Source organism: Eriocheir sinensis, unplaced genomic scaffold, assembly GCF_024679095.1.
Source record: "Eriocheir sinensis breed Jianghai 21 unplaced genomic scaffold, ASM2467909v1 Scaffold372, whole genome shotgun sequence".
NCBI lineage: Eukaryota > Metazoa > Arthropoda > Malacostraca > Decapoda > Varunidae > Eriocheir > Eriocheir sinensis.
Genome location: NW_026111690.1, coordinates 70,001 through 137,500, shown reverse-complemented (window position 1 = coordinate 137,500; position 67,500 = coordinate 70,001). Strand labels below are relative to the sequence as shown.

Here is a 67,500-nt window from a genome sequence, read left to right as displayed (position 1 = left end):
CCTGCTTCTCTGTCTGTCTGGCTGTTAATTTGTCAGTCTATCTGTCTGTTTAACTCCATAATACCCCCTCTCTCTCTCTCTCTCACCTATGTAGTCTGTTTTTAGGCCTTCGTTGAATCTAAGCTCTCAAGACACTAAAGTTTACGATATAACAAACGGAAGGAAGGAAGGAAGGAAGGAAAATGAAGGGAAGGAAGTAGGAAAAAGAGGGAGTTAGGCAGTCAAGTTCTCAACACACTTTGACAAACGTAACACCAAAGAAAGGAAGGAAGGAAGGAAGGAAAGAAGGAAGGAAAATGGAACAAAGGAAGGAGGAAGGAAAAAGAAGGGGGAGGCAGTCAAGCTCTCAACACATTTAGACAAACACAACACCAAAGAAATGAAGGAAGGAAGGATAATGGCACAAAGGAAGGAGGGAGGGAAAAGAAGGGGGAGGCCGTCAAGCTCTCAACACACTTAGACTAACGTAACACCAAAAAAAGGAAGGAAGGGAGGAAGGAAGGAACATGGTACAGTGGAAGGAGGAACGGAAAAGAGGGGGAAGTAGTCAAGTTCTCAACACAGTAAGACAAACGTTACCACCAGTCAAGCTCTCAACATTTGCAAACATTATCACTAAGGCTCTTCTACCTCTAAAATCCGCCGCCACATTGCCTCTCTTTCTATCTTCTATCGATATTTTCATGCTGACTGCTCTTCTGAGCTTGCTAACTATATGCCTCCCTCCTTCCCGCGGCCCCGCTGCACTCGACTTTCTACTCTAGCTCATCATGACACTGTCCAAACCCCTTATGCAAGAGTTAACCAGCATCTTCATTATTTCATCCCTTACACTTTTACACTCTGAAAAGTCTCAAACAACCTTCTTTTGTGTGTAATTTCTCCTGCCTATGACTTCAATTCCTTCCGAAATTGACCTCTCTTTTGGCCACCCTTCTAGACTTTATTTTTTATATAGGGGCAGTGATTAGAGGGTTTCTTTCTCTCACTATTATTTTTTTTGCCCTTGAAACGTTTCCTTTACTGTAAAAAAGAATCAGGCAAAGGTTATCCCTGGCCTGGCTCTCGACACACTAATTAAGGGAAAATTATGACGGCAACGCTTCTTGTAAACACGGAGACAAATAATATTAAATTCCTTGACAAAAATAAATATACGAGTTAATATTTAAAGGCGCACAGGGAGCAGCCGGGTTCTGTCCACACCTGCACAGACACACACACTTTCCGGGACACATTAAACTGCAGACAAGCAATTTATTTCAGTGTTCACGTCCGAGGAGTTAAGAGAACAAGAAATAAATTAGAATATAAACTGAAGAGTGAGAGTAAAAGGGAAAGGCCTCGAGATAGATAATGGATAGAAAGAGAGAGAGAGAGAGAGAGAGAGAGAGAGAGAGAGAGAGAGAGAGAGAGAGAGAGAGAGAGAGAGAGAGAGAGAGAGAGAGAGGCCTATATAACAATTACTATTCCTACCGTGACAAAGTTTAATGTTGCTGTTGCTGTTGTTGTTGTTGTTGTTGTTGATGCATTTCATTTTTATCTTTAATTTTCATCATCTCTCTCTCTCTCTCTCTCTCTCTCTCTCTCTCTCTCTCTCACGTCACAGCTGATGGTCATTGTATAAAAGGTGTATAACGCAGTACGGCCACACGTAAGACAACACAGAGACCAAACATTACAGAGGAAAAGCAAGAATCAACGTCAGTAAAAGTGGAGAGCAAACAGACCAGAACGACCAAGGAGAGAGATGGATATGGAGAAAGACTGCCAGCGTGTGTGTGTATGTGTGTGTGTGTGTGTGTGTGTGTGTGTGTGAGGGGCGTGGAATGAAACGGCGGGTAATGCGGCGATGGAGGCTGATAGGCGGAACAGATGAGGTGGGAAAGGCAGAGAGTGGCGGATGAGTGGCGCGTGAGTGAACCAGCAGGACGCGGGTTGGTGCTCTCAGCCGCTTCCTTCCACCCCTCACATCAACTGTTTACAAAGGCCAAGAAGGAGATTAGTCGGGTTCTCGTGAGTGTTTCCTTTGGTTCATGGTACAGAAGAAGGGTCAGACCACCATAGAACTACCCCTGGAAATGCCTAGAACTCCTACGAAAGCCTTGTCAAATGTGTGTTCCTGGGAGCCGAGATATTAATGAATGCGAACTCATGACACACACACACACACACACACACACACACACACACACACACACACACACACACACACACACACACACACACACACAGAGAGAGAGAGAGAGGGCCATTTGCTGCCTCAGAACGTTGGTTAGTTACGGGAAATTATGGACTTTAGCGGGTCGTGTTATGCAAAGCTCTGATAACCGATGAACCGCTTAAGTAGTAAGGGTCGTAGTCTTAAACATTTCGTCCCTCAAGCACACACATATGTAGCAGTTTCATTTCGTACGAGTAGTGGAACTTTCCATGGATAGTTTTATAACCCTGGTGGCAGTGTGGCCATTCTTCTGTACCATGAACGTAAAGAAACACTCATGGGAACGCGTTTAACCTCTTTATTGGCCTTTAGAAAGAGTTGATATAAGAGAAAGAAGCGTTTAAAAATACCGACCCTAAGAATCTCAACCCAGAAACTGCAGACGGCCTCCTACAGACTCATGTTCTTTGGCTCTTAGGAGTAGACCTAAAAACTATTAAATGGCAAGAGTGGTAACCAGGAACTGTAGAAGTGATAAAAGTGATAGTAATATAGTAAGATAGTAATCGTAGAAGTGATGAAAGTGACAGTAATATAGTAAGATAGTAACTGTAGGAGTGATGAAAGTGACGGTAATATAGTAAGATAGTAACCGTAGAAGTGATGAAAGTGACGGTAATATAGTAAGATAGTAACTGTAGAAGTGATGAAAGTGACGGTAATATAGTAAGATAGTAACCGTAGAAGTGATGAAAGTGACGGTAATATAGTAAGATAGTAACCGTAGAAGTGATGAAAGTGACAGTAATATAGTAAGATAGTAACCGTAGAAGTGATGAAAGTGACGGTAATATAGTAAGATAGAATATAACTGTAGAAGAGATAAAGAGGAGGAGTCTGGACCTAAATAACAGGATGGACTCAGGCTGGGGAAGGATACAGGCAGAACTAGTTTATGAATAACGTGGTGAATGAATGGAACAGACTGAGAAGAGTGTGCATAGCTTAAGAACATACGATTTTTCTGTCCCAAGAACTCAAGCAGACAGAACCGACAGGAAAACAGGTTGAGAGGTGAAATCAGAACCTTTACTGGAGCAGGACTGAGTGTGCTGATGTTAATTAAGAGAGAGCTGGAGAACTTTTGGGAGGGAATTTGTTGTGTGATTCTCTCTCTCTCTCTCTCTCTCTCTCTCTCTCTCTCAAAGCAGAAAGACTTTATTTTGCATTCGTGACAAACAGGATAGAGGATGATGGTGATGATTATGATGATGATGATGAGGAGGAGGAGGAGGAGGAGGACAGTGCCTAATAAATTACCCAACAAATCCGAACTGATACGCAAGAGAGATGAAAAATCGATGTAAATAAACAAGTCGTGGACGCGTCACTCCTTCACTCTGATCACGGGCTGTCCTCGGCAAATTGAGCCCCGCGCGCCGGCCCGTCAGCGGCGACACCTGTTATAACACCTGTGAACACCATTACGCGAACACACCTCAGTCGGGAGAGCCAGGTGAACATGCAAGATATTTGTTTTTTTTACAGTAGAGGAAGCAGCTAAAGCAAAATTAAATGAGAAACAAAAAAACAAAAAAAAGCTAGTCCCAGTTCCTACTTACTATATCATAAGAAAGTATCAATGAGTGGCCATAAGAGAGGTCAAAGAGAGGTAAAGTTGGGGGCATAAGCTATAGCTGCGCGTGGCCTCGGTGCTCATCTCCGTCACATTAACCCTTGAGCCTGTGGTGAGTGGATAAATGAAATAATTGTGCGTAGTTGTGCTAATATACGATTCTTCTATTTATCATAATATGCAGCCTTGTCAGTTTAAGATCTTTCTGATTCTTTTCCTCTTCCTCCTCCTCCTCCTCCTCCTCCTCCTCCTCTTCTTCATCTTCTTCTTTCCCTCAGCGCACCAACACAACAAACTTCCTTTCCTTCATTTTCCTCCTCCTCCTCTTCTTCTTCCTCTTCTTCTTTCCCTCAGCGCACCGACACAACAAACTTCCTTTCCTTCATTTTCCTCCTCCTCCTCTTCTTCTTCATCTTCTTCTTTCCCTCAGCGCACCGACACAACAAACTTCCTTTCCTTCATTTTCCTCCTCCTCCTCTTCTTCTTCATCTTCTTCTTTCCCTCAGCGCACCGACACAACAAACGTCCTTTCCTTCATTTTCCTCCTCCTCCTCTTCTTCATCTTCTTCTTTCCCTCAGCGCACCGACACAACAAACTTCCTTTCCTTCATTTTCCTCCTCCTCCTCTTCTTCATCTTCTTCTTTCCCTCAGCGCACCGACACAACAAACTTCCTTTCCTTCATTTTCCTCCTCCTCCTCTTCTTCTTCCTCTTCTTCTTTCCTTCAGCGTACCGACACAACAAACTTCTTTTCCTTCATTTCCGAGACCAAGTAAAGGAGAAAGAAAAAAGAAGCACAGTTTTCACATCTCTTCGAACGCGCGTCCTTGTTAATCTAAGCTCTGCCGGATCCAACGACTACTCGGTCATTCTTTTCCTCCTCTTCTTCCACTTGTTGTTGTTGTTGGTGGTGGTGGTGGAGTTCTTGTTATTGTTTACTTCTTCCTCATTTTATTTCTTTCCTTTTTATTAATCTTCTTCTCTTCATCATCTTTTTTTCTTCTTCTTGAACTTATTCTTTGTTTCATTCTTTTTTTTTTTTCCTCCCCTTCTTCCTCTTCCCCTTTTTCTTCTCCCTCCCCTTCTTCCTCCTCTCCTCTCCTCTCCTCTTCTCTCCTCTCCTCTCCTCTCCTCCTCAATAATATTTTTCAATAACAGAGTCGTCGATCACTGGAATGGACTCCCACCGTCAGTAGTTAGCGCACAGAGTATCAATAGCTTTAAGTCTTCTCTGGATAAGTACTTCAGGGATATAAGATTATACTGACCCTTTTTCGCATGTTTTCAGACAGATTGCAGCAAGACCTCAACCTATATTCATATAATTCTCCCCCACAACCTAGATTGCAAGTAGCGAAAGTCAACAATAGAGTAAAGCAACAGTTAATGTCCGCATGACAGGTGGAGTGAGGTGTGGGTGCAGTAAGGTGACAGGTTACTGGTGCAGTGCCTAGTACCGTCGGTAAAACGAGGATCAAGCCTCCACCTGTGCCCCTGAAACTACACCTCACCCATCGTGAGTATTAGGGGGGATTCTGGGGCTGCCCTGTGTAGGCCACCCGGCCTCTTCCAGCCTCCCTGTATTTCTATGTTCTTATGTTCTTATGTAATGAAGTCATTTTCCCCCACAGCTTAGGTTACCAGTCCTTGCCAAGGGGGAGGCCGTCGGCAGGGGCGGCGGGGGCAGCGGCCCCATATTCACATGATGATGATGATACACCGTCCTTGCCAAGGGGGAGGGCGTCGGCAGGGGCGGCGGGGGCAGCGGCCCCACATTCACATGATGACATACATACAATTGACTCGCGAGTCGGGACAAAGACAACGATGAAGACAGGACGAACATACAGGTGACTATGGCGGTGGGAGGAGCCGCGAGTCTGACAAAGACGACGATGAAGACAGGACGAACACACGCACATCGCCGCGGTGGGTCGTGCAGTCCGCGGTGGAGGGTGGTGGCGTAGTCCCTCCTGCTGCTGCTGGCGTGGACGGCCAGGGCGTGGTGAGGGCCGCCGTGGTCGTGGTGGCGGAGGAGTGGCTCGGTGGCCAGGAGCAACACGGCCTCGTGGGGTGGGGGTTCCCCAAGTGCAGAAGGGAGGCGGTGCTCTCCTTGGGGCCGCCAGGTCCGGACCAGGACGGGCTCTCGCCACACCGATGGTTGCGTCCAAGCCAACAGTTTAACCCAAACAAAAAGAAAATACAGCTGATGGTGCATCGAGAGAAATGTTGTTCTAAGGTCAATGTGAGATGGTGACGCGAGGCGAGGGTTATGTTGATGGGGAGCCGGCTGTGTTGATGGCGGCCGATGACGAAAGCGGAACTGCTTCTTTCCTCCCTCTCTCCTTCTTTTCATCTTTTTCTTCTTCCCATTTCATCATTGCTCTTGCACGGAGCCATTAAAAAAAGTGTTCAAAGTAGGTGTTCCTCTGGCCCCAGGCAGCGTTTGTAATGACGCTCCTGATTCTTTATAGCATGCAATGGTTTGTATTAGCACTGACTCAATATTTGCTGCAAATATGTGAAAGTGTTACAAACGTTTCAGACCCGTTCCTTCACTTATACTCGTCCTCATTTGTTTACTTTTTGTTTTAATGACTTGTGACAAGCATATTTATGGTCTGCAATCACTGCTTCGTATAACGGTGTTAAGTATAATTGCCCAGCCTATCTTGTACAATGTGACCCGAGGCAAATAATATAAGAAACATTTACCACCAAGAGCATGTCTGACTTGTCTGAGTGACTGTCGCCTCCACGAGAGGCGGAGAGGAAGCAAGCCAACCGGGGCGAGAACCGAGGGGGGAGCCCAGCCAATCAGGTGCGTCGTTAAAAATGCTGCCTAGGCGCCAGAGGAACTCTGACTTTGAACAGACTATAGTACACTACTACTACTATGCCCTTTCCTCCCCTCTTCTCTTCCTATTCCTTCTCGTTTCATTCTTATTATCTCTTCAATTTCTCCTTCTGCTCTTCTTCTTCATCCTCATCTTTTTCTTTTCCTTTCCCTTTTTCTCTTCATTCTCGACCCCTTTATCCTTTTATCTATCTCCCTCTCTCCTCTTCCTCCTCCTCCTCCTCCTCCTCACGGTCTTCTTCTTCCCACAGAACCGCTGCGAGCACCCTGTCAACGAACTGGTGGAGATGATCAACAAGAGGGACTCCAAAATCCACCACCACGTTCGCCTCTCCCTCTTCGTCATGGCGGAGCTCATCGACACTTTACCCTACCCGCAGCAGTTCAACGCCGCCCCTTCCACGCTTCTAGGACCCACGGGTGGCTGGGGGCGGGCGTGGGCGGCGGGCGTGGCTTTGGTGCTGGCTGGGCGACTTCTAAGTGACCCCGGTGTTGGTTTAGCCTTGAGGATAGTCGAGGGTTTGGCCGACTTCGTGAGGTACGACTTAAGGAGACCAAGGGCTGCGCGACGCGGTGCCTCCTGCATAGCCTCGTCATCCTGGCATTTGGAGTACCTCAGGATAGGTTTTTGAGGGTTTTTGATAGCGATACCGTCTCCTCCTCCTTTCCTCCTCTTCCTCTGCCGAAGAATTAGTAGTGGAGAGGGGTGGAGTGAAGTTACGTGCGTGTGCGTGGAGTGAGTGAGTGATGTGTGGAGAGGATGCGGGGAGTGAGTGGAGAGGTTTGTTTTGTTGTGGAGTGACTTCTTGTATGATGGCGTGCTTTGGCGAGGGACGAAGAGAGGAAGGAAGGAAGGAAGGGAGTGGAAGATGAATTAAAGAAGGAAAAGAAAAAGCGAAGGAAGGATTACGAGAGGAAGAAATGAAGTAAAAAGATGAACTAAGGAAGGAAAGGAAAGAATAAAGGTTGGAGAGAGGAAGAAAGGAAAAGATGAGCTAAAGAAAGATAGTGTTAAGTACGGAAGGAAGAAGATAGGTAGTGAAAGATAAACAAAAGGAGGAAAAGAGTGAATGAACGTCGGAGGAAGGCAGAAAGAGAGTAAAAGATGAATTACAGAAGGAAAGGAAAGAGAAAGAAAGGGAGTGAAAAAAGAAATCAAAAAGGAAACGAAAGAGTGAATGAAGGACTGCGGGAGGAAGAAAAGTAAAATATGAACAAATGGAGGAAAATAATGAATGAATGAATATAATATAATATAATATAATCTCAAGAAAAGGAAGAGGGAGGAAAGTAAGGGAAGGGAAACAAGAATAGACCGACGGTGTGTATGCATGTGAGTTTATGTGCATGTGTGTGTGTTTATGGTCATTACCTAAGCATTTGACACCCCAGCAGGCCTCCACACCTCTGCCCAGCACGCACCAAGCACAGGCTCCTCACGCACTGACGGAGGAAGCTGAAGGCACAAGTGGAGGCCAAGAGACTGGGGGTTACATAGGGCCGCTTGGTGTCGTCCGCGCAAGTCCGCACCGATGTAAACAAAAAAAACATACGTCTTCGGGGACTGTACACGGAGGTCACCCGCGATAAAGAAGCTTAATAATGGCAAAACTATAACCGGTATTCTATGGGAGGTGGTCGCTGAGTGGTTAGCGTACCGGCGCCGCGTTCAGGAGCACCCGGGTTCGCGTCCCGATGCCGCCACAAGCTGGGATTTTTCATTCACCGCCGAGTGGCCCAAGACTACCCACATGCTGTCCTTGGGAGCGGCAAATAGCGGGCTTTTTTTGTACTCTTTTTGTTGCCCTTGAGCCGCATCCTTTGATAAAAATAAATAAATAAATAAACAAGACCACATATCAACCAGGACTCCGATTCCCGTTCTAAACTTCTAAAGAGAGGATCAGTAATGAGCTCCGGGGGCAGCATGAGTCAAGCCAGACGGTGCCACTAAAAACACTTGCCTGCGCCACAACGGGCTGGGGCACACCATCAGGCCCTACCAAGAAAGCCTACCAGTGCCATAGGCAGAAACTTAATCTTCTCTTACATCAATCATTTCTAGAGGCTGAAAAAAAGAAAGGTTAAACGCGTTCCCATGAGCGTTTCTTTACGTTGTCAAACTACCACTACCAGGGTCATAAAGCTACCTGTGGAAAGGCCCCCGACAACCCCCTACGAAAGCCTTGTTATAGAATGCTTGGGCGACTAAAGGTTTAAGAATATGACTACTTTAACCTATTCTCACCTGTGTGTCAAAACGAAGATCAGTAAGTGTAGAGGCTCAGGTGAACGAACGTAATACTGGCGGCGGTCGGTTGGTACGTTCGTTAATCAATACGTTCGTTAATTCGCGTCATTAATGTGTCGGTGTCGTGTTCATGTCAAGGTGTGTGTGTGTGTAAGCGAGGTTCTGCACGTGTCTGTCTGCCTGTCTGTCTGTCTCTTCCAAGCTGTGTGTGGCGGGAGATAGAGAAAGAGGGATGGAAAGTAAGGGACAGAGAGAGGAAGGGAGTAAGCATATGTGTTTCTTTCTTTTCAGGGCTGTAGTTTGTGTCTAGAAGTGAAGAAATAAAGAAACAGAGAGAGAGAGCAAGTACATCTGTTTCTTTCTCTTCAGGACTATAGCTTGTAACGAGAGATAAAGAGCCAGAGACAGAGAGAGATAGAGATCAAACATATCAGTTATTCTCTCTTCTGAACAAGAGATGTCGAGCAAGAGAGAGAGAGACAGAGAGCAAGTACATCTGTTTCTTTCTCTTCAGGACTGTAGCTTGTAACGAGAGATAAAGAGACAGAGACAGAGAGATATAGAGATCCAACATATCAGTTATTCTCTCTTCTGAACAATATATGTCGACCAAGAGAGAGAGAGAGAAAGAGAAAGAGAGAAAACATATCACGGTTTCGTCACTCGGTCGTCTCGTAACTGAACTCTAGGCTAACGAAGTGTGCATATCAGCCGCGCCACTCACGGACACACACACGAGAAGGGGACTGTACGTTTTAGCGCCGGACTTCCTTGCGCCGTACGTACTATAAAAAAAAAATAGCACCGTGTGAGTGAGAGGAAGTGTGTGTGTGTGTGTGTGTGTGTGTGTGTGTGTGTGTGAGTGTGTGTGTTCGCGCCGTCAGTGTTGTCGCCGAAGCCAGTAGCAAGAGGAACGTTGTTTGCTCGTTGTGTGACCATCTCAGACCTCGAGGCATCAGCTGAGGCGTAATATGACGAGCTGGAGCGAGCAAGGGTTGCTGGAAAAAACTAAAACCTGAAAAAAAATGAAGGAAAGAGATATAAAAGAATGGAAACTAGGAACACTAAATAATCAAGAGAAAGAGCTAGGGGGTCACCAAAGCGATTCAAACCGATAAAGATCCCACGATAGAGGATGTGTGAGTATTTCCACGGGTAGTTTTATGAGCCTGGTGATTGTTTGACAAGGCTTCTGCACCATGAATGTGAAAACTACTCATTAGGACCCGACTCTCTCTCTCTCTCTCTCTCTCTCTCTCTCTCTCTCTCTCTCTCTCTCTCTCTCTCTCTCTCTCTCTCTCTCTCTCTCTCTCTCTCTCTCTCTCTCTATATATATATATATATATATATATATATATATATATATATATATATATATATATATATATATATATATATATATATATATATATATATATATATATATCAAATATCTCATTATCAAGAGTGCCATGGAGTAATCAGCTTCGTCACATTTTTCCTCCCATTCCATCGAGAGAGAGAAGGAGGAGGGGGAGACATTCTTAGAGCCGGTTTCACAGTCCAACACAGTGTCTTCGTAACAGCCTTAACCAAACTAGAGATTCCCATACAATCCAAAATGGTGAGGTCTTCGATGCCACGCTAAATACACAAGACTTTTCCTGTATAGTTTCATCAAATTTGTGAACTTAAATACAAACACTAGACACTATACAAGGAAATTTCGAAGGCTCTGGTATTGGTTTGGGAGCTTACTAATCCATCATGGGGAACTGTACAACGGGCCCTTAGTCCCGTATTCTCAGACGCTACCGGCTCTCGCAGCAAACATTTCAAAAGACCACAACGGAGATCAGACAGTTTCTCATGAGTGTTTTTATCACATTCCTGGTGCAGAAGCCTCGTCAAACTATCACTAGGCTCATAACACTACCCATGGATATACTAACACAACAACCTTTACACAATCCTTGTCATACTATCACTAGGCTCATAACACTACCCATGGATATACTAACACAACAACCTTTACACAATCCTTGTCATACTATCACTAGGCTCATAACACTACCCATGGAAATACTAACACAACAACCTCTACGAAAGCCTTATCAAATGTGGATGTGTAGTTCTCGAAATGCTTGAGAAGATGGCGCCCTCAGCTCTTCGTCTTTGAGTCACGGGCAAACAACCTTCCTCTTCTGCTGGCTTGGGTCGCCGCCGCTTCGTCCTCGCCAAGCCAAGCAACATTCGCTATGTTGTAACACGCAAGGCACAAGAACCAAACTCACCCCCACCCGACCACCCGACCCTCAGCCCCTTCCCTCACACCTTACCCTTCGTTCCTCATCCCCATATCCCTCAAACACCCATACAGCCCATCCCCCATCCTCCCCGACTCCTCCGGAAAGACATATATATATTTTTTAGGCGGTTTCGGATCTATAATGTACGATACAGTCTCTTAAACGTATGTCAGTCGGATCAAAGCGACTTGAAGTCTCGTGAGGAGGAAGCGAAGCGACTTGAGGGACCTCCGACAGTTGCTTCTCTCGCTGTCCTTCGCGCTAAGGTTCAAATTCTTAAACGTCTCGGGCTACCATTACGACTGCTTCCCAAGGCCACAGAGAAGAGTATCCTGGTTTCCATGGGTGTTTTTTCAGGTCAAGATGCAGAGGTCGTGTCAAACTATCCTTGGCACCACAAAACAGTCCATGAAAAGCCCAGCAACTTCTACATACCAGAGGCTTTTTTCGGGCTCCCATTAATTAAGACTATTTCCCCAGGCCGCAGAGAAGACTAATCGAGCTTTCATGGGTGGTTTTTCAGGTCAAGATGCAGAGGTCGTGTCAAACTATCCCTGGCATCACAAAACAGTCCATGAAAGGCCCAGAAACTTCTATATACGAGAGGCTTTTCAAACAGGCGAACTGAGACGGTTAAGAATACGGGCTTACGAGTCGTTGCTTCCGGCGTCCAGCGATGTACAAAACCTAATCCTACGCTTACGCTTTGTCTGTCGTATAGCCAACCAACATTTACTTTTGGAAGTCGTCAGTTATTAAAGCGATGATTAAAAAAATACAATAAAAACAACAAAGAGTACATACATAGCCATAATAAAGCTGTTTGATGTGTCACTAATCGCTTATTATGTCATTGCAGTCAGGTCAGTCTCATCGGTGACTTTCGTGGTTGTATTCTATTGTTTCTCTGATGCTATGGGCCAACGAATTTAGCTTTTTTCGTCTTGTTTTCCTTCTTGGGTGATGGTTGCCGGCCGCATATTCCCAATCTTTCTACGGGTATGTGTACCCTGAGTCAAGACGCTGAGCTGTAGCTGCGAAACTAACCACGGGGTGTTCTGGATAATACTCTCATTGTGATTCCCACTCAAAACTAACATACGTAACTTCTACTTAATCTAACGTAACCTCCCCTGTTCAAGGGTGGCTGTAGCTTCGAAACTAACCACGGGGTGTCCTGGAAAATACTCTGTCACAGGAGAACGCCAGTCTTCGTCGACAGACCGACTTGGTCGCCTCGATTGACGTTAGCCGATTGAGTCGGTCTGTCGGCACCTTCCCCCCTTTCTGACGGGCTCATTATAGCCCCCTTCAGACACCCACCTCTGTAGGGCTCTTTCATAGCCCAGCCAGCCATCGTGCTGGCGAAAATACAACAACAACAACTCTCATTGTGATTTCCACTCAAAATTACCTAAATTGACTCCAACTATACCTAACTTAACCTAACCTGACCTGTTCAAAAATGGGCGCCACATCCCCGTACATTGAAGGGAAATATACACGCTGCCTGGCCTCCATCGACCCGTTCTTTGGTTCTCTCGCGCAAATCATATCATTAAAATACATTACGGTCGTGAAGAAGATATATATATATATATATATATATATATATATATATATATATATATATATATATATATATATATATATATATATATATATATATATATATATATATATATATTAATACTATTAAGTTCAGATTATCATTGCTATTGTGTGTCATAACTTCAAACATCTCCATTAACCAGCAACAACATTCGGGTCAGGTGGATGTTTATTATGTGACAGCGAGCATTTATTGTTTGAAAGAAAATTTTTGGCTGTGAAACCCCCTCCCCCTGTGGACCACACCCCGCTGGCAACCCCTAACCCCCCACCCCCTAATTAGGTCCGTCACCCGCTGAAGTCTAGGGTTGCCGTCTGCCACTTTTCATTACCGTGCCGAGCTGGATTGACTTGGGAAGAAGAGAAATCTGTTTGGGAACTTCAAAAGGAGTCACTCAGTGAGGTTTCGTATTTTAATCTGAATCGGCTGCTCTGCTCGATTACTTTAGCCTGCACAGCCTACAAGTAAACAGTGTGTGCTAATTATCAAGGAAGGTTATGTATTTCAAGTGCATGATGTCATAATATTAGATAAGTAAATAAGTTCTCGTAAAAAATAGTAATGAGAACTTGGGAATTGTGTAATGAGGTAGTTTTCATAACTGGTAACCCTGCAGCGGAGAAGGGGCGTGGGGTGGGCGTGCGGGCGTGGGGGACGGATGGCGTGTGGGCGTGCAGGCGTCGGGGCTCAGGGTGTCGGGCTCCCCGCGGCCTGGCGTCCTCGACGGGAGAATGAACGCAACAGATCCTTCACACGCCCGAACAACTTTCCTCTGTGTATATACGTGTACATGTCATGTTATGTCCGTCAAAATTAATATGTTTTACAAGAAATTGCATTCTCCTTTTGTTTTCCATCGGTATATTGTCAGTGGCAGGAGTGGTGTAGATTATGTAGACAAGGGCACTTTTTTTTCATTGCAACAAATAGCATTAGCCTCTCTTTTCCATCGGTACATCGTCAATGGCAGCAGCGATGTAGATCAGGTAAACATACACTATTTTTTCTTTCCCATGAGAGATGAGAGCTGCTCACTCTCTGCTTCGGATCGTGTTTGCTTCCAATTCTAAGGTGCTTCAAGTTTTGTGGAATTTGAACTAAGGGTTTATGTGCAGGGAAACTATAGTGCACATTCTAATTATCTGTATTTCTTTATGAAACGCATAATACAATATAAGGAAAAATGAAGTTAAATTGGCAGTCGTGCTGGGAAGACCGACGATCGTTTTCTCATTGCCAAGTGAACAGCTCAATGAGGCTGGGTTGGGGAAACTTAAGGGGCTATCACACTGGGCAAATTTTCCGTGGATCTTCAATCAAACCACCATCTCCGCTGGCATGGTTCTCATATTTCCGTGGTTTTCTGACGTGTCCACGATATTCCAAAGCTACAGTAGTTTTCAACGAAAGACGAAGGTATTACTCACCATCATCATCATCAGCAATAACAAGAAACAAATGAAAACCATGCCAGCGGAAATCGTGGTTTGACTGAAGATCCACGAAAAATGTGCCCAGTGTAATAGCCCTTTTAGGCATCAGAATGCTAAAAACACTGAGAAATCAAAGTTCTTACCCACGAGAACCACAATGAAGTAAAAACGCAGGAACTTGAACGATGTAACAAGGGAGAAAGTGATTATTTGTCAACTATCTCTCTCTGGGGTCGCTGGGGTCACCTGAAGCCTGCCTGTTGTACCCCCACCGTGATATCAAAATTCTTACCCACGAGAACCACAGTGAAGTAAAAACACAGCAACTTGAATGATCTAACAAGGTGGAAAGTCATAATTTTGTTAACTATCTCCCTCTGACGGCGCTGTGGTCAACTCAAGCCTACTAAGTTGCCAGAGGTTCCTTTCATACCCTGTTTTTGGTGCCAGTTGTTCAGCAGGTCAGGGAGAGGAGGGATGTGTTGCAGCAGAGTGGATCGCTTACTCAAGACTTGCAGGAGTTGGTGACTGGGTGTTACCTGGGCGTTACCGGCACCACGTATACCAATGTAAGTTATCTGGAGGGCCTCGTATACATATTTTTATTGTGTGTGTGTGTGTGTGTGTGTGTGTGTGTGTGTGTGTGTGTGTGTGTGTGTGTGTGTGTGTTTTACAACAAAGGAGGCAGCTCAAGGGCACACAAAAAAAGAGAACAATAATATAAAAAAAAGCCCGCTACTCGCTGCTCCTAAAAAAGAAACAAAAGAGGTGGCCGAAAGCAAGATCAAATACGGGAGGAGAGGTGTCCTGATACCCTCCTCTTGAAAGAGTTCAAGTCGTAGGCAGGAGGAAATACAGATGAAGGAAGATTGTTCCAGAGCTTACCAGCGTGAGGGATGAAAGAGTGAAGATGCTGGTTACCTCTTGCATAAGGGTTTGGACAGTATAGGGATGAGCATGAGTAGAAAGCCGAGTGCAGCGGGGCCGCGGGAGGGGGGGAGGCATGCAGTTAGCAAGTTCAGAAGAGCAGTCAGCGTGGAAATATCGATAGAAGATAGAAAGAGAGGCAACATTGCGGCGGAATTTAAGAGGTAGAAGACTATCAGTATGAGGAGGAGAGCTGATGAGACGAAGAGCCTTAGCCTCCACTCTGTCCAGAAGAGCTGTGTGAGTGGAGCCTCCCCACACATGAGATGCATACTCCATACGAGGGCGGACAAGGCCCCTGTAAATGGACAGCAACTGTGCGGAGAACTGGCGGAGACGGTACAGAACGCCCAGCCTCGAGGAAGCTGATTTAGTAAGAGATGAGATATGAAGTTTCCAGTTGAGATTTTGAGTTAAGGATAGACCGAGGATGTTTAGTGTTGAGGAATGTGATAGCTGGGTGTTGTCAAAGAATAGGGGATAGTTGTTTGGAAGATTGTGTCGAGTGGATAGGTGGAGAAACTGTGTTTTTGAGGCGTTGAAGGACACCAGGTTCTTCTTGCCCCAATCAGAAATAATAGTAAGGGCTGAGGCTAAGCGTTCTGCAGCCTCCAGCCTTGAGTCGTTAAGTTCCTGTAGGGTGGGTCTTCTATTAAAAGAAGTTGAGTAATGCAGAGTGGAATCATCGGCGTAGGAATGGATAGGACAGTTCGTTTTGGAAAGAAGACCATCAATGAACAACAGAAAAAGAGTGGGAGATAGGACAGAACCCTGTGGGACACCACTGTTAATAGATTTAGGGGAAGAACAGTGACCGTCTACCACGGCAGAAATAGAATGGTCAGAAAGGAAACTGGAGATAAAGGTACAGAGAGAAGGATAGAAACCGTAGGAGGGTTGTTTGGAAAGCAGAGATTTGTGCCAGACCCTATCAAAAGCTTTTGATATGTCCAGCGCAATAGCAAAAGTTTCACCGAAACGGCTAAGAGAGGATGACCAAGAGTCAGTTAAGAAGGCTAGGAGATCACCAGTTGAACGCCCCTTGCGGAACCCATACTGGCGATCAGATAGAAGGTCAGAAGTGGAAAGGTGCTTTTGAATCTTCCGGTTAAGGATTGATTCAAAAGCTTTAGATAGACAAGAAAGTAAAGCTACAGGATGGTAGTTTGAGGGATTGAAAGTCACCCTTCTTAGGCACAGGCTGTATGAAGGCATACTTCCAACAAGAAGGAAAGGTAGATGTTGACAGGCAGAGGCGAAAGAGTTTGACCAGACAGGGTGACAGCACGGAGGCACAGTTTTTAAGGACAATAGGAGGCACTCCATCAGGTCCATAAGCCTTCTGAGGATTGAGGCCAGAGAGGGCATAGAAAATATCATTTTGAAGAATCTTTATAACAGGCATAAAGGAGTCAGAGGGGGGATGAGTAGGAGGAATATGCCCAGAATCGTCCAGAGTGGAGTTTTTAGAAAAAGTTTGAGAGAAGAGTTCAGCCTTAGAGATAGATGAGGCGGCAGTGTTGCCGTCAGGACTGAGGAGTGGAGGGAAAGATGAAGAAGTGAAGTTGGAGGAGATGTTGTTGGCTAGATGCCAGAAGTCACGGGAAGAGTTAGAGAAAGCAAGGTTTTGGCATTTTCTATTAATGAAAGAATTTTTGGTTAGTCGGAGAATAGATTTGGCACGATTTCGGGCAAAAATGTAAAGTTCATAATTAGCATTAGTTTGAAGGCTCTGGTACCTTTTGTGAGCTACCTCTCTATCATTGACAGCACGAGAACAAGCGTGATTAAACCAAGGCTTTTTAGCGTGAGGAGTAGAGAAAGAACGAGGAATGTATGCCTTCATTCCAGAAAGAATCACCTCTGTGATGCGCTGAGCACACACAGAGGGGTCTCTATCCTGGAAGCAATAATCATTCCACGGGAAATTGTAAAAGTACATCCTCAGGTCGTCCCACCGAGCTGGAGCAAAATGCCAGAAGCATCGCCTCTTCGGTGGGTCCAGAGGGTGTACAGGAGCGATAGGACAGGATGCAAAAATAAGATTGTGATCGGAGGAGCCCAACGGAGAGAACAGTTTGACAGAATAAGCAGAAGGGTTTGAGGTAAGGAAGAGGTCTAGAATGTTGGGCCGGTCTCCAAGACGGTCGGGAATACGTGTAGGGTGCTGGACCAACTGCTCTAGGTCGTTGAGGATAGCAAAGTTGTAGGCTTGTTCACCAGGATGGTCAGTGAAAGAGGATGAAAGCCAAAGCTGGTGGTGAGCACTGAAATCTCTTAGGATGGAGATTTCAGCGAAGGGAGAGTGGGTCAAGATGTGCTCCACTTTAGAATTCAAATAGTCAAAGAATTTTACATAGTTGGTAGAGTTAGGTGAGAGATAAACAGCACAGATGTATTTAGTAATAGAATGACAATGAAGTCTTAGTCAGATGGTGGAAAATTCAGAAGAGTCAAGGTCGTGGGCACGAGAGCAAGTGATGTCGTTGCGCACGTAGGCGCAACATCCAGCTTTGGATTGAAATTTAGGATAGAGATAGTAGGAGGGAATAGAGTAGAGATTTCTGACAGTAGCCGCAGAAACCTGTGTTTCGGTAAGGAAGAGAAGGTGAGGTTTAGAGGAGGAGAGATGATGTTCCACAGAATGAAAATTAGAGCGAAGACCGCGAATGTTGCAGAAATTGAGAAAAAAGAGGTTCGAGGAATTATCAAGACACCTCTCGGGTCGGCAGCCAGAAGGGGAGTCCTCCCTGGGGGAATTTGTGGTCCCCCCCCCAGGCCGGGACTCCGAGGCTTGGTGTAGGTGCGCCATTTTTAAATTTTTATTTTGGGAAAAGGTGTATATGTTGTGTGAATGTAGTGTGGTGTGGATAAAGAGAGGATCTGTCTTTAGAGAGCATGCTGAACTACTCTCCGGTGTTGGTGAGACAATAGGGAAACGGTTAGTGAGGACATGGGAAGGGTCTTTGGAGGGCTTCAGCTCCCTTCTCACCTCCCTTATATACCTCACCAGGAGTGGCTTGCGCCCGTTCGGTAGGTGTCTTCCTACCTACTCCAGCTGTGTGTGTATTTACCTATTTGTATTTACCTATTTGTAGTCTTCAGGGCCCGAGCTAATCTCTAATAGTCCCGTCTCCATATCTACATTCATCCAGCCAGTATGTGTGTGTGTGTGTGTGTGTGTGTGTGTGTGTGTGTGTGTGTGTGTGTGTGTAATTCAGTCATGTTGGATAATATGTGGAAGCCTATAGAACCGAAGCTTAATGTGCATCGTAACAAGTTGTGACAGCCAGGGTAAATGCATCTTGTGTAGTACTTGATTAAGCTAACTATCGCACAGCCTTGGGACGTGACGCTGGTGGTGACTCGTGAGTTGTACCTATCACTCACCAACAGGACTCACCCATAAGTTCCGCGGGTTTCCCAATCTAACTATCTTCCTAATGATCTAACTACCTCAGCATTAGTTAGTCATGTTGGCAAAGTTGACGTGTAATACCGATTTGTACCGTGATTGTTGAATAGTGTGTTTACGTTTATACAGTTTAATGAGGCTGGGTTGGGGAAACTTAGGCATCAGAATGCTAAAAACACTGAGATATCAAAATTCTTACCCACGAGAGCCACAATGAAATAAAAACGTAGGATCTTGAACGATCTAACAGGGAAGAAAGTGATTATTTGTCAACCATCTCTCTGGCGTCGCTGTGGTCACCTGAGGCCTGCCTGTTGTACCCCCACCGTGATATCAAAATTCTTACCCACGAGAACCACAGTAAAGTAAAAACATAGCAACTTGGATGATCGGCTCCCAGGCTGACGAGAGGGCCACGGAGGGCAGAAACCTGAAAAACTACGCGACGCCATTCTGAACGAGGTGACGGTAGTTGAGTGCGTGAAAGGCTGTCGGGTGTTCAGGTATTTATATCGCTTCCTTTATGTACTTCCGTTATAGTTTGGACAGGTTTGGGATAGGTGTTTGGAGTTATTTTTGTTGGGAAGGTAATTTGTTGACTGTAGTGATGCCTCGGTGCCGTATGTATAGAGCCAGTAGGCCTATCCTCAAACGCTTTCGCCTCTCACATCAGTTATTTCCAAAGGCCGAAAAGGAGGTCAATCGAGGCCTAATCAAAAAAGTCATCACTACCACCAAGGTCATAAAACTAATGCCCTGAAATGCTCCCACAACGTCTACCAACGCCTTGTCAAAGGTGTGTGCCTAGGTTTCGGAATATGGACAGTGCGTGGCCTTGAGGTATAGTTAAGTGCGTGGAAGGCTGTTGGGTATTCAGGTATTTGTATCACCTCCTTTTTTTTTTTTTACGTGTACGCCTATAGCGCCGGTAGGCTCTCTTGAGGGGCCTGGAGGGTAGTTGGCACCAGCCCGTCATGGAGCAGGCAAGTGTTTATAGTGGCTCCATCTTCTCTTGGCTCATGCTGCCTCCCGGAACTCCTTCGTGATTCACTTGGACGGTTTCCTCAAGAATCCGGGTTGATGGGTGGTCTTCAGGACAGCATGTGGGTAGTTTTAATCCAATCGGCGGTGACTGAAAAATCCGAGGTGGTAGCGTGGGGATTCGAACCCGCGTCGTCCATCACGCGGTGAATGTGGGCCCAGCACGCTACCACTCAGCCACCGCCTACCCCCGCCGCCTACCTACCGTTCTGGGTTTGACGGGTTTGGGAGAGATGTTTGAAGGTAGGTTTGTATGGAAGCTGCTTTTGTGTGGAAGGTTGTCAAGTGTTCAAGTATTCGTATCTTCTTCAGAGTCGATATTTTGGCGGAAATATTATTTTCGTTCTACATTTGGATTGTCTCCTCTGCCTTAAAATGAATAAATATAACGTTCTGCTTTCCGCCCGTCGTTTGGGACTTCGTAGTGCAGTGGTTAGCACACTCGGCTCACAACCGAGAGAGCCCGGGTTCGATTCCCCGGGAGGGGTGGAAAAATTTGGGCGGCTTTTCCGATACCCTACGCCCCTGTCCACCCAGCAGTGAATGGGTACCAGATATTAATCGGGGGTTGTGTCCAGTCTCCTGGGATCTGTTCCCTTCTCCTATAATTCCTTCCCCTTCTGTCTCTCTCCGGCATATGACCACAGATGTTGCGCCGACTAAACGAAACTTTCCAACTTTTTTAACGCCTCGCATCTCGCCTTACTCAGGGAAGGGAGAACACGGGGGTCTGTTTGGGTGTATATCCACATTATCAGTCACTTACAACACGCGAAAGTAACGAGGAAACATTTAGAACAGAGAGCAAACATCTGTATATAGTGTCGTCAGGCTGTGTCCCGCCATATGGTTCTACTGCTGTTCACTGCAAGTTGTTTTCGCTCTCACACACGCCTCAAGGATGTCAGTTCGCTTAAGGGGCTATTACACTGGGCAAATTTTCCGTGGATCTTCAGTCAAACCACGATTTCCGCTAGCGTGGTTCTCATTTGTTTCTTGTTATTGCTGCTGCTGATGATGGTGAGTAATACCGTCGTCCTTTGGTGAAATCTACCGTAGCTTTGAAAGATCGTGGACGCGTCAGAAAGCCACGGAAATGAGAACCACGCCAGCGAAAATCGTGGTTTGACTGAAGATCCACGGAAAATTTGCCCATTGTAATAGCTCCTTTACTGTGACGTCAGGTTTCTCTCGCCTCACAGAGATGAGAAGGCTGTCTATAAGCGTTATCAATCATAGGCTTGTGAAAGGAATGGAGAAACAGTTAAATCAAAGAGGAAATGCGTGTAGTATCGCCGCGCTGTCCGTCCTGCCCAAGGTCTCAATAAATTTATTTAGATCTTGGGCACACCCACCGCCGCAGGGGTGCTTCATTTAACACAATACAGGGAGATGGGGGACGAGCAGTCTAGTATGTAAGTCTGTGATTAATAGCCATGATCGGTCATGTTACGAATTCTTTCAATTTCAATCTGAAGAACCACACAACGCTGGTCATTCGCCAAGTGGTTGATTTCAGACTTCTTGTACTTCACACAATTTATGCATTTCTTCTCAGCCATGGTGCACTTCTTTGATTTATGATCGCTAGCGCATTTATAACATCTTGGGGCTTCTACATTGTTCTTAGCAGTTCTTTTGGCCTCAAGACGGCCGTATCTCTGACAATGATAATATATAATTGCATGGTATCTATCTCTCACTGTGTATATTCCCCATTCTAATTTTAAATTGTCGTGATTCTTGTAAATCAGCTCTCTCTCACAGTTGGGTCGCACCTCAAAATGTAGTGCATCGTGCCGCCAGCTGCAGACTTACTAAAAATCAGCTCAATTTTATTCTCAACGCCCTGATTTGTGCGTAAGAACTCATTGCTGTCTAAGATGGTCTCTTTTATTTTTTCCTTGGTCTCCTCTTTGTGCACATTGCATATCATGATCTTTGGTTTCATTTCTCCAACACTCTTTGTACTAATTTGCTCAACACTCCAATTTTTGAGCAGCCTCTTCCCTTGTGTTCTCATTGTCAAAGTTCATGACAATATTACCTCCATTTGTGAATCTTGAATCAGTTATTTCAATGCCATTCAACGCCTGGGAGACTTCATCCTTCACATATGTTGCCTTCTTTTCCTGGGCAGAAGCTTTCACAACTAGGAGATTCTTCTTCACTTTCCTGCCTCTCTTCGCCACCTCAGCCAAACTGGATTCAGCGTGCTCGCACGAATCGTGTCAACAACTGATCCCAGCTCCTCATGCACCTTCTCAGCCTTTGATTTAACCTCATCTTTCAACACAAATTAGTCATGTACCGGATATCCGCATCCGCGGAACATCTGCATAATTTTTCAAATCCGCATTCGCAGTTCAGATGAATGAAACATCTGCATCCGCATCCGCATTTGTGATAAAATAAATATCCGCATCCGCATCCGCACCCCACACAAACAGGATGTGGCGGATATATTTTATGCATTACAGATTCACAGACTCATAGTTCAGAGTACAGACTACAGAGTACAGAGCTTGCAAACTTGAAGAAAATTAATTAATGCATGTTTACTTAATTATCAACTGAAATTACACCTTGTATTAATTTCCTTCCAAATTTACACAACCTAATGTGTCAAGAGTTTTGCGGAAGGGCAGAAGGAGGGAGATAATTTTACATAGTGACTATGTAGTATGGAGATAATTTTACATAGGGACCATGTAGTATGTGTGTATCATGTAAATTTGTAGAAGTATGCATGTATGTACTGTGTAATAGTCACAACAAGTCAAAGGTTTAATGAAACGGGCTAAACGGAGGTACGAAGTAAACATTGCGGTAAATTGAGTCAGATCCTAAAAAATTTTTTTAGATATTTAAACAACAAAAAAGAGATTCGAAGTGGGATTGGCCCATTAACTGATAATTCGGGCAATATCGTGAAAGATAGCCAACGCAAAGCGAACACGTTAAATTCTTATTTCGCCCCGGTTTTTAATAGTAATTCTACCGATACTGCTGCTGTTCCTAAGCTGTCTTAACAAAATCCTGTTGCCTCCACCAAAACAACTAGGTCCTGTCCCTCCGATTTTCCTCTTCTCATGTTTGATTCATTTACTTTTTCCTGCAAAAATGATGGTCCCTCAAACTCCCCTTCACCAGCCCACCATCTCCGGCCTCACCTTGTCATCACACAGTTCTTTTACATCAATCTCTTCACAACATCCATTTTATCCAATAGTGTACAGCCCTGTTTATATTTTAATGTTAAACTTATTGTTGGGTGTCTGTTTCCAGTAATATCTTTTTTTTTTTCCTCCATCTTGGTACGTCTTCCATCAAGCTGTTCCACTTCTTCACACTGTCAGTTAACCCTTCATCCTTTCTTTCATGACATTTAAGTAATCCTCCTCCTGTTCTAATGCTGTGGCACTGAAATTGATATCTGAACTTGCATACTTTACCTGTCACCAGTAGCAGAAATATAATCTTTTGGGAAGGTTCTCCTACCAGATATTTTTCTGCTCTCCCCCAACAATTGAACAGATAGATGGAAATGGACAGTGAATACAACAGACAAACTGTATAGATATAAATTAAGTGAAGAAACCTTGCGGGGAGCCTGGCCACAGTTAACCAAATGCATATATTTGTTTGTATATTGGCTGCTCACCATTTTACAGGGCAAGACACTGCTGGGAATCTTAGCAACCATCAAGACTCACCACCCACAAGCACCAGCATTATCTCCAATACCAAGATAAATCCATGTGTGAAAGGTTGTCATCACAGGAGGAGGAATCATCAACAGAAGAGGTTCAGTAATCAAAAGTGTCTTGTAGTTCATTTTTATTTAATAAGTAACATACAACAGTTCATACAAATACCTAGGAATCATAGTAGACGAGAGTGGGACAGACAGAACGAAGCAGGACAATTTCAAGGGCAAACCAGTGGGTAGGAAGACCAGGGAGTGTGGTGAGGTGCAGAGCAAACGGATACGAGAGGGCGAGATTGACAAGGCAATACCAGGCCTTGTTGGTGGTAGCAAGTGTTCTAAGTGCTAATCGGTTCACGGATAGAGAAAGTCATATCCGCCAGGGTTACTTTATTAGACAAAACTTACACAGCTCATCACGACAAGGACAACACATAGGATAGGTGTTTGTTTGTGTATGCGTTTGTGTGAATGTTGTTTGTGTAGGTTAACATTTAAGTGTTGGTGTATGTGTGGAACAATGTGTAACGGTGGACAACAAGAGAACGTGGACGGACAGTCAAAGGTAAACGAATACAAGGAAAGTTAACGATGAAGACGCGACAAGACAGACTGGCAGACACAGTGACGATGGACATTACATGAAAACACTGAGAATCTTAGTCTCTCTTTGCAGCACCCCATTTTCTTGTCACTGAGGGGAAGGAACACGGAATTTGAGCGGTGACTGCTACAGATTACTCCCCCCCAGTGACGAGGAAGGAGGAACGAAATCTTCCCTGGTGCTGGGGCGCTGTGGCAGACGGTGATGCGTTGCGATGAGTAGCGTTGTGTAGAGTTGTGTCGAGATGCGCGGTAAGTTGCGCTGAGTAGTTGCGTTGAGGTGCGCTGAGTAGAGTTGCGTTGAGTAGTTCAGCTACGGTGAGTCGAGCTGGGGCGAGTAATGCGGTGACAACAGCTACGGTGAGTCGAGCTGGAGTGAGTAATGCGGTGACAACAGCTACGGTGAGTCGAGCTGGAGTGAGTAATGCGGTGACAACAGCTACGGTGAGTCGAGCTGGAGTGAGTAATGCGGTGACAACAGCTACGGTGAGTCGAGCTGGAGTGAGTAATGCAGTGACAACAGCTACGGTGAGTCGAGCTGGAGTGAGTAATGCGGTGACAACAGCTACGGTGAGTCGAGCTGGAGTGAGTAATGCAGTGACAACAGCTACGGTGAGTCGAGCTGAAGTGAGTAGCGCGTAGGAGACAGCTACGGTGAGGCGAGCTGAGATGAGTAGCGCAGTGAGGACAGCTACGGTAAGTCGAGCTGAAGTGTTGAGCAGCGAGGGGTTGAGCAGCGAGGGGTTGAGCAGCGAGGAGTTGAGCAGCGAGGAGTGGGCTGCGTAAGGTGGGTTGCGTAAGGTGGGCTGCGGTGAGTTGAGTGGTTGGCTGTTTAATAGATCCTGGAAGGCTTGAATCCGCACTCCCGAATCGCGAACCACGTAGACGGGTCCTGAGCAGAAGAGTGGTGCTCTGAAGGACACCGCCGTAGTAGAGGAAGAGTTGCATGTCGTCGTCAGGTATGGTGAAGTCGAGCGGCGTGGAGATGGGCAGTAGGCACTGGCGTAAACGCGCCGGGGGCCACGGCAGTCATAGAGTGCGTCGAGGGAACTGCGTGTGAAGGCGCTAGCTGACAGCGTGTCAGGGGCCTCGGCAGTCGGTGAGAGTAGAACGACTGCGTGTATTAAAGGCGCCAGCTGCCAGCGTGTCAGGGGCCTCGGCAGTCCGTGAGGGCGTCGAATGACTGCGTGGTAAGGCGCTAGATGCCAGCGTGCCAGGGACCACAGCCGGTTGAGGAGTGAGAGGCGCAAGCATATGCCAGGAGCCGCGGCAGTCGTGAGTGTAGAACGAACTGCGTGTACTATAGGCGCTGGCACGTGCCAGGGGCCTCTGTGGCTCGGGGGGTGAACCAGTGTTCAAAAAGGCACTGTAACACAACACTAAACGCTTAGTATGTAACACTGTGACACTAACTGTTGCTGGGGACGCGCTGCACTGAACTGTTGCTGGACACACTGCACTATACACAAGGATCCACAAGTGTAGGATAATCCAAGACGGCGGTGGTAGATCCAGGAGGCGGTGGTTAATCCAGGAGGCAGCTAGTAGTCCCAGTGGGGTGTCACACTGTGTTTGCGTGTCTCTCTGAGTCTGTGTGGTGTGTGGCGGCGTATACACTGAGTCTGTATGGCGTGTACACCGAGTCTGTGTGTGGCGTGTACACTGAGTGTGTGGCACTGTGTCTCAGTAATGTGTCGCACTGTGTTTGAGTGTTCACTGAGTCTGTGTAGTGTGTCACACGGTGTGCGTGTCTCAGTCGCCGGACCAGCGGAAAGGCAGGAAGGAGGAGGGGTGGGTGAGTGAGCGCCGGGAGGAGCACCATGGGGCACAAAAGATGCCTGAAGGGCGCTGAAGATGCCTGGAGGAGGTGCACACAGGGAGCCTAGAAGAGGCGCACAGAGGGAGCCTGGAAGAGGCGCACAGAGGGTGCCTGGAAGAAGCGCACAGAGGGTGCCTGGAAGAGGCGCACAGAGGGTGCCTGGAGGAGGCACAGAGGGTGCCTGGAGGAGGCACAGAGGGTGCCTGGGGAAGGCACAGAGGGTGCCAGGGAAGGCGCAGAAGGCGCCTAGGGAGGCAGGGAAACCCTGAAGGTGGCAACTACGCCTATGGCGTAATGTTTCTCCGACCTGAGTGCTCAGCCCCGAACCCCGAACGGAGGTGAGGATTTTGCCCCAGGAGAGGGCGGACGAATGGACAAGTTACCCTGCCCAGGTCCTCCACTCTAGGAGAGAGTGCCCTTAAAACAGCACCGGCTATAAGCCACCTTGAACCATAGCAACACTCCAGGGTCACCAATTGTTGGTGGTAGCAAGTGTTCTAAGTGCTAATCGGTTCACGGATAGAGAAAGTCATATCCGCCAGGGTTACTTTATTAGACAAAACTTACACAGCTCATCACGACAAGGACAACACATAGGATAGGTGTTTGTTTGTGTATGCGTTTGTGTGAATGTTGTTTGTGTAGGTTAACATTTAAGTGTTGGTGTATGTGTGGAACAATGTGTAACGGTGGACAACAAGAGAACGTGGACGGACAGTCAAAGGTAAACGAATACAAGGAAAGTTAACGATGAAGACGCGACAAGACAGACTGGCAGACACAGTGACGATGGACATTACATGAAAACACTGAGAATCTTAGTCTCTCTTTGCAGCACCCCATTTTCTTGTCACTGAGGGGAAGGAACACGGAATTTGAGCGGTGACTGCTACAGCCTCACATATGGGTTAAAATGCATGACATGAACAGTTAAGGGCTTGAAAACCTTGAGGTAGTACAGAACAGGGTAGGCAGGCAGATTGTAGGTGCTAATAAAGAACAAAGTGGTAGATTCAGTTAGAAGAGGATTAATTTTCTGAATGTGAACACTGGGATATTTAGGAGGGACAAATAAGGGGAGAAACGTGTACCATGTGTATGAGGGATGTGTGGATATGACAGAGTAGGGTATCTTAGGAGGTAGGAGACTCATTTATGTGCCTGTGGGGGGGGGAGGGCTATGTACAGTCGACGATAGAGAGTAGTGTCACGGATTTCAGAATGTTTAGCCTGGTGGCGGTATCTGGCAACTATACCACGGTGACGCATTCACTGGCGATGTTAGTGACGCGTACCAGTGTGTACCGTGTGTGTGTGACCGTGAAATTATAATACTGTATAATATTATATTATATTATAATATAATGTAGTTAGAAATATACCAGATTACATAAATTCAATTTAGAAATGCGATAATGAATGTCTTCTACATGATGATGATGATGATGATGACGAGGTAAAACATCACGAACAGTCTGAAACACTTTTTCTTATTAAACTTTGAAAATACCGCGTGCAATGCTGTCCTTCACAGAGGCAGGCAGTGACTAATGCTCCTTACCATCAAACAGCAAATAGGCTTGAGCGTCTGTTTAACTCGCAGCCTTAATTCCCGTCACTATAAAGCCTCAAAGACAATTCAGATCGTCAAAAATCTAAAATCATTTCTCCGTGAAGATTACGTAATATCTAAGTATAAATACGTGTGTGTGTGTGTGTGTGTGTGTGTGTGTGTGTGTCGCTGACTAGCTGACCCCTTGTCGCTGATGGACATGTCTCCCGTCCCCACCCAGCCTCTCTCTCTCTCTCTCTCTCTCTCTCTCTCTCTCTCTCTCTCCTATTTTTTTTAGGTATTAAAAATTATACGTTTCCACAGCCACTGACGTGACAGCTCAACTGCAGTGCCTGCGGACATAAGGGCTTTGATAGAATACCGCTGCTCCAGCCAAGGCCCGCGGTCGACGGCGCCATCATGTGAGCGTTTATAGCCTATTATTTCGTATAATTTTTTTTTTTATAAAGAGCAAGATCTCGGCTGCCAGGAATTTTTTGTTTTTGGTTTAAAGGCATAACAATCTCCCCTAATAAGTGCAATATATTTTTAAATGTATCATAGTTTGATAAACAACTTAAGAGTTGCTCTTGACTAAATTTAAACGAAACTAAAAGCTCGTGTCAAAATGTAGCGACATAGCCTAAAGAAAAAATATTTATTAAGCGTTAGCGACGGGCACTTTTGATAAATATCTATCTTAAAATTATGAAGAGTGCACCTGTGACCACCGATCACCACAACAGTACGATTTCGATAGGATGTGATAATTTTCACGTCGCGTGGAGGGGTTGCCAGATGTCGCTTTCTGAACGAAACTTACTGGACTGTGTCACTACTCTCTATAGCCGACTGTACATACAATGAATCATAAGACTCTGTTTCGGCTATGTTTAGCTGAATGACTTCTAAATTATTTTTCGCATATATTATTACACCTCCTCCTTTTTTGTGTAGACGACACTTAGCAAACGCATTGTAACCATTTATAACTACTTCACCTAAGTGATGTTTATCGCGCATATTCAGCCATGTTTCCGTGATCATAATGAAGTCGGGTTTTTCGGTAATTGCATGTGTTATCAAGTGGCTACGCTTCTGAATGATGCTACGGGCATTTATATAAAAGATGTTTAATGTATTCGTCGAGTGTGCGCCATCTATCAACTGTCGTGTCACTGGAATTGGAATAGCGCGTCAGACCTGACTATCCTCAATTACCCCTGCCTCACCAACCACCTGCGTGGCTGTTGACCTCACTGCTACCTAAGTACCCCTCACCTGTGGGTCTGGTGACCTGACATCCTGCGCAGTACTGTACTGGTTTCCTCCCGGCTAAGCCGGAAGCTACCTCACCTCATTGCTGCACCTGTCTTAGCTCTTTCGATATTTCCTCATCTAAGACTCTGCCTAGCCTCGCCTTGTCCACACAATTTAGATGATGGCCATCGTTAGCAAACAGGCTTCTATCATGAATAAAATGATCCCATACGTCCACAAACATGACTCCCTTACTACTACACAAATCCCTTACACGTTCGTTTATCCCCAGCATTCTACTGAGAATGAAGGAGTTAACATCGTGGCGAGGGAGCAAACCACACACTACAGAACGCGTCCTGCTTTCTTTTAGTTTTCCGACAAATTTTCTATATTTTTCTACAATTTCCTCTGATCTACCTTTCGCTACATTGTTTGTTCCTACCACGTAGACAAACATTGTCTCCTCTGAGGTAGTGGCGACTAAGTCGTCAACCTTCGCTACGTTCTCAATTTTGGTTCCTGGGAAAACAACATGGCGACGCCTCGCTCCCTTCCTACAAAACTCACGGTCCTGTTGTCTAACTAAGCTGTCCCCGACAAGAACGATGCTAGGATCATTCTCAACTTGGTCTCCTAACACCTGGAACCTGTTTCTCGTCACGACCTCACTGTAACTAACATCTACTGCTACAGCCTTTCCCCCTGTCCTAACAGGTTGGAAGGAATCTAATGTATCTACCTTCTTCTCTACCTCACCCACCCTATCTTCCAATCTCTCTACCTTTTCAACAACCTTGAACTCTCCCTCCCCGACACTCGCACCATCTAAACCTATACACCCCCTCCAGAAACTGTAATTTACTATCTAACGCTTCTAATTTAACATTTACCTTGTGTTCAGTTTCACAGAAGAAACACACAGTATACTCATCGTTCTCCTTGTTGAAGAAGTCCTTCGTGAACTCCCTTCTGCATGAGTGGCACGGATGGCGAGCGGCATACGGCATCGTAACCTGACTGCGACAACTGGTAGGAACTATGTGGAGGAGGACGAAGAGAAAGACCAGAACAAAAAGAACGAGGAGGAGGAGGAGGAGAAAGAGGATGACGAGGAGAAGAAATAGTAGAAGGAGGAGGAGGAAGAAGAAGAAAAGGAAGAGGAAGAAGAAGAGGAACGAGTATGTAGGGAATGGCACTATGACAGACACAATGAGGAGATAGGATTAGGGCTGTCCACGTTGGCAGGAAGGGCGGGGCGGCACGTGATGAGGGAGAGGAGGAGGAGGAGGAGGAGGATGGGATGATGAGAGGTGAGTGGGCAGGATCGTTCTTTTTGTTCTTCTCTCCATCTTCCTAGTAGGAGCAGGAGTAGCCTTCTCCTATTCTATCCTGTCCTATCACACGTAGCATGCTAGTAGTAACGGTAGCAGACAGACACCCTCGCCATAGACAGCCAGGTCCTCTAGTGTCTGTTCTTCCTATGTATTCCTATGTATGCATTCCTCCTCCTCCTTTTCCTCGTCCTCGTCTTCCTCCTTTCCTTTTCTTTATTTCCGTTCTCTTTCTCCTTATCTTTCTCTCTCGTTCTTTCCGTTCTTTTTCTCCTTATCTTCTTCCTCCTCCTCCTTGGTGGTGGTGGTGGTGAAAGAATGATTGTGGTGAGGATGCTGTCGTAGTGAGACGAGACTTGATGATGATGAAGTGGAGGAGGAGGAGGAGGAGAAAGGAAAAATAGAAATAAAAAAGATAAACAAAAAGAGGAAAAAGCAGAAATTAAGGAAGAAAATGAACAAACATAACATAAGAAGAAGAAGAACATAGGGAAACTGCAAGAGGCCGAGTGGCCTACACAGGGCAGCTCCAGAATCCCCCCCACTACTCACGGTGGGTGAGGTGTAGTTACAGGGGTTACAGGTAGAGGCTTGATCCTCGTTATACCGGCGGTACTAAGCACGCATCCAGTGCCCCGTCACCTTACTGCACCCACACCTCACTGCCACCTGTCATCTTCGTCCATGTAGCTATCCAGTCTACTCTTAAAACAAGCTATCGTCCCTGCACTAACTATGTGATTGCTGAGTCTATTCCATTCCCCCACCACCCTATTACTAAACCAATGCTTGCCTATATCTCTCCTAAATCTATACTTTTCTCATTTAAATCCATTGCTGCGAGTTCGATCCTGCTGGCTAATTCTCAGTACTTTACTTATATCGCCTTTGTTGTAACCCTTGACCCATTTGAATACTTCTATCAGATCTCCCCGCATTCTTCGTCTCTTGTGAATGTAAGTTTAGATGTTTCAGCCTATTTTGATATGGGAGGTTCCTCAGCCCCTGAATCATCTTGGTCATCCTACTCTGAACTGATTCTAGCAAGTTGATGTCCATTCTGTAGTGTGGGCACCAAAACTGGACAGCATAATCTAAGTGTGGCCTAACTAGCGCTAAATAGAGTCTGAGGATGACCTCTGCACTCCTATTGGTTACCGTCTTGTTAATAAAGCCTAATACCCTGTTAGCCCTATTCCTCGCACTAATACATTGCTTCCTTAGTTTTAGGTCAGAGTTCACTAACACTCCCAAATCCCTTTCACACTCAGACCTGCCTATCGCTGTGGAGTCTAAACTATACCCGTGTAATGGGTTGCGTGTTCCTACACTAAGTACGCTACGCTTGGTGATGTTAAAATTCATCTGCCATTTCTCTGACCAAGCTGACAGTTTGTTGAGATCCTCCTGCAGTGCTCTAGCATCCTCCCCTGTCCTAATAGTGCGTCCTATTTTGGTGTCATCTGCAAATTTACCTATGTCACTAGTTATCCCATTGTCTATGTCATTGATGTAGATAATGAATAGAAGGCCTAAAACTGAACCTTGAGGAACCCCACTGGTAACATTACCCCATTCAGTTTTACCGTTAATGGTAACCCTCTGTTTCCTGTCGCTAATCCACGCCTTAATCCAATCAAATACCTTCCCTCTTATCCCATGAGCCCTGACTTTATTTAACAGTCTCTGGTGAGGTACCTTATCGAAGGCCTTACTAAAATCAAAATAAACCACATCATAGCTCTCATCATTGTCAGCTGCCTCGTATACTCTATTGTAAAAGGATATAAGACTAGTGAGGCACGACTTTCCTTTAGTAAACCCATGCTGTGAGTCGTGAATTAAATTATGTCTGTCTATATGGTCCCTAATACTATCAGCTATTACTGACTCAATCATTTTACCTATAAATGACGTCAAACTAATCGGCCTATAGTTCTCCATAGAAGATTTGTCTCCTTTCTTAAATACTGGAATAACGTGTGCCTGCCTCCATGAAACAGGCACCACCCCTGTGTCTAGTGACTGTCCTTGATTGAGTTGTTAATGACACACTTAACCCTTTCAGCGCGATAGGCACGGGCGGGGTGCCGGGGCGTGGCGTGCCTGAGGTGGTACCGGCGCCTCCTTCGTGCCAGGCCAGACATTTAATCTTTTAGCGCTTGAAATAAAAACACCAGACGTCTTAGGAGGACGATGGGTCATCAGATGAACAAAACTAATTTTTATAACCAATTGCTTGGGCGTACCAAGAGTTGCTTTCCTTGTAACTTGTGTTTTGTTCCTCCTGGGATGTAGGATAGCCAGACTTTCCCTTCCCAGTACAAACGAGAAAAAAATAGGACTGTTCCTTATGTCCCGCCTCCTCTGAAAGCCTCAAATATACAGTTACAGATAACTGTACTTTACACATTAACCTTGTATATATTTCCTTTTTCTCAGCTCTGTTTAACTTCCTTATTTATCACTCAAGTTCTTTCTCCCTCCCTTTCATGCATCTTTCTTCATCTGTTTACCTGTCTACTCCTTCCTTGGGCTACCAGTCTCTATCCCTCTCTCTCTTGTCAATCCTATTCTCTCTCTCTCTCTCTCTCAGCTCACAGGCCACACAGGATGTCACCCACAGGAAGTTGATAACATCCCACAGACACATGCCCTCCCCCAGACACATAATGGACCCTATCCTGACCCGCCCCCCTACATAGCCACATGACCTTCCTTATGTCACTATGTGTATGTGTGTGTGTTTGTGTTCTAGCAATAAAAATATCAATTTGCAAATTGTGTTTTGTATTACATTCAAATGGGTTTCGAGAAAGAGAGAGAGAGAAGGAAGAAGAGAAGCAAGATGAGAGAGGACGGGAGGTAAAAAGATGACAAGAGAGAGAGGAAGAAAGCATCCAGAACAACAACAGTTTCCCTTGAGCTGCTTCACTAAATAACAATAAAAATCATGATGAAACTAAATAAATAGATACACCAAATAAACAAATATATAACAGAAAGCCCATGAAATTAATACAGGAAATCTCTGGTGTCCAACTAGCCAGGAATAAATAGCATAGGATACCAGTGCCAAGTACTAGTATAATGCATGGCTCCATGGTGCTGTGGCTGGCATGCCTACCTACCAATCCGCTGGCCAGGGTTTGAATCCCGGCCTGGGCAGTCAGTATGCAGGTCATCCTTTGTGTCTGGGTGATCATGTGTACCTGGAGACCCCTGGGGAGGCACCTGTGGTAGTCTGAGTGTCTCCCTGTGTCCTGGGGTGTTGGATTCCTGCCCCCACAGCCTCCAGGGGCAGTGTAACAGAGATGAACACTGAGGCCATGCACACCAAACTTTACTTTTGACCTGGCCTAAGGATATGGGATGTCTGGATTTAACTCTACAAGAACACAACTAAATAAGGATTGGCGTACAGCAGCCGGGCTGCTCAAGTGGGCATGCAGTCTGCATCTGGACCTTGTTAGTATTGCGGCTGGACCCCCGGGCCGGGCGTTGGGAGTACAGGAATGTAATAACATAACATGAAGGACGTGTAATGGACTGTATGAGTCTTCTGAGATTATCTTCCTTCCTTTCTTCATTTTTCAGAGCTGTGGACAAAGACGTTCATTAATATACCTAGTGTTCTCATTATTATTATTATTATTATTATTATTATTATTATTATTATTTTATTATCATTATTCTTTCTTATTCTCTTTTCTTCCTTCTTGTTCCTCTCTTTATCGTATTTTCTCTCTCCTCCTTCCTTCCCATATTTCCTTTCCTATTCTGTTATTTTTCTTTTTTTTTAATTTCCCTTCCCTTCCCTTTCCTTTATCTTCTTTTCCTTTCCTTCCCTCTCCTTTCCTTTCCCTTCCTTTTCCTTCCCTTCCTTTCCTTTCCTTCCCTCTCCTTCCCTTCCCTTCCTTTCCTTTTCTTTCCTTTCCTTTCCCTTCCCTTCCTTTCCTTTCCCTTTTACATTCCTTTTTTTTACATTCTTTTACCTTCCTTTCCTTTCCTTTCCTTTATTTCCTTTCCTTCCCTTCCTTTCCTTTCCTTTCCATTACCTTCCTTTCTTTCCTTTTCTGTCCCTTCCCTTCCTTCCCTCCACTCCTGACAGTCTGCCCCGAGCTGCCCCTCCCCTCCCAAGTCCCCCGGCAGGATGGATCAACTTTCCCCGCAAGCCCTCGCCCCTTCCCCCAAAAAGGAGCCCCCGGACCCCCGCCCGCCAGCCCCGAGGGGAGTCCTACATCAAGATCTCCAACCTCATAAAAGTCCCCAACCTCCTCCATGAAGAGTGATGCCCTGCAGTGAATCAACACTCCAGCCCCGCCCCGCCCCGGACACACCCGCCACGCCCCGCCCCCAGTTACAGTGTGAGGGTCCCTCCTTCTCCTTCCCACACAAACAAGGTCTTGGTGTTTCCTTCCCCTTTGTTTACATAGCTCAGGTTTTACTCAGTATAGATCTCTGCCTCAGTGTTCAGCTCAAGATAGGGTTGAAGGAAGCCAACTAATGCCTTCTGACACCTACTTGACACTTAAAACAAGCTGTGTGCTGTACTTTCCTTCCTCTTTGTTGCATAGCTCAGTTTTATCTCCAAACACACACACGCTGGCGGGGGTCCAAGCCCCTCTACCGCTAGGGGCTGGGACAGGACTGTGGTGCCATGCCAGGAGAACGTACAAACATATATCTTGGCTGTGTGTTCTTTCCTTATGCAGCTAGCAGTCACAGCATAACAAAACCATTGTCAGACTGCTCTCAAATAACCATACTCCCTGCTCCATTGTTTTGTTTTGTAATCAAATGTAGTAACCCTTAGAATGTTAACTAGTCAGAGCATAGCAGATCCACTAACAAGCCAGCCAGACAGTTCTCAAAATAATCTTACCTCCTCACTATTCTCTCCTATGTAAACTAACCCAATTCCTTCTTATATTACTCTCACAAAGGTAGGCGGTGCCTGAGTGGTTAGTGTACCGGCCCAGCATTCACTGCGTGCTGGACAAAGCATTTTTTTTTACAGCTTAGGAGACAGTTCAAGGGAAAAAAAAAAAAAAAGCCCACTACCTACTGCTCCTGAATAGAGGTCAAAGGAGTGTCCAAAAAGAGAGGTCAATTTTGGAAGGAGAGGTGTCCTGATACCCTCCTCTTGAAAGAGTTCAAGTCGTAGGCAGGAGGAAATACAGATGAAGATTGTTCCAGAGTTTACCGGAGTGAGGGATGAAAGAGTGAAGATGCTGGTTAACTCTTGCATAAGGGGTTTGGACAATATAGGGATGAGCATGAGTAGAAAGTCGTGTGCAGTGGGGCCGCGGGAGGGGGGGAGGCATGCAGTTAGCAAGTTCAGAAGAGCAGTCAGCATGAAAATATCGATAGAAGAGAGGCAACATGGCGGCGGACTTTGAGAGGTAGAAGACTATCACTAGGAGGAGGAGAGCTGATGAGACGAAGAGCCTTTGATTCCACTCTGTCAAGGAGAGCTGTGTGAGTGGACCCCCCCCACACGAGATGCATACTTCATACGAGGGCGGACAAAGCCCCTGTATATGGACAGCAACTGTGCAGGGGAGAAGAACTGGCAGAAACGGTACAGAACGCCCAGCCTAGAGGAAGCTGATTTAGTAAGAGATGAGAAATTAAGTTTTAAGTTGAGATTTTGAGTTAAGGATAGACCGAGGGTGTTTAGTGTTGAGGAAGGTGATAGCTGGGTGTTGTCAAAGAACAGGGGATAGTTGTTTGGAAGATTGTGTCGAGTGGATAAGTGGAGAAACTGTGTTTCTGAGGCGTTGAAGGACACCAGGTTCCTCTTGCCCCAATCGGAAAAAATAGTAAGGTCTGAGGCAAAGCGAATCCCCACGCTACCACCTGGGATTTTTTAGTCACCGGCGAGTGGCCTAAGACTACCCACGTGCTGTCCTGAAGACCACCCATCAACCCAGACTCTAGAATAAATCGTTCAAGTGAATCAAGAATGAGTTCCAGGGGGGCAACATGAGCCAAGAATAAATGGCGCCACTATGAAAATTGCCTGTGTCATGGTGGGCTTGGGCCAACCACCAGGCCCCTGAAGAAAGCCCACGGGAGCTATAGGTGAACATGCAATTAAAAAATAAATTAATAAATAAAAAACAAATAAAAAAAAGTTCCTTTATCTCGTCACAGCACAGTAGGTTCATTAGTTAACAAGCTGCCCATTTACTTCTGACTTCATTAAATCTCTAACTGCATCATTTGTGACCTATACTCCCCGGTGTTTAGTTCACGTATAAATCACGTACAAATCTTGCTCTCCCACAGTTCCTTCAGCCAGTAGCTAATACAACAACATTAACAAGCTCGCCATGACATTTGTAGGTAATTTTCTCCACCAGTAATTAGTGTTGTATATCCCCGTTTTCAGTTCACAAAAAAATCTTGCTCCCCCACAGTTCCTCGAGGCAGCAAGTCCCCGAACAACATCTTAGAGGACAAGTCAGCCACGGCAATCTTGGTTAACTCTGTGCCTTATCTGGCAACGGCTTGCTTTGATTAACCTTTTAGACTCGAGACAAATTAGAGAAGGTTTACATCATTTTAGTCAGCAAGGAGGCCTGGCTATGTCTGGTATGCAGTGTTTCCCTTCCATAAACACTCCCTCTAGTGCACCTCTCCGGCACATAAACTACTTAACGTTAAGGAATGTGTGAGCCAATTGGTGAGGACTTTAATGGTAAAGTCTTGCCCTGGCCTGACTATGCACTGGGTCTGATAGTGTTGCTTCCATTCTATGATACACCTAAATAGTCTTATTGCTGACCACTATGGCATGACCTGGGACTAATGTCTTACTGTTATATGGATTCATGTATGTATGCATGTATGTTCTAATAATGATACAGAACAGAAACAAGGTTGCAAATATTCTCTCTCTCTCTCTCTCTCTCTTTTTTTTTTTATATATTTTTTTTTATTTAAACGTGTTCAGTACATTAGTACATGGCAGTATTATTTGTCTATGCTAAAGTTCCCCCGACCTTTGGGGAGCTATTTAAAAGCTTCTGCCGATTATATTATACAATTATATACATGTTTACGGTGGGTGTAGGAGTAGCCACCTGTGGGACGCAACCTTCATCTGCTGAGTGGACAGTTGTGTCACATCCACATCAGCAGTGAGGTTGTTCCACCACACCACCGCTGCGATGGAGAAGGCACGTTGGTGGGTGCTGGAGCGTGCCTTTGGCTCTTCCATGAGGGAGGCGTGGCTCTGCTCCGTTCTCGTGCTGCGCTCAGACGTCCTCCAGTTAGCCCTCAGGTCCGTCAGTTGGGGCCAGCCCACTTGTGCCTTGTGTAGCACCGTCAGGGCAGCGACGCGGCGACGGTGCTCCAGGCTATTCAGCTGGTTCGTGGCTGGTCTTGCCCTTCCTTCGTGTGGGTGTTGTTGTTGTTGTTGTTGTCGCTGTGTCTCCCACTGGCTCGGTCGGTGGTGCTGGGTGCCGTTGATGAGGCGTTCAGCCCTCCTCTGCACCTTGTCTAGCAGGTTGAGGTGGCAGCGGGCGCTGGCCATCCAGGTGAGCGGCATACTCCATCACTGGACGGACTTGTGCCTTATAGAGGGTGTTCAGGCCTTCAGCATCGAGGAGGTTCTTCATGCGGCAGGAGGTTCACCTTCTGGGAGGCTTTTTGCGCCACCCTTTCAAGGTGACGGTCAAACCGCAGCTGGGAGTCCACCTCCACGCCCAGGATGTCGACGCTGGACTGCAGAGGGATGGTGTCGTTCCCGAATCTCAGTCTGCCGTTGAGTTGCCTCGCGTCCTCCCGAGAACGTGATATTACCATGGCCTGGGTTTTGTCAGGGGCAAACCTGACTTGCCACCTCTTTCCCCAGGCCATTATGTCTGCCAACTGTCTGTTGACGGACTCTATCACGTCCTGGGCTTCCTCCCTCTTGTATGTTCTGGAGAGGGTGCAGTCGTCGGCGTAAGCGCTTGCTGCCGGGATGGTTTGCAGGAGGTCGTTAACGTATGTTCCACAGAATAGGTCCAAGGACGGACCCCTGTGGAACGGAGGCCTCCACCGGGAAGCTGGTCGAGGTGCTTCCGTTGACTGCTACGCGGAGGCTCCTGCCTAACAGGTAGTTTGAGAGCAGGCGCAGCAGGTCCCCCGTGATGCCTAGTTGCTGTAGCTTCGCCGTCAGACCGCGGTGCCAAACGGAGTCGAACGCGCCAGCTATGTCCAGGGCAATCACGAGAGAGGGGTGGCCGTCATCAAGGGCGTCATGCCAGGACTTTGAGAGGAGAAGGAGGAGGTCTGAGGTAGAGCGGCCCTTCCGAAAACCAAACTGCTTCGGTGACTGCAGGTGGTTTTCCTCGAGGAAGGATGTCAATTGCTCCCCGATGATCCTCTCAAATATCTTGCTGATGATTGGGAGGAGTGATATTGGCCTGTAATTGCCTGGCTCGGACCTGGATTTTTTCTTGTGTACGGGTGTGACTCTGGTCTCTCTCTCTCTCTCTCTCTGGCACTCACCTGTTCTCCGTGTTCTCTGCCTGCATGACAGCGTGGCACTCCCCTCCTCCTCCGGCTCCTCCTCCTCTTCTTCGAAGAAAATAATATAATAAATAATTCGCAACATGGCTTCCGTAGTAAACGTTCGTGTTTGACTAACTTACTTGATTTTTTTCACTATATTTTTGAGGTGTTCGATGAAAGCAGATCAGTAGATATCATATATCTGGATTTTCAAAAGGCATTTGATAAGGTCCCCCACCAACGATTGCTCAGCAAACTACTGGCGCACGGTATCTCGGTAACATTCACAATTGGTTTGCGGACTGGCTCTCTGAGCGAAACAGAGTAGTTCTAAACGGTGTTACATCTAACTGGCTCGACGTCAAAAGCGGCGTACCTCAAGGATCAGTGCTTGGCCCCATGCTCTTCTTAATTTATGTTAATGATATCGATGATGGGCTCATTTGCAAAGTATCAAAATTTGCTGATGACACAAAAATTGCTAGTAAAGTAACTGCGATACTCGACGAAGAAGCTTTACAATCAGATATAGATCGACTTGCACGTTGGGCCAATCAATGGCAAATGAAATTTAACGTTGAGAAATGTAAAGTGTTGCACATCGGAAAAAATAACAATTGCGTTCGGTACATAATGAATGGCCAACAACTTTCTGCAGTAAGTAAAGAAAAGGATCTTGGAATCACTATATCAAGCGATTTAAAGCCCGGTCAGCATTGTTCAGAGGTAGTTAAAACTGCAAACAAATTGGTTGGCTTCATCGGACGAGTCTTTAATAATAAATCGGAAAAAGTAATATTAAAACTGTATAATTCGTTGGTTCGAACCCTTCTAGAGTACTGTGTACAGTTTTGGTCTCCCTACTACAGAAAAGACATAGAAAAGTTGGAACGGGTCCAACGAAGAGTAACAAAGATGATTCCTAGGTTGAGAAATTTGTCATATGAACAAAGGCTTAAAGAAGTAAATTTATTCAGCCTATCAAAACGAAGAATGCGAGGCGATCTAATAGAAGTGTTTAAAATGTTCAAAGGATTCAGTGATATTAATGCGGAAGATTACTTTACAATTGATCGATCAAATAGAACAAGAAGAAATCACAATTTGAAGATAAGTGGTAAAGATTCGTCGCACGAAGCTAAACACTTCTTCTTCAATCGAGTTGTTAATGTTTGGAACTCTCTACCTTGTGATGTCGTTGATAGTACAACAGTTACGGCCTTCAAGAATAGATTAGACAAGCGTTTTGAATCCAACCAGCAACTAAGATATTACTCATTGTCGTAATAACGTTAAGTTCTTTCGAATACTGGTGTCCCTGTCCGCTTTTATTGCCCGGTTAGTGGTAGCAGTAATGGTAGTTCTTTCCTCTTTCCTACATAAATTCCATGCAGTTTTTCCATGCTGCATGGTTCTTTTTCCTTTCCTGCCAGCTTTGGCTGGAGGGATGGGGGGGAGGGGAGGAGCCTTCGCCTTTGCTGTCCTTCATCTTCCACCTTTGATTAGATAGTTAGTGTAGCTTGTCACAAACAACCTCGAAAGGACCAGCAGGTCTGCTGTTGTTTGTTCTTCCTTTGTGTTCCTTTGTGTTCCTGTCGCCACACTTGGGGTGGGGCAGGTGAACACGCCTTCCCGATGACACTCCCGGCAGTACCGTTATGGTTCTGGCAGTCCTGTAGGGAAGGGAAAGGTGTTAAAAGCCACTCCATGGTAGAACAAGGGATACACAAGCCTGGCAGTACTGTTATGGTTCTGGCAGTCCTGTAGGGAAGGGAAAGGTGTTACAAGCCACTCCATGGTAGAACAAGGGATACACAAGCCTGGCAGTACTGTTATGGTTCTGGCAGTCCTGTAGGGAAGGGAAAGGTGTTACAAGCCACTCCATGGTAGATAGAAGACCCTCTCAACAAGAGGTACACAACTCCAGGCTGGAGGCTGCAGAACGCTTAACCTCAGACCTTGCTATCATTTCCGATTGGGGCAGAAGGAACCTTGTGTCCTTCAATGCCTCAAAAACTCAATTTCTCCACCTATCAACTCGACACAATCTTCCAAACACCTATCCCCTATTCTTCGACAACACTCAGCTGTCACCGTCTTCTACACTAAACATCCTCGGTCTATCCTTATTTCAAAATTTCAACTGGAAACTTCATATCTCCTCTCTCACTAAATCAGCCTCCTCGAGGTTGGGCGTTCCGTATCGTCTCTGCCAGTTCTTCTCCCCTGCGCAGTTGCTATCCATTTACAGGGGCCTTATCCGCCCTCATATAGCGTATGCATCTCACGTGTGGGTAGGCTCCACCACACACAGCTCTTCTGGACAGAGTGGAGTCTAAGGCTCTTCGTCATCAGCTCTCCTCCTCCTACTGAAAGTCTTCTACCTCTTAAATTCCGTTGCGATGTTGCCTCTTTCTATCGATATTTCCACGCTGACTGCTCTTCTGAACTTGCTAACTGCATGCCTCCCCCCCTCCCGCGGCCCCGCTGCACATGACTTTCTACTGATGCTCATCCCTATACTGTCCGAACCCCTTATGCAAGAGTTAACCAGCATCTTCACTCTTTCATCCCTCATGCTGGTAAACTCTGGAACAATCTTCCTTCATCTGTATTTCCTCCTGCCTACGACTTGAACTCTTTCAAGAGGAGGGTATCAGGACACCTCTCCTCCCGAAATTGACTTCTTTCGGCCACCTCTTTTGATTCTTTTTTGGGAGCAGCGAGTGGCGGGCTTTTTTTTATTATTGTTTTTTTTTTTTTGTGCCCTTGAGCTGTCTCCTTTGTTGTAAGAAAAAAAAAAAGAAAAAAAGAAAAAAAAAAAGGAACAAGGGATACACAAGCCTGGCAGTCCTGTCATGGTTCTGGCAGTCCTGTAGGGAAGGGAAAGGTGTTACAAGCCCTCCATGGTAGAACAAGGGATACACAAGCCTGGCAGTACTGTTATGGTTCTGGCAGTCCTGTAGGGAAGGGAAAGGTGTTACAAGCCACTCCATGGTGGAACAAGGGATACACAAGCCTGTAAGATATGTTTATACAAGCAGTTGATGGGGAAGAAAAAGGACAGATGACAAATCAGCCTGCTGTGCACTGCTGTAGCAAAAGAAAACAGGACAGAGGCTCAATTTCTTTCCCCTGGAGGTGTCTTGCTCCTGAAGTAGGTCAAGTCACAGGCAGGAGGAGGCTGTTTCAAAACTTGCCAGTGAAGGGGAGAAAAAAAGAAGCTGAGCTATGCCCAACAATGTCGTGCCCAGAAGGTAGTCAAGTATTTATTGTTCTGGTAATACTGTGTGGCTAGACAGAGTTAGAACAGCTCAAAAAATAATGTAAGAGGCAAATTGGCCTCCTAAGTTATGGTCCCACAATGACAATATCTTGTTCAGCAGTTATAATTCAGGCAAAGCAAGTCATGAGGCCAGTATAAGTAGGAAAATGGCCCTTAAGCTACATGGTTAAGGCCCCTCAATGGTACATCAAATGCCATGCCGTGCAGTGGCCAGCGTGCCGGGCTGAGTCCACACACAGGCCAGGGTTCACATCCCAGCCCAGGCAGAAAGAAAACACAACAAGGAAAAAGGAATAGTAACCTCAACAAAAACAATAACAAAAATATTAATAACAATAACAATTACAAAAACAAAAATAAACAAATATAGAAATAATAAGCTAGAAAACACCACCACTACACACACACACACACACACACACACACACACACACCACTTTGGTAGCTCAATCGGTTAGAGCGCTGCACTGCAAGGCTTCACGGCCAAACAGGCGGCGGTTCGAGCCCCGCTTAGGCCGAATTCTTTCCATTGACTAGGAGTGGTTACTGTCCCCCCTTGAGCAAGGGGGATGGGGTGTGTGGTGTGTGAGGTCTTGGCAGTACCCAGAGATCAACGATAATGAGCACTTGCTCATGTCGGCAAGGTACCTGCTGGCGAGAGTGAGTCCAACTTGTGATCAAGCCGTGGTGAATTATACATACACACACACACACACACACACATACACATACACACACACATGCACGCACACATATATATATATATATATATATATATATATATATATATATATATATATATATATATATATATATATATATATATATATATATATATATATATATATATATATATATATATATATATATATATATATATATATATATATATATATATATATATATATATATATATATATATATATATATATATATATATATATATATATATATATATATATATATATATATATATATATATATATATATATATATATATATATATATATATATATATATATATATATGTTTTTAGAGTAAACGATATATTAACTATAAATTAATTTCATCATATTTCATGTGTTCTTTTTTTGCTTAACATATCTTATAAACATCTGACCTTTCTTACACAACTCACTAGACTTCTTTTTCTCTCACCACAAGCAAGGAACAAGCTCCCAGCCCTTGTAAACCCTATGGCAACACCTATTGACTATTTCCAAGCCTTGTATTCACTGAACTAGCTCACTCCTACGTCAATAACCTGAAAATAATATAATGACAAGCCTTTCTCTCACACCACAAGCAAGGAACAAGCTCCCTCTCAGCCCTTGAAATCCATATAGCAAGACTGTTTTAACTACCATTAAGCCTTGTGATAGCTGGGCTACAATCACTACTACTTGTATAGGCTTGTTAGAAATACATTGACAACTCCCTCTCACACACAAGCAACAAATAAGCTTCCAGCCCTTAAAAAACATATGGCAGGACTGTTTTAACTACCACTAAGCCTTGTAACTGCTGGACTAAATCACTATTACTTGTACAAGCTTGTGAGACCTAAATAAATTCATTACTATCACAGTCCAGTCCTCCAGGCCAGTCAGTGTTAGGTTATCCATGAATATGTATTGAGATCTAAATAGCATGTGGAAATGGAGTTAATACTATTTTGCTCTGAGGTGTTAGGTAACTGTGGGTACTGGGGTAAGGAAGGGAAGGGAAGGGCTGGGAAGGGTAAGGGATGGGTAAGGGAAAGGAAGGGTAAGGAAGGGAAGGGAACAGAAGGGAGGGGAGGGGAAGTGATGGGAAGAGAAAGGTAGGGAAAGAAAATAGAATGTAAGGGAAGAGAAGGGAAAAAGATGGGTAAGGGAAAGGAAGGGTAACGAAGGGAAGGGAACAGAAGGGAGGGGAGGGAAAGTGATGGGAAGAGAAAGGTAGGGAAAGAAAATAGAATGTAAGGAAAGGGAAGGGAAATGATGGGAAAGGAAAGGAAATCAAAGGGAAAGGAGGGGATGGAAAAAGAAGGGAAGGGAAGGAAAAGGAAAGGGACAGAAAAGGGAAGAGAAGCGAAGGGAAGGGAAGTGAAAGGATGGGAAGGGAAGGAAAGGAAAGGAAATGGAAGGGAAGGGTAACACATAGGGAATGGGAAGAGAAGGGAAGAAAATGGAAGGGAAGGGAAGTGAAAGGATGGGAAGGGAAGGAGAGGAAATGGAAGGGAAGGGTAACAGAAAGGGAATGGGAAGAGAAGGGAAGGATATGGAAGGGAAGGGATGGGAAAGGATGGGAAGGGAAGGAAAGGAAAGGAAATGGAAGGGAAGGGTAACACATAGGGAATGGGAAGAGAAGGGAAGAAAATGGAAGGGAAGGGAAGTGAAAGGATGGGAAGGTACTGATATGAAATGGAAGGGAAGGGTAACAGAAAGGAATGGGAAGAGAAGGAAGGATATGGAAGGAAGGGGAAGGAAGGGAAGGATATGGAAGGAAGGAAGGAAAAGGATGGGAAGGGAAGGAGAGGAAATGGAAGGAAGGGTAACAGAAAGGAATGGGAAGAGAAGGGAAGGATATGGAAGGAAGGGAAGGAAGGGAAGGAAGTGAAAGGGTGGGAAGGGAAGGAGAGGAAATGGAAGGGAAGGGTAACAGAAAGGGAATGGGAAGAGAAGGGAAGGATATGGAAGGGAAGGGAAGGGAAGGGAAGGGAAAGGATGGGAAGGGAAGGAGAGGAAATGGAAGGGAAGGGTAACAGAAAGGGAATGGGAAGAGAAGGGAAGGATATGGAAGGGAAGGGAAGGGAAGGGAAGGGAAGGGATGGGAAGAGAAGAGAAAGGTAAGAGGCAGGAAGGGGAAGAGGGATTTTAGGAGTACTTAAGCACTGTAGAAAAAAAAAAAGGATGATTTCAGGCACTACTTAAGTCATTGTGGATGTGAATGTGTAAGTAGAGTCTTTTGCAGCAGTAATGAGACCACTGGGGCCATCTGGCTGCTGGGGTGGGAAGGAGAGAGGCTTGAGGGGTTACTTAGCGTTAGGGATGTTCAAGTGTAGGGAGTGACAGTCTTTTCTAAGTGTAGCCAAAGTTGTTCCTGGAAAAAGAAGAAAAGGAGGAAGGAAGAAGAAAAGGAAGAAGAAACAAAAACTATAAAAAAAAGACCACGAATAATAGTAAGAAGAAAAAATAGAAAGGAAAAGCAGAATAAGAAGAAAAATGAAGAAGAAAACATGAAGAAAAAAAGAAGACAAAAGCAGAAAAAATGAAGAAGAAAACATGAAGAAAAAAAGACAAAAGCAGAAAAAAATGAAGAAAAAACATGAAGAGAAAAGAAGAAATGATAAAAAAAAAAGAAATAAATGAAAAAAAACTAGGGAAAAATCAGGAAAAAAATTCATTTGCTTGTACCCGGAAGCGATACCATGGCCAAAGGTGTTCATGGGAAGTGACAACAGACAGAAGAAGGAAGAAGGAAGAGGAAGGAAGAAGTAAGAGGAAGGAAGAAGGAAGAAGTAAGAGGAAGGAAGAAGAAGAAGGAGGAAAAGGAAGAAAACTGATGCCTTCTCGAGCACCTTGACACTTCATGGCAGGAGGTGAGTACTGTGGGAAAACATGACGTTGTACAGAAGGTGACACTCATGAAGACTGGGAGGAGATAATGTACCACAGGGGAGACTGGAAGACTTTTGGCACTCCCATTCTGAAGAAGTTTAAGTTATGGGAAGGAAGAAAGGACTGTGATGAAGACTGGGAGGAGATAATGTACCACAGGGGAGACTGGAAGACTTTTGGCACTCCCATTCTGAAGAAGTTTAAGTTATGGGAAGGAAGAAAGGACTGTGATGAAGACTGGGAGGAGATAATGCACCACAGGGGAGACTGGAAGACTTTTGGCACTCCCATTCTGAAGAAGTTTAAGTCATGGGAAGGAAGAAAGGACTGTGATGAAGACTGGGAGGAGATAATGCACCACAGGGGAGACTGGAAGACTTTTGGCACTCCCATTCTGAAGAAGTTTAAGTCATGGGAAGGAGGAAAGGACTGTGATGAAGACTGGGAGGAGGGAATGCACCACAGGGGAGACTGGAAGACTTTTGGCACTCCCATTCTGAAGAAGTTTAAGTCATGGGAAGGAGGAAAGGACTGTGATGAAGACTGGGAGGAGATAATGTACCACAGGGGAGACTGGAAGACTTTTGGCACTCCCATTCTGAAGAAGTTTAAGTCATGGGAAGGAGGAAAGGACTGTGATGAAGACTGGGAGGAGGGAATGTACCACAGGGGAGACTGGAAGACTTTTGGCACTCCCATTCTGAAGAAGTTTAAGTCATGGGAAGGAAGAAAGGACTGTGATGAAGACTGGGAGGAGGGAATGTACCACAGGGGAGACTGGAAGACTTTTGGCACTCCCATTCTGAAGAAGTTTAAGTCATATGAAGGAAGAAAGGACTGTGATAAAGACTGGGAGGAGGGAATGTACCACAGGGGAGACTGGAAGACTTTTGGCACTCCCATTCTGAAGAAGTTTAAGTTATGGGAAGGAAGAAAGGACTGTGATGAAGACTGGGAGGAGGGAATGTACCACAGGGGAGACTGGAAGACTTTTGGCACTCCCATTCTGAAGAAGTTTAAGTCATGGGAAGGAAGAAAGGACTGTGATGAAGACTGGGAGGAGATAATGTACCACAGGGGAGACTGGAAGACTTTTGGCACTCCCATTCTGAAGAAGTTTAACTCGTGGGAAGGAAGAAAGGACTGTGATGAAGACTGGGAGGAGATAATGTACCACAGGGGAGACTGGAAGACTTTTGGCACTCCCATTCTGAAGAAGTTTAACTCGTGGGAAGGAGGAAAGGACTGTGATGAAGACTGGGAGGAGATAATGTACCACAGGGGAGACTGGAAGACTTTTGGCACTCCCATTCTGAAGAAGTTTAACTCGTGGGAAGGAAGAAAGGACTGTGAGTTTTCAGACTAGGAGATGCCAAGAGGGTATCAACTTTAATAGTTCAAGAGGTCTTTTAGTAACAGTACTTAAGTGCTAGAATACCAGAAATCAAGTTGTTCAAGAAATGGAAGAATTAGATACACTACAACTCTTGAATTAGAGAGTTGAGGCCACTGGATGAGCTTGTGTTGAAGATCTTGAGCAGTAAGTATGGAAACACTCATAACAAAGGAAGGGAAGCAGCACCAGAGCTTGAAGGCACTCATTCAGAAGCTACAGGACATGTTGTGGGACCGTATACTCTGGCAAGGCTTCCACAATGTTTCATCACGTAAGATTCTTACCTCTAACACTTTGACCGTCACGTTGTTGTCAGTCTTGATAAACCCTCGGCCGTCTTGGCTCTCTGTGCCTCGGTCCCAGAGCCTGGCCACTCTTTGTTTCCTTGGCCTTGTCCTGCAGAGCCTCCAGGAGTGCCCCAAGCATCTGGTCTAGCGCCGTCATCTCCTTGTTGTTGATCTTCAGCTGCCGGAAACACAGAGCCATTAGAGTTTAAGCCTGTATATTTAAAGTTGTCATAACCACTGATGCAAGCATGATATAAGAGTGGAGGAATGAGACGTAGGCTGTCAGTGTTGGCTGTGAAGAAAGTGACGTGCCATCTTGGAGTACTCCCCCAGCACACAGGTACGCTAGGGGTGGCTTTATAACCCACAGGCCACACCTTTCCCAGGTGGAGTGGCTGGCTGCTGCTGTCCAGGACACTGCTGTGCTTACCCAGAGTGCTCCAGATAGTCAGCCCCTTACTGAGAGAGTTTTGGTGCTCTGGGTTTGTACAGAACTTGCCCTTACTAAAAAAAAATCACCTTCATAAACAGATTGCCACACTCATACTTCTTATTTATGGCCACAGGGGATCAACTCAGGAGGTAAGGTAAGGTAAGGTAAGGCAAGGTAAGGTATGGAAAAACTAAGGAAAGTTAAGGTGTGGTAAGGCAAAGTTAGATAATGTAAAACAATATAAAATTAGAAGTAAGGTAAGGTAAGGTAGGGTAAGGTAAGATAAGGTAGGGCAAGGTAAGGTAGGGTAAGGTAAGGTAAGGTAAGGTAAGGTAAGGAAGGGAAAGGTAAGGTAAGGCCAGTAAGTATGAAGGTAAGGTAAGGTAAGGTAAGGTATGGTATTGCAGGGTAGGAGTAAGGTAAGGGAAGGTAATGTGACATACAGGAAGGTCAGGTAAGGTTAGGTAAGGTAAGGTAAGGTAAGGTAAGGTAAAGGCAAGGTCAGGTCAGGTAAGGTAAGGTATGGAAAAACTAAGGAAAGTTAAGGTGTGGTAAGGCAAAGTTAGATAATGTAAACCAATATAAAATTAGAAGCAGGGTAAGGTAAGGTAAGGTAAGGTAAGGTAGGGTAAGGTAAGGTAGGGTAAGGTAAGGTAAGGTAGGGTAAGGTAAGGTAGGGTAAGGTAAGGTAAGGTAAAGCAAGGCAGGGTCAGGTCAGGTAAGGTAAGGTATGGAAAAACTAAGGAAATTTAAGGTAGGGTAAGGCAAGGTTAGATAATGTAAGGTATAAAATTAGAAGTAGGGTAAGGTAAGGTAAGGTAGGGTAAGGTAAGGTAAGGTAAGGTAGGGTAAGGTAAGGTAGGGTAAGGTAGGGTAAGGTAAGGTAGGGTAAGGTAAGGTAAGGTAGGGCAAGGTAAGGTAAGGTAAAGCAAGGCAGGGTCAGGTCAGGTTAGGTAAGGTATGGAAAAACTAAGGAAAGTTAAGGTGTGGTAAGGCAAAGTTAGATAATGTAAACCAATATAAAATTAGAAGTAGGGTAAGGTAAGGTAAGGTAAGGTAAGGTAAGGTAGGGTAAGGTAAGGTAAGGTAAGGTAAGGTAAGGTAAAAGCAAGTCAGGTAAGGTTAAAGGTATGGTAAGGTAAGGTTAAGGTAAGGTAAGGCAAGGTATAAGGAGTAAGGTAAGGTAAGGTAGGTAAGGTAAGGTAAGGTAGGGTAAGGTAGGCAAGGTAAGGTAAGGTAAGGTAAAGCAAGGAAAGGTAAGGTAAGGTAAGGGTAAAGGTAAGGTAAGGTAAGGTAAAAGGTAAGGTAAAGGGTAAGGGTAAGGTAAGGTAAGGTAAGGTAGAAAAGGTAAGGTAAGGTAAGGTATGGAAAAACTAAGGAAAGGTAAGGTGTAAGCAAAGGTAAGATAAGGTAAACAAGGTAAGGTAAAGGTAAGGTAAGGTAAGGTAAGGTAAGGTAGGGTAAGGTAAGGTAAGGTAAGGTAGGGTAAGGTAAGGTAAGGTAAGGTATGGAAAAACTAAGGAAAGTTAAGGTGTGGTAAGGCAAAGTTAGATAATGTAAACCAATATAAAATTAGAAGTAGGGTAAGGTAAGGTAAGGTAAGGTAAGGTAAGGTAAGGTAGGGTAAGGTAAGGTAAGGTAAGGTAAGGTAAGGTAAGGTAGGGTAAGGTAAGGTAAGGTAGGGCAAGGTAAGGTAAGGTAGGGTAAGGTAAGGTAAGGTAAAGCAAGGCAGGGTCAGGTCAGGTAAGGTAAGGTATGGAAAAACTAAGGAAAGTTAAGGTGTGGTAAGGCAAAGTTAGATAATGTAAACCAATATAAAATTAGAAGTAGGGTAAGGTAAGGTAAGGTAAGGTAAGGTAAGGTAGGGCAAGGTAAGGTAAGGTAGGGTAAGGTAAGGTAAGGTAGGGCAAGGTAAGGTATGGAAAAACTAAGGAAAGTTAAGGTGTGGTAAGGCAAAGTTAGATAATGTAAACCAATATAAAATTAGAAGTAGGGTAAGGTAAGGTAAGGTAAGGTAAGGTAAGGTAAGGTAAGGTAAAGCAAGGCAGGGTCAGGTCAGGTAAGGTAAGGTATGGAAAAACTAAGGAAAGTTAAGGTGTGGTAAGGCAAAGTTAGATAATGTAAACCAATATAAAATTAGAAGTAGGGTAAGGTAAGGTAAGGTAGGGCAAGGTAAGGTAAGGTAAAGCAAGGCAGGGTCAGGTAAGGTAAGGTATGGAAAAACTAAGGAAAGTTAAGGTGTGGTAAGGCAAAGTTAGATAATGTAAACCAATATAAAATTAGAAGTAGGGTAAGGTAAGGTAAGGTAAGGTAAGGTAAGGTAGGGTAAGGTAAGGTAAGGTAAGGTAGGGCAAGGTAAGGTAAGGTAAGGTATGGAAAAACTAAGGAAAGTTAAGGTGTGGCAAGGCAAAGTTAGATAATAAGAACATAAGAACATAAGAACGCAGGAGTCTGCAAGAGGCCGGTAGGCCTGTACGAGGCAGCTCCTTTGACCCTAAGTTCCCGTGTATCTAACCCCACCTAATATCGCTGTCCATGAATTTATCTAGTCTATTTTTGAATGTGACAATTGTATTGGCACTCACCACATGACTGCTAAGCCTATTCCACTCATCCACCACCCTGTTAGTAAACCAATTTTTGCCTATGTCCCTGTTGAATCTGAATTTATCCAGTTTAAACCCGTTACTTCGTGTCCTACCCGGTTCTCTTACCAACAAAACCTTATGAATGTCTCCCTTATTAAAGCCCTTCATCCATTTATAAACCTCGATCATGTCTCCACGCACCCTTCGCCTTTCTAGAGAATGCAAGTTTAACTGTTTGAGTCTTTCCTCGTATGCCAAGTTTCTCAACCCCTGAATCATCTTAGTCATCCTCCTCTGCACTGATTCTAACATTTTGATATCCATTCTATAGTAGGGTGACCAGAACTGAACCGCATAGTCAAGATGAGGTCTAACTAATGCTAAATATAGTTTGAGGAAGACTTCGGGGCTTCTATTGCTTACGCTCCTTGAAATAAATCCCAGTACCCTATTAGCTCGATTTCTAGCTTGAATGCATTGTGCCCTTGGACGGAGATCAGAGCTCACTAAGACCCCTAAATCCCTCTCGCACCCAGACCTACTTATGAGAGTGTCATTTAAGCAATAGTTGTGTGAGGGGTTGTTCCTACCTACACTCAGAATACTGCACTTCCCTACATTGAACTCCATCTGCCATTTATCCGCCCAGTCATATAATCTGTTAAGTTCACCTTGGAGAATACTAGCGTCCTGATCCGACTCAATTACTCTACCGATCTTGGTATCATCTGCAAATTTACTAACATCACTACTAATTCCTGTAATGTAAATCAATATAAAATTAGAAGTAGGGTAAGGTAGGGCAAGGTAAGGTAAGGTAAGGTAGGGTATGGTAAGGTAAGGTAAGGTAAGGTAATTTATGGTTGGGCCAAAGAAGGAGATCAGTCAGGTATTTAGGAGTGGTATTTTTAGTCCATGGTTGAGGAGAAGGGTTAAACTGCCACCAGGAATAACCCCACTTTGTTGTGTAGAAAGTCTCATTAGTAAGGAAGCATAGATGAGTTTTCTGAGTCAAGATGCGTAGCGATTGGGTTTTGTTAAATTATGTTAGGTTAAATTCAGGGTATCTTCAAACACATGATAGCCAGCACCTTATGGTATAAATCAACAAAGAATGATCCCCCTTTGTTTTATAGAAAGTCTCATTAGTAAGGAAGCATAGATGAGTTTTCTGAGTCAAGACCTATATAGTGACTGGGTTTTGTTAAGTTAGGTTAAATTCAGGATATCTTTCAACACATGATGGCCAGCACCCTATGGTATAAATCAACAAGGAATGACCTCACTTTGTTGTATAGAAAGTTGGTCTCTCTCTCTCTCTCTCTTATTCCCTTTCTTTTTTCCTATTAATTTTTCTTCCATTTTTCCGTCATTATTTTACTTTTATTTTTATTCTCTTAATCGTTCCTCTCTTCCATGCTGCTCTCTTTTCCTCCTCCTCATCTCCTCTTCTCTCACTGTCACCCCCCACCCCCCCCCGGTCACCTGATGTACAGGAAGCCGTGCAGTGCTATGGTTATTGTTCATTGGCACAACTCAATGAGGCCTCAAAACAAACACTCATATGAACTTAAGAAGAAAACACCACAGAGTGTGAAGTGGGCAGAAAAGAAATACTTCAGTGGAACCTTTACCCAATTGGCTCCTAAATGTTGTTGTTAAAGTGAACTGTTTGTAAAGTGAAGCCAACTTTCCCATGACACACAATGTGATACAAGCCTGACCCCAAATGAAGGCTTCTCTAGCAGTGTCTGGGATTTTCTTGGCCAAATCCTCATGCCAATGTCTGGCTTGTCATAGCCTCAGAAACACTGCCACTGGCAAACTGCTTTCATCTTTTTTACAGCAAGGGACAAAAACAACAACAACAAGCAAGCTAGACGCTGCTCCAACAAAAGAGAGGCCAAAAGAAATATCAATCTCGGGAGGAGAGGTGTCCTGGTACTCTCCTTGTGAAAGAGGCCAAGGAAAGATGTTCAGGAATTCACCAGCACAAGGATGAAAGAATAAAGATCCTGGTTAACTCTTGCATAAGGGGTTTGGACAACACAAGGATGAAAGAATGAAGATGCTGGTTAACTCTTGCATAAGGGGTTTGGACTGTATAGGGATGAGCTAGAGTATAAAGTGATGTGCAGCAAGGGAGGAAAGAGGAGAGAAGTAAGGGATAGGAAGAAGGAGTAAAAATAAAGAGAGAGAAGTCACGGCGGCTTACTGACAGAACCAAAAGATAAAAAGCACAAATGTGGGCGTTCACAGATTCCTGAGGCTGTTACCGTTTAGCTTGTTCCTGAACCCAGGCCGAGAGAGAAAACTGGAGCATTGTTCATTATGTTTGTGATCCAATTTGTTCAAAAAGACTGTTCAATACCCAAGGTTTGTCTGTAAGTACAGTAACACCTTGGTTTTCAAGTGCCCTACACATAAGTGTTTTGATTTACTAGCAAAAAAAGATCACAAACAATGGCTTGCTTTAGGAGTGGTGACCTGGTTTAGGAGCATCCTGTTTGTACGAGTGGAGGACACGTTCCCTTTGTTCACCGCAGGACCAGAGCGGAAAACAATGGGAGCGGGGTCTCAGTGCACATTGTACGCTCACAGAGGCGGCACCTGCATGCTCAGGCCTGCTCACGTTTGTGCTCTAGAGTGTGATCTTTGGGTTTTCAGCAGAACAGTCTGCGTTTGTTTTGATTTAAGAGTCAAATTCCGGAAGGAATTAAGCTCGTACACCAAGGCATGACTGTACCAAATTCAGTCTGGGAGGCGGTGGCTGGGTGGAGAGTGTGTGGGCACAGTGTGCTGGATGACCTGGGATCAAGTTCCCTCCCCCCCTACAAGCTGACACTGTTCAGTCATTGCACAAGACTACCCGCATGCTGTCCTGGTGCCCGCCTGTCAACCCAGACTATGGGGACACTCTCCCAAGAGGATCAAGTGGAGCTCCTCCAGGGGGACAGTATGGGCCAGGCAAGATGGCACCACTATAAAACACTTGCCAGCACCACTTACAGGCTGGGGCCAGCCAACAGGCCCCATCATGAAAGCCCACCAGCACTATGGACCAAACAAAAATATACAAATAAATAGCCTGCCCTTACCTAACAACCTAAAACACTAAATATTAACTAATCTAACCTGACCTGTGTGTTATGCCTTGATAGCAAGTTGGAAAGTTTCGTAGTCGGCGTTCATTTTCCTGTTTCACTTTTATTTTTAACTTTATTTGTAGGAAGAATTTTGATGCTCTTCTCCCTTGTGTTTACTTCCTCATCTTCCCGGTCCCTTCTCTCCTTTTTCCCATTTTCTCTTTTACTCTGCCAGCTATCTTAATTTTGGTCTTTCATTTTATCAATTTTATTCCTTTATCTCCTTCCTCCTCCAGCTGTATTTTTGTCTCTCCTTTCCTCCAGATGGCCGTGCCTTCCCTGGCTTTCATTACATTTTCCTGTCTTTCTCCTGCCTCCTTCCACCTCCATGCGGGTGGCGGCCAGTTTTCACCCGCGCCGTCTGAATGGATACGCGGGAAGGCTCGCGTACGCATTATAAGCGCGGACACGGGTCTCGCCCGCAAGTGTGAGAGGCCTTACCCTTCTCACCAGAAGTAGCTTTATTTAGATTAATTTTAACCCCATATATACACTCCAAAAAGTATTTATAATGCTGACAGCGATATATAAAGATTAGGTTAAGTTAGTTTGGTTAGGTTAGTTTGGTTAGATTAGGTTAGTTTAGCTAGTTTAGGTTAGGTTAGGAAATTAGTTAGCTAGGCTAACATGTTTGTTGACTTTTTAATAAGGAAAGTGAGGAAGCTATCCGGAACTTCAAAGCCGACGGTTACTGTGGACCCGCTTTGGAAACTCCAGTCCCTGAAATTAAGTTAACAAGCTTTCAACAAGTGGATGTGGCTGTGGTGAAAACTATCATACACAGGTGAACCTGACGTACTGTGATGGTGATTCCTTGCCGATAAGTGACATCATTAAGAGTGGAGACTTTAGTGATTTCTTAAATATTATGACTGTGATGGTTAACACTAGTATTGAAAACAAGACTTTCCCTGAGAGTGAGAAAGCGGCGATCGTGAAACCTATCGTTAAAGGTAAACTGGACCCACAGTGTTTAGTTCCTTTAGACCAGTATCCAACTTGACGTTTCTATCTAAGATACTTGAAAATGTGATCTTAAATCAGCTAATGGAGCATTTGCTAGTGGTGCAGGCTTTACCGGATAATGAATCTGCCTACAAGAGGCTTTACTCAACTGAAACTACTCTCTGCTCGGTGGTAAACAACTTGCTTGTGCTTATGGATGAAGGCAAGTGTGGTGTTCTGATTTTGTTAGACTTGAGTGCTGCGTTTGACACGGTGGAGCACAGTCTATTGCTTCGGGATTGCAAGAATATTGGATTTGAGGGTGGCGCGCTGGATTATCTGAGGAGTTACCTTGAGAACAGAACTTACTGTGTGCAAATAGGTAAATTGTTCTCCACTCATAAACTTTTGCAAAGAGGAGTCCCTCAGGGAAGTGTACTGGGTCCAATTTTATTCTGTGTTTATACTATTGGTCTTTCACATTTTACTAAGAAGGCATGAAGTTGACTTTAAACTGTATGCTGATGATACACAGTTCTATTTGTCGCTGAGTGACGTGGAAAACACTGAAGATAAGCTGAGCAGAATTATGGATGATGTCGGGAAATGGATGAATTCTAAGCAACTGAAGCTGAATGAGGATAAAACTGAATGCTTGATTGTGGGGAAGAACAAGGATGTCAGGAGGCTAGATGTTTCCACTCTTCGGATAAAAGATGACACTAGGACTGTAAAAAAGTCAGTCAAACATTTAGGTGTGATACTTGACTGCACTCTATCATTCAAAGAACAGATCAATCAGGTGGTGAGAACTGCAGGCTACCATCTGAGAAATATTGCATTTGTCAAGAAATACCTGGATGATAAGACCATGAAGATGCTTATATATAATCATGTAAATAGAAAGCTGGATTATTGTAACTCACTTTATTATGGCCTTCCTAAATATCTGCTGAAGAAACTACAACTTGTTATGAACAGAGCTGCAAGGCTAACAAAGGGTCTGCCCCCCATGAGAGAATAACACCTGCACTCACAGACTTGCATTGGCTGTCCATTAAGGCAAGGCTAATAAAGGGTCTGCCCCCCGTGAGAGAATAACACCTGCACTCACAGACTTGCATTGGCTGCCCATCAAGGCAAGGCTAACAAAGGGTCTGCCCCCCGTGAGAGAATAACACCTGCACTCACAGACTTGCATTGGCTGCCCATCAAGGCAAGGCTAATAAAGGGTCTGCCCCCCCGTGAGAGAATAACACCTGCACTTACAGACTTGCATTGGCTGCCCATTAAGGCAAGGCTAATAAAGGGTCTGCCCCCCCGTGAGAGAATAACACCTGCACTCAGACTTGCATTGGCTGCCCATCAAGGCACGCATAGTCTACAAAATATGTGTCTTGACTTATCAAGCAATGACACTTGGTAAACCTGGATATTTGAGAAATATTCTACAGGATTTTCATTTGGACACCACCATGTCACTGAGACACAGTGCAGAACAGTATAGACTCTATGAGCCCAGGGTCAACCTGGAACTGGGTTTCAGAGCATTTGAGAAGAGTGACCCGCGGCTCTTGGATCAGTTATGTGTAAGCATGGTGGTGCAGAGAGAGTGACAAGAGAAAGGGCATTGCAAGGAAGAAGGGTGGTAGGGTGTTTGAGACAAATCATGAATGGCAGAAGTGTGAGCATGGAGGTAAAGAGGGATTTGAGAAATACAATAATAGTACCAACCCTCACATATGCAAGAGAAACGAGGGCCTGGAATGAAAGTCAGGGGTCTAGAGTGCAGGCAGTGGAAATGAGTTATTTGAGAAGTGCTTGTGGTGTGAGTAGAATGGATGGAATGAGTAATGAAAGAGTGTACGAGAGTTTTGGAATGTGTCACGGGGGTGAAGGGAAGAAGCGTGGAGTGGTGGAAGAAGTGAGGCGACAGACTTTAAAGTGGTTTGGCCACATGGAGCGAATGACCAGAAGGGTGTATGTGAGTGAGATTGAGGGAGGGAATGCTAGAGGACGACCTCCAGTGAAATGGAGGGATAGGGTGCAAGAGTACGTTAGGGAGAGGGGGGAAAGATCTTTGAAAATCTTTGAGCAGGCAAGGAGGGAGTGTCTTTTTTTTTTTTTTTTTTTTTTTTTTTAAAGCAAAGGAGACAGCTCAAGGGCACAAAAAAGTAAACATTAATAAAAAAAGCCTGCTACTTGCTACTCCTAAAAGAATCCAAAGAGGTGGCCGAAAGATAAGTCAGTTTCGGGAGGAGAGGTGTCTGATACCCTCCTCTTGAAAGAGTTCAAGTCAGGCAGGAGGAAATACAGATGAAGGAAGATTGTTCCAGAGTTTACCAGCGTGAGGGATGAAAGAGTGAAGATGCTGGTTAACTCTGCATAAGGGGTTTGGACAGTATAGGGATGAGCATGAGTAGAAAGTCGAGTGCAGCGGGGCCGCGGGAGGGGGGGAGGCATGCAGTTAGCAAGTTCAGAAGAGCAGTCAGCGTGGAAATATCGATAGAAGATAGAAAGAGAGGCAACATTGCGGCGGAATTTAAGAGGTAGAAGACTATCAGTATGAGGAGGAGAGCTGATGAGACGAAGAGCCTTTGCCTCCACTCTGTCCAGAAGAGCTGTGTGAGTGGAGCCCCCCCACACATGAGATGCATACTCCATACGAGGGCGGACAAGGCCCCTGTATATGGACAGCAACTGTGCAGGGGAGAAGAACTGGCGGAGACGGTACAGAACGCCCAGCCTCGAGGAAGCTGATTTAGTAAGAGATGAGATATGAAGTTTCCAGTTGAGATTTTGAGTTAAGGATAGACCGAGGATGTTTAGTGTTGAGGAAGGTGATAGCTGGGTGTTGTCAAAGAATAGGGATAGTTGTTTGGAAGATTGTGTCGAGTGGATAGGTGGAGAAACTGTGTTTTGAGGCGTTGAAGGACACCAGGTTCTTCTTGCCCCAATCGGAAATAATAGTAAGGTCTGAGGCTAAGCGTTCTGCAGCCTCCAGCCTTGAGTCGTTAAGTTCCTGAAGGGTGGGTCTTCTATTAAAAGAAGTTGAATAATGCAGAGTGGAATCATCGGCGTAGGAATGGATAGGACAGTTCGTTTTGGAAAGGAGATCATCAATGAACAACAGAAAAATAGGGATAGGACAGAACCCTGTGGGACACCACTGTTAATAGATTTAGGAAGAACAGTGACCGTCTACCACGGCAGAAATAGAACGGTCAGAAAGGAAACTGGAGATAAAGGTACAGAGAGAAGGATAGAAACCGTAGGAGGGTAGTTTAGAAAGCAAAGATTTGTGCCAGACCCTATCAAAAGCTTTTGATATGTCCAGCGCAATAGCAAAAGTTTCACCGAAACGGCTAAGAGAGGATGACCAAGAGTCAGTTAAGAAGGTTAGGAGATCACCAGTAGAACGCCCCTTGCGGAACCCATACTGGCGATCAGATAGAAGGTCAGAAGTGGAAAGGTGCTTTTGAATCTTACGGTTAAGGATTGATTCAAAAGCTTTAGATAGACAAGAAAGTAAAGCAATAGGACGGTATTTTGATGGATTGTATCGGTCAAAATTCGTAGGTAAAGGCTGTTTGAAGTCATACTTCCAGCAAGAATTAACTGTAGATGTTGACAGGCAGAGGCGAAAGCGTTTGACCAGGCAGGGTGACAGCACGGAGGCACAGTTTTAAGGACAATAGGAGGCACTCCATCAGGTCCATAAGCCTTCTGAGGATTGAGGCCAGAGAGGGCATAGAAAACATCATTTTGAAGAATCTTTAAAGCAGGCATAAAGGAGTCAGAGGGGGGATGAGTAGGAGGAATATGCCCAGAATCGTCCAGAGTGGAGTTTTTAGAAAAAGTTTGAGAGAAGAGTTCAGCCTTAGAGATAGATGAGACGGCAGTGTTGCTGTCAGGACTGAGGAGTAGAGGAAAGATGAAGAAGTGAAGTTGGAGGAGATGTTTTTGGCTAGATGCCAGAAGTCACGGGAAGAGTTAGAGAAAGCAAGGTTTTGACATTTTCTATTAATGAAAGAATTTTTGGTTAGTCGGAGAATAGATTTGGCACGATTTCGGGCAGAAATGTAAAGTTCATAATTAGCATTAGTTTGAAGGCTCTGGTACCTTTTGTGAGCTGCCTCTCTATCATTGACAGCACGAGAACAAGCGTGATTAAACCAAGGCTTTTTAGCGTGAGGAGTAGAGAAAGAACGAGGAATGTATGCTCCATTCCAGAGACAATCACCTCTGTGATGCGCTGAGCACACACAGAGGGTCTCTATCCTGGAAGCAATAATCATTCCACGGGAAATGGAAAAGCACATCCTCAGGTCGTCCCACCGAGCTGAAGCAAAATGCCAGAAGCATCGCCTCGTCGGTGGGTCCAGAGGATGTACAGGAGCGATAGGACAGGATGCAGAAATAAGATTGTGATCGGAGGAGCCCAACGGAGAGAACAGTTTGACAGAATAAGCAGAAGGGTTTGAGGTAAGGAAGAGGTCTAGAATGTTGGGCCGATCTCCAAGACGGTCAGGAATACGTGTAGGTGCTGGACCAACTGCTCTAGGTCGTTGAGGATAGCAAAGTTGTAGGCTTGTTCACCAGGATGGTCAGTGAAAGAGGATGAAAGCCAAAGCTGGTAGGAACATTGAAATCTCCTAGGATGGAGATTTCAGCGAAGGGAGAGGTCAAGATGTGCTCCACTTTAGAATTCAAATAGTCAAAGAATTTTACATAGTTGGTAGAGTTAGGTGAGAGATAAACAGCACAGATGTATTTAGTAATAGAATGACAGTGAAGTCTTAACCAGATGGTGGAAAATTCAGAAGAGTCAAGGTCGTGGGCACGAGAGCAAGTGATGTCGTTGCGCACGTAGGCGCAACATCCAGCTTTGGATTGAAATTTAGGATAGAGATAGTAGGAGGGAACAGAGTAGAGATTGCTGTCAGTAGCTTCAGAAACCTGTGTTTCGGTAAGGAAGAGAAGGTGAGGTTTAGAGGAGGAGAGATGATGTTCCACAGAATGAAAATTAGAGCGAAGACCGCGAATCTATCTCTGGATAGAGATAGATGGAAACTCTGTAATGTGTGATGACTCTCATACTGGAGTGTCTGTGGGTTGTGTAAGGTTGTGTGTGGCGTCACTGGCACACTACAACGCAGCAGTGACTGGCAACAAAACACCAGCAACCAAATATTACAAAAAATACCACACAAATGACAGGACTCCCATGAGCTGCACACTGTTCAATGACTGACAAAGACACCCACCTGTGTGCTGGATGATGGAGGCGTGGTTGGGGGAGTTGCTGCGCTCACCCTTGTCAAAGTTCTTCAGCTCCAAGTGGCCGTGATGGATCCACAGGTCTGGAGGCTGGACGCCAGGCTTGTTGCTCTCACTGCAGCTGCCGCCAACACTGCAAGGAAGTGATGCATCTTACTAGCTGCTAAATACTACTGAGTGCTGCTGCTGTACCTCGCAGGGCTGACCAGAGGGAGATGGAAGGGCACATGAAATCTTCAAAACAGGATGGATGTTAAAGGCATGAGGTTTGAGTTCAACAAAGCATATTTGAATTCATTTAAAGAAATAGCTCCCAGCCAGCACACTGCAAGCAATCACAAGTTAGAAACACGTGTTAGCTGCTCCACCAAGAGACACAGATATCACAAACAGAGGTCACTTGTTAACCTGCAACTATGTATAGCACAAAATGAAAGTCCATCTTGAACATTTCCTATGAACAAGTTTACCTTTTTTTTTCTTTCTCTAATCTTGGCAAGCTTAAGTCTTTGTGGACTATGCCCTGCAGCCTTGTTCTCCATATTACAAAGTGAATAAAAAGTTCCAGCAGTCAGTGTAAAGGATTGCTGAAATGAGTCATGGGATGAAACACACCAACAAGAAACTGTCCTGCCACCTTACACAATGCTTGGCCTGGGCTCCGCCTTGACCCGCGGCAGTATAGTGTGGTGGCCAAGAAGGCCCCCAGCTGGTCATGGCTCCTGCCACGCCAGCGATCACCAGCACAATCAGGCCTCTCGCTCCACACACCAGCCTGGGGGCTCACCGATGCTCTTGTCAACAGCTGGAACACAGGAGCAAATGTATAATATTTTTAACATTGGCTTAATCAATCAGTCAATCAATGGGGGCCTCTGCCAGCCTGCCTCACCCAAACTATGACACCATTCTTGGGGGTTCCTCTGTGCAGGTCCCCATGCAGGCACCTTCCCCATACCATGTACCTCCCAGCAGGATCCATCAACCTGCTCTAACCCAACTTTCTGGGCACACTCTTTACTAAGGATTGTGTCTTACATAAACAACCTGGTAAGCAGGGTTTACCCACATGCCCACAGAGCCAGAGGTGGCATTCACAGAGCATGCAGGTAATGGGCCTCAGGTCAGCCTCAGGGAGGGAGTGCTCCATGATGAGAGACAGTGTGGTGGGACACAACATGTGCATAACTGGGAGAACAGTGACTGATGCACCACAACACACAGCATGCAGGTAATGGGCCTCAAGTCAGCCTCAGGGAGGGAGTGCTCCATGATGAGGGACAGTGTGGTGGGACACAACATGTGCATAACTGGGAGAACAGTGACTGATGCACCACAGCAATGACGGCTCCCTAAAACTAACACTTCCTTACCTGGAAGAGTCGTGAAGCTTTCCACGGAGGAGAATGGACCAAAACCTTTGACATTGTGAGAGTGCATCTTGTGCAAATACTTCCTTGAAGGCGTCAGTCCATGGACGGTGAGGGTGAGCCAGTCCCCCGTCACTTCCCCCGTCACCCAGTCACTGACAGTTTGGTCCATGGTGAGGAATATCGCGTAGCCTGGAACAAACAAAATTACTCTCTCAATAATCTTTTTTTAACCGTGTACCAGTGACAGGCAAAATTTGTGGCTTTACCGTGTAGCAGCGACGGGCCTAAATAGATGATGCATAAACTGATCACAAATGCATTGATATATATTATAAAATGGCTTGCCTGAGTGATGATTTTCTCTCTCTCTCTCTCTTTTTTACGTCGCGGCCTATTGCGCCGGTAGGCTTCTTCCCGGTGGGTCCTGATGGTTGGTCCAAGGCAGTGTTTAGAGTGGCCTTTCAGAAACATGATCCCTGCAGCTACTGGGTTAAGTGCTGCCCATAGCTCCAGTAGGCTCTTTGGAGGGGCCTCTTGGATGACCCCAGCCCGGTAGTGGCTCAGGCAAATTGTATTTATAGTGGCTGACAAGATGTATGGTTCTTGCTTCCTGCCTGGCCCACCACCATGACCTAAGTCACTGTTTATTTACTATATATCCAGGTCTTTTCCACGTCAGTGAAGGTGTGTTCCCTTAACTATGTAGTCTAGTACATCACTGTGGTTTGGCACACTGACTCTTTTTTATTTTTATAATTTGAAGATGCCATCCTGGTAACCCATCAGCTCACCTGTGATCCTCCCATTGTTCCGCTGCAGCGGCTGCCGGGTGAAGGTGGTGGTGGACGGCTGGCCAGGGAGGGCCAGGACGGTCAGGCCACCAGCAGGTTGTTGGAGGCCACCAGGCTATAGGGGGACTCACGCCAAACCTGATGGGGAAAAGTGTGTGGGAAAAAGTGTGATTTTGGCACACCAACACTTCAAAGTTCCCCCCTCATGCATTTTATATATATATATATATATATATATATATATATATATATATATATATATATATATATATATATATATATATATATATATATATATATATATATATATATATATATATATATATATATATATATATATATATATATATATATATATATATATATATATATATATATATATATATATATATATATATCCTGGTGAGTGATTCATAAGTTTCCATAGGTTACTTTAAGTTTAAGTTTAGGCCTGTAAGTCTGAGCACAGTCAAGGATCCAGATACATACTTGTTCAGTACTTGTTTGTAGTTGGTACAGGAGCAGGTTTAGGACAGATAGAGTTGCCTGAAGTTGTCATTTTCATGACAGAATATTATATTATTACCATACAGAAGAATATCTACTTCTATTCTGTTACGGTTTGGTTGCAAACCTTGGTTGCTATTATGATACATTGCCAGCCAAGTTAGTAAAGACTAAAGGAGGCTGATTTTTTACCTAGTAAAAAACATGTCAAGTTGGCAACATTAGCGCAGGAGGATATAATAATGTAGGAATCTTTTTTTTATACTTTGAAGAGAATAAATGAATCATTGCACATGAATAGGTTGTTTTACTTTATCATCTTTGGAGCACATCATTTTACCTATGGAATACTTTTACTCAGAAAAAATACAAATAAAATCAATGATTTAATCATTTGATTAAATCATTGCCAACCCTGCTGTGCTGTTTCTAATACCATTATGTAAGGTTCATTTTTAAGTATTTGCAAAAGGTCAATGAAAAAATCAATATCTCAAACACTAATAATAGCTCACCCTATGAGTCATAATTTCTCTGTGCCTCATCACAGCAAGGATTCAGCTGTGCAGGATTTCCTTGAGAAGTGTTGCAGGACTGAGTGAATATTTACTGAAAGAAGAACGAAGGCTTCCAGCACTGTGGTCTCACCCTGATGGTCTTCACAGCAAACTCACACACTGTTGATGGCTTGAGGCTGTCAATGAGGCAGGTCACATCCGTGGCGTTGACGTAGCGGCTGGAGGATGAGGACGAGAAGGTGGTGCAGCTGTTGTACTGCAGGAGTCAAAGGTCAGTATTAACAGGAGTCAGGTACAAGGACAGAGGAAAACATGAGAAAGGTCACTGGATGAAGGACTGGCTTGTGAAATGAGACATGAATGACAGGAGGATAGGAAGGGTGTGAGGAGTGCTTGCAGGAAAAAGAGGATGTGTAAGTGAAGGATAAGGATGTATGAGGGAGGATATGAGGTGTATAAGGGACTGTTTGCAGGAAAAAGAGGATGCATGAGTTATGGATAAGGATGTGTGAGGTGGACGTGAGGTGAATAAGGGAGTTTGCTGGGACGAGAGTATGAGTAAGTAATGGATAAGGATATAGAGAGGAGGATATGAGGTGAATGAGGGGCTGTTTGTAGGAGGGAGAAGGATGCAAGTTACGAATAAGGATGTGGAGAGGTGGATATGAGGCGAATAAGGGAGTGTGTGCAGGGAAACAAGAATGTGTAAGTGGTGAATAAGTTCCTTGACAAATGACTAACTTTTCCGCTGCTGTGTTGATGCAAGTGGCAAGTCGTGACACAGTGCACAAAGAACATGAGATAAAACATATATTTTCCAGCTGATGACTGCCCTCCCTGAAGCAGCCCAGCAACACTACCCAAAACTGACCTCTTTTGACCTCCCATTCTTCATGCTTGTGTTTGGAACGGCATCTAGTGGCCTTTTAATTGTTGTTTAATTTGTTTACCTTGAGTTGCCTCCCTTGAAAAAAAAAAAATAATAATAATAAAAAAATAAATAAATAAATCACCTGGTTCTGGCTCAGCATGGTGTCCGCCCACTGCAGCACCACGGTGAAGGGTGTCAGCACCACGGCCTTCACCCACACCGCCGGGTCCAGCGTGGGTGCCACCACCTCCTCCTCCTCAGGCTGGGTGCGGACTTGCTGGTACACCGGCTGCCCGTCACCCACGTTGTTGAAGGCTCGCAGGCTTATCACAAACTCCATGTTGGGTTCTGAGGAGATGGAGAACTTGTTATGGACCTAATCGTAACAATACAACAATTTTTTCACGACCCTTAACCCGTCCGCTGCGATTGGCACGGATTTTGCCTTCACTTGTAGCCTGGTAACATAGTCCCAGGTCTTTCTCTCGCTGTCTGTGGTGGATAGTGGAGTGTTTCCCATGTGGTATTGGTGTGCTGGATATCCCCTCCCAAGGTGCAGGACTACACTTTTCTTCACTGAACTGTAGCCACGGACACTTTTTGTTCCATTCCTGTAGCTTGGCGAGGTCTGCTGCTAGGAAATCCGCAGTCAAGGGGTTAAACTGGGCAGAACAGATAACAAATAAGATAGACTAACAGACAACAGGTAGAAAGACAGATAACAGGCCACAGATAACCAATGAATAACCTGACTAACATTATGACCACCCAGGAAATATCTGAGAGTTCAGGGCAGACAGAGGAATGAGCCTGAACGATGATGAGTCTGAAAATGGCAACTCAGAATACCACCTCCTTTCCCTCAATAATTGCTCTCATGGTCCAGGGTCTTCACAATATGGAGAGCTAACTTTATGATGGTGTGTAAATACTTTTCTGTGTGTGTGTGTGTGTGTGTGTGTGTGTGTGTGTGTGTGTGTGTGAAATGTTAACAGACTCAATAAATGTTTAACTATGATCTACTTAACAAGATCTCTACCTTCACTTTACTTTGCTTAAATGAAAACTTGTTATGGACTCCATCATCATTTTTTTGGGGGGGGGTGAATGTAATGTTAACTCCAGACTCAATAAATGGTTAACTATGATATCATTTAACCCATTGACTGTGGATTTCCTACCAGAAGACCTCACCAAGCTATAAAAATGGATCAAAATGTTTCTACTAAAATTCAGTGAAGAAAAATGTAAAGTCCTGCACCTTGGGAGGGGATATCCAGCACACCAATACCACATGGGAAACACTCCACTGTCCACCAGAGAGGCAGAGAAAGGTTACCAGACTAACAGTGAAGGCAAATCCGTGCCAATCGCATTTGACAGGCTAACAAAATCTTTACCTTCTCTTGGCTCAACACAAATGTAGAAGTGGCTAATTCAAAATCCCTGTCTTGTGGAGAATCACACTGCAGGTCTGCATACTACTAGGCCAGAAAATGGAGAATTAGTCACAAATGATCATCTTACACACCCAGCTTATCAATGATGTAACCGTGCTGCTTGCTGTCCACGATCTTGGAGTAGATGTCCGCCACGCCTCGGTCCCAGGCAATGGTGTAGCCGCACAGCAGCACATTGTGCTGTGCGGGGGGCTGCCAGCACACCCTGATGTGGTCAGTCAGCGCCACGGCTGTAATGGACCACAAGACACTGCAGATAACACAGTGACTCCACCATCATGATCACTATGAAGGTTTTATCATGGCTTCCAAACATGAATATTTTGTACCATGAAAACAAAATTATACAAATGTATTGTACCTGTAAGTTATCCTAAATTCTATGCACAACACATATATTAGGTTTATACTGTTTGTTGGGAATTAAGAATGTAAGTGATGGATAAGGAGGTAGGAGGGACAATTTGAAGGGGACAGAGGATGTAAATCACAACACTGAGGGAAACACTCACCCTTCAGACCAACTGGCTTGTCTGGGACCCTGTTTTCATGGAGGTCATTGGTGAGGTCCCCGCCAGGGTGGACTGAGTGTATGGGCAGTGCCGATGACCGTGAGTGCTGCAAGATGGAAATGGAAAATGAAAATGAGGAGCTGTTAGCATATTCTCAACATGGAAAAATTCCACTTACATTAAAATTTACTCTGTTGAAATGAAATGGGAAAAGTATATTTGTCCCCTTGAATGTGCATTGACTAGCAGAAGACCTCATCAAGCTACAGGAGTGGAACAAAAAGTGGCTGCTACAATTCAATGAAGAAAATGTAGTCCTGCACCTTGGGAGAGGATATCCAGCACACCAATACCACATGGGAAACACTCCACTATCCACCACAGAGACAGAGAAAGACATGAAACTATATATATGATACTAGGCTAACAGTGAAATCCAAACCCGTGCCAACTGCAGCGGACGGTTAACCCAAACTACCTGCCCTGTCCACGGACCCCATAGGGCACGGAGGGTAGACGACCGGGGCTTACATGTCAACGCCTACACGCCCCGCCACGGCACCGCTACAAGGCCGGGAGCACGAGGATTTTGGTGTGGTTGGGCTGTGGTAGAGCCTGGGCCACAGCCCCTAGGAGTGGGGTTTTGTTTGTCGTTCTGTTTTTTGTTCTGTCTTCTGTGTGGAGGGATTGCCTCGATTGCCCCAGTGACCCGTGACTACTTGACTTGGGAAGGCATGACTTTGAAGGGCTGTGGGTGGGTTGAGGGTGGGTGGGGGTTAGCAGAGGCCTAGGAGGTGGCTGCTGATGTGGGGGAGAGCTATGTGCTTGGGAGGTGGGTGAGGGATCTCGGGCAGTGCAAGGGAGAGGAGGGTGTGTGGTGTGTCAGGGGGTGTGGGTGGGGCATGTGGGTCCTGGACCACCATCAAGGTGTGGGTGCAGGTGAGCGTTGAGGCGGGTGTGGCCAATCCTCAGGCGGGTGATGGCCGTGTCGAGGGGACGACTGGGGGAGTAGGTCCGCCACAGCGTCCCTTCCTCTCTCCCCCGCGCGAGGTAAACAAACACTGAACAGCTGATGGCTGGGACTATTGTTAACAACGTTGCCAGATTGTCGTACTCAGTTTCTCATGTTTCCCAATTTCCATCCCCAAAACTGTTTCCTGGGTCACAATAACGATATTTATTTGTAGTTATTGTTGAAATGGTTTATTATTCATGTTTCCTGGTGATATTTATGCGGGAGAAGCTGGTAAAAGTAATGCTCCGAGTACGACAATCTGGAAACGATGCTGGGATAACTTGCCTTCATCATCTCGCCCTCGTGCATGTACCGGTTTTCGACGCTTAACCATTGCCAAAACACATCAGGAATCAACGGTTTTAGTGATAACTATATCTGAGTCTCGTTATTGGGCGCCAGAGACAGGTTTTGGGTGGGAGATCGGCAAATATAACAGGCTGACTGTAACGAGCTGGCAACTTCACGCCCGTGTGACTCGCCAGCGATACGAAATTGTCGTACTTGGAACATTGTACTTACCTTATATTATAGTTGTTCATCTATGATGTGTAAATTTATCTATTATTCATTTGTATTCGTCTAGTTGCTAAACTCGTGTGCTCCAGTTAAACTGTTAATTGACTCTCCTTGCTGACATCATCCCGGTAAATATAAGTGCTGCATTCCACTGACACTATTTTTCAAGCACCTTCCTCACCACAAAACTGTTCTTGTTTCCTCTAATGACTGACTCACTGACTGCTTGATTAACTGACTGACTGACTGGTTGACTAATTGACTGACTGACTAACTGACTGACTGCCTGACCGCATGATATACTGACTGACTATATAGCTGGTTAACTGACTGACTGAATGAATGATGGATTGACTGTCTGACAGACTGACCGATTGCCTGACAGACAAACTGGTTGACTGACTGACTGAATGAATGAATGAGATTGATCGACTGATAGAAGGTTTACGAGTGGTGGAGCGCCGAGGTGAGTTTCGACAGGGGATGCTTGCAGCCTGTGTCGATCTCAGGAAGGCGTTTGATTCAGTGCATCGATCGTGAGGCACTCTGGGATCTTCTGCGA

General features: G+C 45.1%; 1 protein-coding gene across 8 annotated transcripts; it reads right to left on the bottom strand.

Moving 5' to 3' along the window:
* Window positions 1–39,998: 39,998 nt before the first annotated feature.
* LOC126991953 (neogenin-like) lies at window positions 39,999–65,992 on the bottom strand. Of its 8 annotated transcripts, none has more exons than XR_007745971.1 (7): window positions 62,559–62,569; window positions 61,537–61,674; window positions 60,746–60,934; window positions 60,015–60,177; window positions 59,360–59,505; window positions 46,978–47,158; window positions 39,999–40,082 (listed from the first exon to the last, which is right to left on the bottom strand). XR_007745971.1 is itself a non-coding variant. In XM_050850622.1 (5 exons), exons 4-5 carry the CDS (start codon window positions 63,770–63,772, stop codon window positions 62,650–62,652), a joined length of 366 nt encoding a protein of 121 aa, XP_050706579.1. In that variant the 5' UTR covers window positions 63,773–63,780; window positions 64,964–65,122; window positions 65,405–65,510; window positions 65,936–65,992; the 3' UTR covers window positions 62,434–62,649. The 8 variants fall into 8 exon arrangements, 1 of the variants encoding a protein (XP_050706579.1); XR_007745975.1 differs by lacking the exon at window positions 39,999–40,082 and adding an exon at window positions 40,153–40,170; XR_007745974.1 differs by lacking the exon at window positions 39,999–40,082 and adding an exon at window positions 40,241–40,258.
* Between the last annotated feature and the right edge of the window lie 1,508 nt (window positions 65,993–67,500).

Coding starts and splice junctions, on each gene's coding strand:
- LOC126991953 (XM_050850622.1), bottom strand. CDS start 63,772: ATGGAGTTTGTGATAAGCCTGCGAGCCTTCAACAACGTGGGTGACGGG. Junction 62,818..63,574: donor CCATGCTGAGCCAGAACCAG/GTGATTTATTTA, acceptor TGACTCCTGCAG/TACAACAGCTGCACCACCTT.